This window comes from Staurois parvus, unplaced genomic scaffold (genome assembly GCF_062004578.1).
Source record: "Staurois parvus isolate SC_StPar_1 unplaced genomic scaffold, SC_StPar_1.0 ptg000308l, whole genome shotgun sequence".
NCBI lineage: Eukaryota > Metazoa > Chordata > Amphibia > Anura > Ranidae > Staurois > Staurois parvus.
In genome coordinates this window covers 1,196,212-1,268,300 of record NW_028318104.1, presented here as the reverse complement: position 1 = coordinate 1,268,300, position 72,089 = coordinate 1,196,212, and the positions used below count along the sequence as shown (strand labels likewise).

Genomic DNA, 72,089 nt, shown 5'->3' with positions numbered 1-72,089 from the left:
AAACCTCCTCAGCACACAGCATATCCACACCAATCCGGGCCCCAGAGAATTAGGGGAATGGCAGCGGATACCTCCACCCTGGGCTATTGCACAGTGGCAGCAGGTAACAGTCCTGACCTTTGGGGTCTTACAGAGTGCTCAGCAGGGATGGCTGTGGAGGCCCGGTCCCCACCCGGACCTCCCACGACAGCGGTGGCCCCAAGGACAGCAGCGGGAGTCCTGTCTGTGGGGCTGACCTTTGAGGAGGGGGGCTCTGCAGAGTGCTCAGTGGGGATGGCTGCGGAGGCCCGGTCCCCACCCGGACCCCCCAAGACAGCGGTGCCCCCAGGGACAGCAGCGGGAGGAAGAGACCGGCCAGCTCCCATGCCAGCCTTTTAAAGCTCCAGGACGCCCAGCGCTGCATTGCCAGGGCAATGAGGCACGCCCCCTTGACTCGGGCTGAGCTTCTCATGAGCGCAGCCTTTGTCACTGGGGGGCGCAGAGCATGGGAAGCCCCTGTGCCCACGCTGCTTCCACCAGGGGCGCGCAGAGACATCTCGGCTATCTGCGACTGGGATCTCCTGGCGGGGGTCACAGCTCCTCTGCCTAGATTGCCGGATGAGCTGTGATCCTTTCCGCAGGGGTCCCTCCCCCCCATCCTGCACAGCCTGGCTTCAGAGGCTGTGTGCAGGATGAGGACGCGGCAAGGGGGGAGGAGGGGGAAGGGTGAAGGCACACCGTGACACACCCCATACATCCCGTACACCCCGTATATCCCGTACACCCTATACAACGTGTACACCCTGTACATCCCCATACACCCCGAACATCCCGTACACCCCATACATAGTGTACAACCCACACATCCCCATACACCCCGTACATCCCGTACACCCCATACATAGTGTACAACCCACACATCCCCATACACCCCGTACATCCCATACACCCTGTACGGGCAAGCAAATAATACTGACAAATCTGCATGAGACCTGCACCACCATGGTGTAATGCTTTCCAAGCCCCTGCAGACAACAATTATAAATGCACATTTTTTTTACCTGCAAAAAATGTGCATTTATTATTTTTTACTAAAAGTTGAACTTATCCTTTAGAATTGCTGGCAAATTACATTTCATTTTCAGCTCAAAGCACAAAACCCATACAAAGGCATGCTATGTATTTTGGAGACCATTGGAAATGTCTTAAAAAAAGAAGTCAGTATCGAAATGTCATCAACCTGCAATTTAAACTTTTTTTGCTTTGTAGCACACCCTACACAATGTTTGAGTTTGGTGTGGATTTTAAGGGGGACCTCACACCTAAAAAAATGCTTGGGTTTTCCCCTAAAAATAAATTTCGGACCCTTAATCAAAGCATGCAGCCTGGTTGGCCAGGAAAGGTGGTGGAGGCCCTCCAAAACCATACAAAAGAGAGTGGGCCAGAACCATACCATCCCTGGCAAAGTATCTTGTCACCATGTTGATGAGGACAGGGCCAACGATTCCTAGGAAGGTGGCAGGAGCCAGCACCCACTGCTTCCTTAGTGACCATTAACAGAGAGAAGCTGCCATATAGAAGCAATAGAAATACCACGTCTGTGTATGATGCTTGGCTCCAGCTGAACAGGGGGCTGACCAGTCTGAACCTAGATTTGCTCATCCATAGTGAAAGCAAATAGTGAGCATGAGGAACAAGAAGCCATACTTATAAAGCAGTAAATGTGATCTTGGTAATCTTTCACCGCTGGTGAATCAATCACTGTCATTTAAAGCAAATTTAGCAGGGAGAATCACCTGCAGTGAATATTTGTTGAATGTCATATTCATTGCTTTATACGTATACCCCTAAGTTTTCACCAGGCTGACTTACTGCTGTGTTGTGAATAGGCTTGACTGTGACCATGTCAAACAACAAAAAAGACAAATTCCCGGCTCTAACTTGCCAGCCAGCCTGCAAACAAACCCAATTAACCTGTCTAGCAGTATGTGTTAAAAACAGGGGTTTAGTTAGCACACATTTGCAAATACATGAGTAAGCTACAGAGCCACGTCATGGCACCCCAGTATTCTGTAATTCCTAGCTCTAAAATTTTAAGAGCCCCCATAGTAGAGGCACATGTATTCAATTTATAGACCAAGGCCACTAAGGGAGGCCACTCCACCTTAAAGGTACAGGAGCGCACTGGACACCCAGCATGTAGCACAATGGCAGCCAAGGTGTCCAGTGCGCCCCCTCAACCAACAATTCAACAGTACAAACAGTAAACTACAGAGCCTCGTCATGGCACTCCAGTATTCTGTAGTTCCTAAATCTCCAATTTTAAGAGCCCCCATAGTAAAGGCACATGTATTTAATGGATAGACCAAGGGCAGATGGACCTGAGGGAGCCCACCCCACCTTAAAAGGTACAGGAGCGCACTGGACACCCAGCATGTAGCACAATGGCAGCCAAGGTGTCCAGTGCGCCCCCTCGACAGTTCAACAGTACAAACAGTAAGATACAGAGCCTCGTCATGGCACCCCAGTCCACCTGCCCTTGGTCTATCCATTAAATACATGTGCCTCTACTACGGGGGCTCTTAAAATTGGAGAGTTAGGAACTACAGAATACTGGGGCTCTATGACGTGGCTCTGTAGCTTACGCATGTATTTGCAAACATATGCTAACTAAACCCCTGTTTCTAATGCATACTGCTAGACAGGTTAATTTGGTTTGTTTGCAGGCTGACTGGCAAGTTAGAGCCGGGAATTGTTCTGTTTTGTTGTTTGACATGCGTCGCCCTTCCATGTGCTCCTTGCTGTGAAGGCCAGTTATAGACTGGGGCAGCGGCCATTTTTTGTACTGTTGACTGTGACCATCCCTGAATAGTAGGAGACTATACAAATAAGCTATTAAATGACAGCACACCTCCCTCCCTCCTGGCAGAAAGAGAGACATCAAGATTTTCATTCTGCAGGAGCCATCAATAGGCACATGACATGACTATCTATCAGAAATCCCAGCACGGCCTGAAGACAAAGTATTATGCAAGCCATAGTTATTACATTTATTTTTTGGTGAAACACAGACTGGACTCAAGTAATGAGAAAATGTATAAAACATCATTAGAAACATTTGTACATTTTCATAAAATATTACAGTGAAAATGAAGACAAAGCATTATATTTTCTCTTTGTTGAGTCATACAGACAGAGCAAAGATGACGAAAAGAGACTTACTAGAAACAATAAGAGAAGCATATCAATAAATTAGACAAACTGCAGTTATATAAAGTTGTCGAAAATAGATTACTAAAGTGAGCAGAAATCAGTCCTCCGATAATCACGTCTCCCTTCTGGTAATATTCATACTCAAACAATGGCTTTTGCATGTCAAGTCTACAACGAGGTGCTGAGCTTCGGGTCAATACTTCTCCATAGTGTGTGATGTGAAGGATGAGGATGAGCAGGTAACAGACACAGAAGAGCAGAGAACATCTCATGGCACACGGCATATCCTCTCAGTCACCGGCAGATCTGCCCAGGAGGAGACACAATCACCAGAACTTTATACACATCGACTGAGACCGATTTACGCTACAGAACAAAGAACGGAATAGTAACATCAATCTGAAAATATGAAATCTATATCCAGCAGTGTAGCTGATCTAACAAAGTTGGTTTATTCTTATATTTCTTACTCAGTGCACCTTCAGTAGTTCAGAATTACAATTATTCAATTATAAAATATATTTCCCTAGAAATATATATATTTTTTCTAGTAAAATATCTTACATCCCAGGGTGGGGATGTCCAATAGGGGTGAATGAGTCATATATGATTTGATTTGTTGGGTGTTTGGACACAAGACCCACTCTTCTAGGGAAAATCCACAACAAAAATTGGTCAGTAGAATGAGCTATGGTGTTTAATGAGTTTGAGGGACATGCTGATTAGGATCTGTATTGGTACCGAATTATTGAACCCCTTAGTACTCCGTTGTACAGGATTGGTAGATCCTTTCTGTAGTCTTTCTAGCTGTTTCAAAATGTTCTCACCAATTTACCTTTACTCTCTATTTCATTAGCAATGCTTATCGGAACACAATATTCAGAAAACTCCCCAACAGGGGCAAAGCACTAAAACATTTCACGATTGTCTACACCAGACTTTCTCAACCTTTTCAACATAGAAGAACTTTTGAAGTAACTTTCACGATACATTGGTGTGATGGTCAGTGGGAAGAATGCTCCTTACACCTGAGGTCATTGGGAAGAATTTCCCCCTTACAGATAGCTAAAGATCAGTGGTGTCAGTGGGAACTTATCTGATAGGCAAAAATTGCTCATTGGTCAACCTTTGAAGGAACCCTGTGGTTCCATGGAACCCTGGTTGAGAAACCCTGGTCTATACTGTATGGAAAAATGGGTTTTCATTGCTGTCCATGTCCCTGTAGGAGTGATTACCTTTCTCTTTATTTCCCAATCATCATTCTCACAAAGGCAGAAAATAAAGGGAAATTCCCCCAACTAGGACTTGGACAGAATTAAAACCTGACAGAAGGGGACACCTACGGTACATGTGATGGAGCATGGCAGACATGTGACTCCGTATCTCTGCTACATTCCAGCCATAAAACCTGGCAGAGACACTTCATAGGGACCCGTGGTGTTACAGACAGAGCTTCCAGCAGATCATTGTATGGTGAAAGTGGTTCTAAAGGGTGAAGGTTTCTTACTTTAAGGCATTCTATGCATTAAGGTAAAACACTGTCTGCATGCAGCCCCCCAGCCCCCTCCTTATACTTACCATTGGCTCCCGCTGCTGTCAATCACAGGCCATTGATGTCTATTGACACAGAGCTAGCTTGGGAGCAGGCCCACATAAGTGCCCCCATAGCAAGCGACAGCAGACAGGGCCGTTACAAGGGGTAGGAAGAACGGGTGGCTGCCCTGGGCACAGACGCTGCCCTGCTGGAACAAGGGTCTTGATGAAACAACGTACCTCTGTGTGGTGGTTAAACAAGTGCCTGCATAGGGTACATCATTTTATTAAGGGGATGAGGAGAGAGGAGAGAGAAATTAGACATGGCTCAGGCAGAATTATTTCACTGGTAACAAATCTCACACTATCTACAGTAAATGGTTTATTGAAAGGCCACAGGTCTATGTGCTATGACAGCTTTTGAAAACTAGTGTGTTACCTGGGCTCTGGGGGAACCATTTTTGCATCTTATACCCAGAAAGTTAATTCTCCCAATAGGCTATCACAAGCTTTTAGCATCAGAGCAGGAGTTTAATATCATTGTGGAACAAGAGGACGGGTCCAAGTGGATAGCTAGAGTGTCTTAAAACAGTCCCCGGTGGAAGCAAAACATTTTCTCTAAATGGTAACTGGTACCAACTATACTGGGGAAATATTTCCCGACTCCTCCCTCAATTGCAAATGACAGTGCAACTAAAAGGGGATGTGTTAACTGTATGGGGATGTAACAGAAAGTAATGTTACTGGCACTGCAGGACTCCCTTTCATCCATGAGATGAGCAGCAGCAGGTGTGCTTTTTAGCTTGTGATTGTCTTTGGGCTGCAGCATTCTGGGAGATGTAGTTTGGAGGGGGATTAGAATCATTGCCATTGACTACAGCATCCAGTGATGCCTGAGATCAGGAGACGTTTTAATAACAGAAAAGTCCATGAAAGAGTAGGGCAGTTGTGGAGAACACCAACCAGTGACTGAAAAAAGACTGGTGTGCCTCGCTGGGAGTGGTAAGAGCCGCTGATCTGCAGTATGCTGACCGCTGATGTACCCTGACCCAGCAAGCTCGAGTAAGCTAGGCTTTGTTGCCCCATCAGCTGTTCCGGTACCCTTTCTGGATCACCAGTCTGTGAACCAGGCTGCTGCTATTCAGACCCACTTAATGAATCACAAAGGTGAACTGCCAGAGTGTTGTCATCTTTCCTGCCACAAGTAAGAGTCAGCAAATAAAGGAGGGCCCCTCCAACACTTCAGCCAACCGATACAGGAGGATTCCAGACAGAGAGAGTGGTGAGTGGGTCACAGACCTACAGTTAGGCTGAGCCTTTGATGGTGTCCACTTGCAAGAAGTTGACATGTCCTTCTCCCAATGTCTTCAAGGGCCCCAACCTAGCCGGTAGAAGGTTCACTTTAAGGACTATAGTTAGACAACTTTATCCTGAAGGCAGACTTGTGTTTAACTATAAATTCTTCTCCTCAGGACTAACCCTAGTCCCCTTGTCTGAGAGCTCTCAAGTGGCATAGCCTGATCTCTGTTATTACTTTTGTGGTCACTTGGGGCAAATCATCTCATATAGAGAGCTACTGTAAGGGATTTCCAGCAAGAAGAATCGCGATCGGGAACGCGCATGCACGAAAGAGATCCTGCAGAAGAATTGCCGGTTGTGCGCAGGCACGCAGGAATGCGCGATCGTGTACATGCACGCACATGTGCACACACGCGGCGAAGATTGGCACCAGACAGGCTATTTAAGGTGCTCCTCTGCCCAGATTCAGTGCTGACTGGTCTTCAGCTCCCCCTGTGTCCTGCTTGTTCCTGTGCATTTCCTTTGGTGCTGACCCAGCTTGTTTCTGACCCGACTCTGAGTACTCTCCTGCCCCCCGGTTCCTGACTTCAGCTCTGATCCTGACTTTGGCTTTTCCTGCTGATTCTGTACCGCGCTGCCCGACTGTTATGACCCTGGCTATCCTACGACTCCGCTCCAGTCCTGTGTCCAGGCTGCATACCTGGCTCTGCTGTGCATCTGGCAACCCACTGTACCTGCCTGGTCTATCACCACAGTATCCAAATCAGAGGATATCCTGCCTATCAAGGTCATCATCTGCAAGAGCCGCAAGCAAACCTCTGGCGCTCTTGTTTCCCTGGTCCCTAGACGCCCTCTGTTCCAACTTCAGTGGGGTCAGGGCTAGTGATACAAGTGAGGCCGACCTCATCAATTCAGCCTCCCATCAGGTACGTGACAGCTACAGTTTATGCCGTTGGGGATCACAGTATATGCTGGAATTTAAAATCTCTGCAAGGGACCCTGTAAATCTAATTGTGTGCTCATTATTATGTTTATGCTGGTTGACTTTAACTTTTCAATACATTCTATTATTCTTTCATAGAGTTGTAAGTCTAATTCTTGTGCGCTTGTTAAGGTTCACAGAACAATAAACTGGTGGTGTCAGTGGGACTGAGGCCTCACATAGGGCTAAACAAGAGCAGAGCACCAAAATCAACCATTGGCTCCTGAGGGTGAGGCACTACATGTGGGGGCTGGTCCAGGATTCCTCTGCTGTATGTGCCAGTAAGTCATTTAATGAGCCAGAAGAAGATAACCATGGATCCCACAGCAGCTGATAAGTGGTCCCAAGAAAAAATGGGTAACTGGAAGTGTGTGGTGATTGGTATAGTGTACCTGGGGGCACATGGTCTGAAGAACAGGTGTGACAGACACCAGTAGCATTGGTCCATGGCCAACAAGTATTCATCCTTATCTGTGAAGAAAAATCCATACATAGCCTTACTGTGGAACTCCGTCCTCTGATGTTCTACAAATTAATATATTGTCTTGATCCCGTCTGCGTTACGGGAGAACGTACAAGAAATTTTGCACGGACTGCGATCCGTATCTGTCTATCATTTGTTTACCTTTCATACTTCAATAAAACGTTTTTTTGGAAAAAAAAAAAAAGAAAAATCCATACACTCTTCGCACCTGTGTCCTGACAGAATGGAAGAAAGGGATTCCTGCTGTGCTGCAAGAGGGAAGTCTCCAACTGGCTGATTCAATTGAAGTCCAGTTAATCCAATTAGGCAGACCAAGACCAAATTTAGAAAGCTCTGGGCGAGCCACATCTGACCCAAAAGTAGCCACCTCCGCTCCTGCCATGACCATTAAAGGTCTCTCAGCTTCTCTTGTGGCTGAGTTTGGGAAGCTATTAGAAGGTCTTCAATTCAAGCCATCGAGGAGTGGTAAGGGGCTGACAATGTCAAGAGTCAGAGAGTGATCAAGAGACTACGGGGTCCAGATTCAGACACAATCTAGAATCTAAAGAACAATAAGATGCACTGCAGCTGAATGCCTGGAGGCTCTTCGAGAAATCTATGTGAGTCAAAAAGTTGATCTATCTCTCCAAGCATACTTGACAACAAGAGAATGAGAAGCTGTCAGACTATGTCAGGTGACTAGGCAAAATTCTTCACCAAGTTATAGTGAAAGGTGGTATGGAAGTGGAAGCTGCCATTAAGGCCTTTTATAGCACGTTCAGAAAAGGGCCCAGTCTTTAGTAATAAATAAATATAAAGGCCACAAAAAAAGTTTTTTTATTTTTAAATATATGAATTGTGCTCAATCGCAAAAGAATCCGTGCTCCAAAATTCTTCAAACAAATGTGTTCACATCATCCGTGATTAATGCTCTATCCGCACTCACCGGATGGGGTGAACTCTTTGCTGATATGGTAAAAGAGTCAAACAAGCTGAAAGTGACTGGGTGTGTCCTCCCAGAGAACTCTGTACTCAATACCCTCCAGAAACGACTCCCACGATTGGATGACAATGGAAAACAAAACAAATAATGCAATACTGTAAAACATCATTAACCCCTCGCCCTCCCGAGGATTTACCCCCCTAATGACCACGCCTCTTTTTGCTACTCAGTGCTGCACTAATTCAACTGATAATTGCGCGGTCATGCAATGCTGCACCCAACGAAATTTACGTCCTTTTTTTCACACAAATAGAGCTTTCTTTCGGTGGTATTTGATCACCTGTGCACTTTTTATTTTTCATGCTATAAACAAAAAAAGACCAAAAATGTTGATGCTTTGTGTGAAAGTTATACAAAACTATGGTATAGATACTGCAATTTACGCCCTTTTTTTTTGCTATACAGCGCTGTGCTAGTTTAACGGACAATTGCGCTGTCATGCAATACGATTCATAAATGTAATTTATGTCCTTTTTTTCACACAAATAGAGCTTTCTTTTGGTGGCATTTGATCACCTGTGCATTTTTTATTTTTGGCGCTATAAACAGAAAAAGTTTGGAAGAAAAAACATTTTTTGAAAAAAAACAATATTTTCACATTTCGGTTGTAAAAAATATCCAAGAAAACCCTAAAATTCTGTCATAAATTTAGGCCAAAATGTATTCTGCTCCATGTTTTTGGTTAAAAAAATCCCAGTAAGTATATATTTATTGCTTTGTGTGAAAGTTATAGCGTCTACAAACTATGGGATAGATAATGGAATTTACACAGCTTTTACTTTCTGACTGCCCATCACATTTCTTGAGGTGAACCAAATACCAGGACATTACAAACACCCCCAAATACCAGGACAGTACAAACACCCCCAAATACCAGGACGGTACAAACACCTCCAAATACCAGGACGGTACAAACACCCCCAAATACCAGGACGGTACAAACACCCCCAAATACCAGGACAGTACAAAAACCTCCAAATACCAGGACAGTACAAACACCCCCAAATACCAGGACAGTACAAACACCTCCAAATAGCAGGACGGTACAAACACCCCCAAATACCAGGACGGTACAAACACCCCCAAATACCAGGACAGTACAAACACCCCCCAATTACCAGGACAGTACAAACACCCCCAAATACCAGGACAGTACAAACACCCCCCAAATACCAGGACAGTACAAACACCCCTAAATACCAGGACGGTACAAAAACCTCCAAATACCAGGACGGTACAAACACCCCCAAATACCAGGACGGTACAAACACCTCCAAATAGTAGGACGGTACAAACACCCCCAAATACCAGGACGGTACAAACACCCCCAAATACCAGGACAGTACAAACACCCCCCAATTACCAGGACAGTGCAAACACCCCCAAATACCAGGACAGTACAAACACCCCCCAAATACCCGGACAGTACAAACACCCCTAAATACCAGGACAGTACAAACACCCCCAAATACCAGGACATTACAAACACCCCCAAATACCAGCATAGTACAAACACTCCCCAAATGATCCCTTTTCAGAAAGTAGGCACCCTAAGCTATTTGCTGAGAGGCATATTGAGTGCATGGAAGATTTATTTTTTCCACAAATTTCTGGAAAATCACAAAAACATTTTTTTTTTTTTTACACAAAGTTGTCATTTAAATGATTTATTTCTCACACAAGCCATGGGTATACAGTAAGGAACAGAAGTATTTGAACCCCCTGCAATTTTGAAAGTTCTCCCACTTAGGAATCATGGAGGGTCTGAAATTCACATTGTAGGTGCATTCCCACTCTGAGAGACAGAATTTAAAAAAAAATTCAGGAAATCACATCGTATGATTTTTTAAAGAATTTATTTGTCTTGCACTGCTGAACATAAGTATTTGAACACCTGAGAAACAGCAAGAATTCTGGCTCTCAAAGACCTGTTACTGTGCCTTTAAAAAGTCCACCTCTACTCCACTCATGAATCTAACTTAGTAGCACCTGTCTGAGCTCTTTAAAGACACCTGTCCACCCCACAGTCAATCAGACGTCAACTACTACCATGGGCAAGACCAAAGAGCTGTCAAAAGACACCAGAGACAAAATTGTGGACCTCCACAAGGCTGGAAAGGGTTACGGGGCAATTGCCAAGCAGCTTGGAGAAAATAGATCAACTGTTGGAGCTGGGACCACAGTTTCAAAGGTCACTGTCGGTAAAACACTACACCGTCATGGTTTCAAATCATGCATTGCACGGAAGGTTCCCCTGCTCCAGTCATCACATGTCCAGGCCCGTCTGAAGTTTACCAATGACCATCTGGATGATCCAGAGGAGGCGTGGGAGAAAGTCATGTGGTCAAATGAGACCAAAGTATAACTTTTTGGTTTAAACTTCACTCGTCGTGTTAGGAGGAAAAAGAAGGATGAGTTGCATCCCAAGGACACCATCCCTACTGTGAAGCATGGGGGTGGTAACATCATGCTTTGGGGGTGCTTTTCTGTGAAGGGGAGGACGACTGCACTGTATTTAGAGGAGAGGATGAATGGGGCCATTTATTGTGAGATTTTGAGCAACAACCTCCTTCCCTCAGTCAGAGCATTGAAGATGGGTGGTGGCTGGGTCTTCCAACATGACAACGACCCAAAGCACACAGCCAGGAGAACCAAGGAGTGGCTCCGTAAGAAGCATATCAAGGTTCTGGAGTGGCCTAGCCAGTCTCCAGATCTAAAACCAATAGAACATCTTTGGAGGGAGCTGAAACTCTGTGTTGCTCAGCGACAGACCCAAAACCTGACAGATCTAGAGGAGATCTGTGTGGAGGAGGGGGCCAAAATCCCTGTTGCAAGCCTGGCCAAGAACTACAGGAAACGTCTGACCTCTGTAATGCAGACAAAGGCTTCTGTACCAAATATTAACACGGATCTTCTCAGGTGTTCAAATACTTCTGTTCAGCAGTGCAAGACAAATACATTCTTTACAAATCATACAATGGGATTTCCTGAATTTATTTTTTTAATTCGGTCTCTCAGAGTGGGAATGCACCTACAATGTGAATGTCAGACCCCTCCATGATTTCTAAGTGGGAGAACTTGCAAAATCGCAGGGTGTTCAAATACTTCTGTTCCTCACTGTATATGGAATTACACCCCAAAATACATTCTGCTACTTCTCCTGAGTATGGGGGTACCACATGTGTGAGACTTTTTGGGAGTCTAGCCACATACAGGGGCCTGAAATCCAATGACCACTTTGAAAGCCTGGAGGTGCGTAACTTCCTCATTTCACTTCCTCACTACCTATCACAGTTTCAGAGGCCGTGAAATGCCAGGATAGCACCAACCCCCCAAAATGACCCCTTTCTAGAAAGTAGACACCCCAAGGAATTTAAAAAGAGGCATGGTGAGTATTTTGCAGATCTCATTTTTTCTCACAAGGTTTTGCAATATAAAAAAAGAATAGAAAAAATATGTATTTGTTTTTTTTCTAAAAACTTGTGGCAACAAATGAGATCTACAAAATACTCACCATGCTTCTTATCAAATTCCTTGGAGTGTCTACTTTCCAAAAAAGGGGTCATTTGGGGGGTTTGGTGCTATCCTGGAATTTCTGGGCCTCCAAAACTGTGATAGGTAGTCAGGAAGTGTAATGAGGAAATAAAGCCCTTTAAAAGCCTGAAGGTGCTTTTTGGATTTTGGGGTCCTATACTTGGCTAGACTGCCAAAACGTCTCTCACATGTGGTACCCCCATACTCGGGAGAAGTAGCAGAATGTATTTTGGGGAGTAATTCCACATATACCCATGGCTTGTGTGAGCAATAAATCATTTAAATGACAATTTTGTGTAAAAAAAAATAATTTGTGTCTTTTTTTAAAAACTTGTGGTAAAAAAATAAATTCTTCTATTGATTCAACGTGCCTTTCAGGAAATAGTTTGGGGTGTCCACTTTCCAAAAAGGGGTTGTTTTGGGGGGTGGGGGCGTTTTATGCCCAGCATTAGAAGTTTATGCCACACATCACTCACTCTTCTAACCACCTGAAGACCAAGCCTTTTCTGACACTTTTTGTTCACATGAAAAGATCTGTATTTTTTGCTAGGAAATTAATTTAAACCCCAAACATTATATATTTTTTAAAGCAGACACCCTAGTGAATACAATGGTGGGTACTACAAATTTTTATGGCACATAGTACTCGCGCAATGATTTTTCTAAGCAAATTTTTTTTTAAAAAATACACTTGTTTTACTTTTAATGCACAAAACACAATATATTGGCCAATTGTTTGGTAAAATATAAAAGATAATGGTATGCCGAGTAAATGGATACCAAACATGACATGCTTTAAAACTGCGCATGCCCCATTCAATGGCGACAAACTGCAAACATTTTTAATATCCATAGGCAGCACTTTAAAAGCCTTTAAAAGCCACCATTTTAGATGTACAGAGGAGGTCTAGTGTTAGAATTACTGCCCTTCATCTGACGTTCATGGCGATACCTCACATGCATGGTGCATAACGGCACAGGGTCAAGGCTTGTGCACACAGGTGTGCGTGCATGGGAGGGGCAATTTTTTTTTTTTTTAGTTATTTAGATTTTTTTTTTAATTATTTTTACATTGTACCTTTCATTTTTTTTTTTTTTATCGCTTTTAATGCTATAACAGGGAATGCAAATATCCCCTATAACTTCAATGGGCATTGTCATATATTCTTTTTTGAGAAATCTGGGGTCTATCAGACTCTAGATATCTCCTCTGCCCTTATCTTTATCTAATCAAACCAAGATCGGTGATCAGATGCTTTCCCAATTTACAAATGGCGCTGTTTATATCCTGCGAGTCTGAAGTGATGAAATGCTCGTAGCTTCCAAATTCTTAGACTATAGAGATGATTGGCACCATTCTGGTCTCCAATCAGCTCTATGGTCAGCTGGCAGAAACACCGGCTGCATTCTCAGGTTCCCCCGATGGCACAGGACTGGCCGAGAAGGCCGTGGAAGGCAGCGGGGGAGGGGGGACATCATCTCCCACTGCTTGTAAAAGCAATCTTGCAGCTAATTAGCCACTAGGATTGCTTTTACATGAAAGCCGATCACCGGCTGAAAAAAAAAGACACCAGGATGATGCCTGCAGCTGTAGCATCATCCTGGTATAATCATTCAAATCCAGTGATGTACCAGTACATTGTTGGTCCTTGTTGGGTATATATGCTATGTTCTTTTTTCTTTTTGTATGCAGCCTGTGGACTGAATGAAAAAAAGAGAAGAAATCTCTGCCAGAAAAAGTGTGTGGTATGCCCACCATTAGAATATACCGCCCTGCATCCACCCACTTCTAATGGTGGGCACACATTAGGTCACACGGTGCCACATGCGCCAGTTCCAAGATTGTACAAATGTCTAAATAGTGGCACGCTTGAATAAAACTTGTCTACGTATAAGTGGTACCCCATATGGAGAAATGATGACACCAAGTCCCAAACTATCTTGCCACTGCTCCCCATGTAGTCTGGGCATCTGGGGGGCTCCACGTGACTATCTTTTCCCTCATAAATCCAAAACTTATAAGTATAGCCTGTTGTCCTCTCACAGGTCTTATACCTCTTGACCCCATATCTGGCATGCTTTCAGGGGAGAAATTGTTTGAATGTAAGGCGGCCAGAAAAATTAATGAGGGACTCATCAACGCAGATGTTTTGCTGGGGAGTATAGACATCTGCAAATTTTTGGTTAAGGTGATTTACGAGGGGCTGAATTTTGTGGAGCCGGTCAAATTCAGGGTCACCCCGAGGATGACAGAGTGTATTGTCATTGAAATGCATAAAACACATTATACTCTCATATCTATGCCTGGCCATGGCAGCAGAGAACACGGCATATGATGAATCGGGTCTGCGGACCAATACAACCACAATTCATTTCTTTTAGTAATGCCCATGTTGAGGGTTAGGCCCCCAAAAAAATGTAAATTCGGAAACCGTAATGAGTTTCCATGCGAATGGTCTGGCAAGGTTTGAATTTGGGTTGGCGGCGATAAATTGTTGTGTATATAAAATGCTTTGATCCACAATCAACGCATACAGATATTCTGTGAAAAACAGCTCCAAAAATCAAGGGGAGTAGTTAAATTTGCTATTTCCACCTGAATTCCGGGTTTGGCAGTGAATGGGGGAAGTACGGGTGCTGCAGAATTTGTGGGCTGTCAATCGGGATTTGCAAGCACATCTGGAAGGATACTAGGAACTCTACAGGCCTGTGTGCAAATTCTTGGTGGTTGCAGGACAATACTTGTGCTCACCACCACTCCGGCTTGTACTGCACTTATGGGACTCACCACGTCACCAAGTCATACTGCAGTGCTGGTATTATTATTATTATACAGGATTTATGGCGCCAACAGTGTGCTCAGCGCTGTACAGTATAACGGGAGACAATACAGCAACAATACAGTTCAATACAAGAGGGTTAGGAGGGCCTGATCCTGGGAGCTTACAATCTAAGAGGTATGTGAAAGACCAGGATGTACTAGACTGCTGGTGCTTGCCAGTTCACCAAAAGGTAGCGCGACACTAGTACTGGCACTCTGCTGCATATGAGAGTCCTCAAAATTTACCGGGAAGTGCTAACAGAGATCAGGCCTGATTCTGCGAACACTGCGGTTTTGTGTGCAATGTATCAAGTGACAGTGACCTACTGACACTGCACTGGCTGGGAGAGAAGGGGGGTAATCGTAGGGGCTAAACGCAGGTTCTGGCAGGTGCCGGGGCTGATCCCGCTAACGCTGCGTTTTTGGGGACGCTATACTAATGTGAACGCTGGTATAGTGCTGACCTGATCAAAGATATTGATCCGTTCAGACACTATACTAGCAATGGAGGTTTATTGTGTATGAGCGTGCTACTGGCAATCAAGGGGTTAGATGTGATGACTGGAGTACTGATGGGCAATCTGACGCCCCACGGGAGGGGCGTGAAAACCACGGGAGCACAAATCATGTACTGTATATGTATATATGTGATTTTGCTCACCCATGCCGCCCTGTAGCAGTATTTCAGCTGTAGGGTGGTCAGGAAGCGGTTAAAGAAGCAGTTTGTGTTACGTCGCTGCATTACTTTAACTGACAATTGCGCGGTCATGCAACACTGCATCCAAATTAAATCTACATCCTTTTTTCCCACAAATTGAGCTTTCTTTCGGTGGTATTTTATCGCCTGTGCATTTTTATTTTTTGCGCTATAAAAAAAAGGCTGACAATTTTGAAAAAAAAACAATATTTTGGACTTTTAGCTATAAAACATGTCCAGTAAAAAAATTAAAAAATCTAATTTTGTCATAAATTTCAGCCAAAATGTATTCTGCGACATGTCTTTGCTAAAAAAAAATCCCAAACATATAAATGAATTGGTTTACATGAAAGTTATAGCGTCTACAAAAGGCGGGAAAGATACTGGGATTTTTTTTTTATAATAATAATGGCGGCAATCAGGGACTTATGGTGGTGATCAGACATTTATGACAGTGATCAGTGACTTATGATGGGACTGCAGGACTGCGGCAGACATTTTGACACGGGGGGGGAACTGACTTGGGGTCACTGACATCCCCAGTGACACTAATACAGTGATCAGTGGAAAAAAAAAACACTGACACTACTAATGGCACTGGGGAGGAAGGGGTTAACATTTTTATTAAATTAAAGGGTTAACTGTGTGAGGGGAGTGTTTTACTAGTGGGCGGGGCTGTGTTCTTCACAGGAACACGCTAATCCCGAGAGCTAAACTCCGCTCTCAGGAACAGTGTGTTGCGAACTGACAGGGAGCAGAGCTGCAGTGTAAACACTGCAGCTGAGCTCCCTGTCAGTGATTACCGGTAATCACCAGGATCTGACGGGTAATGACCGGCCGGGACCCGGTGATTGACAGCCGCTGCCACAATTGGCGGTGCGGGTAAGGCGGGCACGCGCCTCGTGCATGCCCCCTATCTGTTTTGCAAAATGACGTTTTCAAAAATGATTTTGCGCATGGTGCCGCCCTGTGGCCATTTTAATACAGTGGCTGGACGGCAAGCAGTTAATAAGCCAACTATTCTCTAATTAAGCATTTCAAATGTTCAAAACATTATACACCAAATTTAATTTTCTAACACCAGAACTTCTACTTACACATCTCTCATTTTTCTCCACTAGATTACCACAGAAGTGTCTGCACTACCTTTGGACTATAAACCAGCCCAATACCTTTTATATTACACTTCCTTATGTGAGGAATCCTACCATAAATCCTTAGCTATATTTATGGTTACCGCTGACAGACTCTGCATACCAGTGCACTGGCGTTCCACACGCGTTCCGACGGTCAGGGAATGCTTGATCAGATTGACCAACATTGAAGAAATCTTGTCTCCAAATATCACCCAAACCGTACTCTCTGCTCCCCGCACGACCTCCTGCTCCGGAGCTCCCTTGTCCCCTACTTCCATGCTCGTCTCCAGGACTTCTCCAGAGCTTCCCCCATCCTCTGGAACTCTCTACCCCAATTTATCAGACTATCGCTTACTCTGCTCACTTTTAGGCGATCTCTGGAAACCGATCTCTTCAGGGAAGCCTATCCCGCCTTCAGTTAATAATGGAATCTTCTATTCCTCCTACCAGTCCACCCCCCACAGTTATTAACTTTTGTACCACTAGCCCCTCCCTCTTAGATTGTAAGCTCCCAGGATCAGGGCCCTCCTAACCCTCTTGTATTGAACTGTATTGTTGCTGTAATGTCTCCCGTTATATTGTACAACGCTGAGCAAACTGTTGGTTGCAGGGGCGGACTGACCATTTGGGAACTCGGGCACTGCCCGAGGGCCTGGGGTCAGTAGGGGGCCCCTAGAGATGCTCCTGGCACTTTCTTTCATAGGCTTTTTTGGGTGTGCTTTGAATGTGGGTGAGAACACAGGGGCCCCATGATCCCCTATTGCCCGAGGGCCCCATGAGTTGTCAGTCTGCCCCTAGTTGGTGCCATATAAATAATGTATAATAATAATAATAATAAGTCATTCATATGAGTTCCAAATTTGTCACCACATGGGCCAGCTGGATCCACTTTAAAACCACACCACAATACAAAACGTACCTATAAAATACCACACTAGACATGGCCCATTTCTTGCACGCTGGGATGACTCTTAGCTCCCCCGTCTGCAGGAGGGAAACAACCGGACTTCTCTCCCCCCACCATTTTGGAGGGTAGGAAGGGAAGACCAGAGCTGACCCATTCCCTCCCCCCCTCTCATTTGACACATCCCCCCTTTTTTTCTCCCTTTCTTCTTTTTTTCTCTTACCTTTTATACAGTACATTTTCTTCTTTGTTCTCCTCCCGTTCAGGATTCTTTTTGGCTATTTGATACCTTAAGCGCCCTCTCTTCTCTGTTCAGTCCCATATAGATGGCCTTCTTACCCAGATCAGTCCATTCAGAGCTGGTAGTATACCACAAGAGGCCAATGTATTGGGGTACTGAATGCTGCTGAGATTCTGAGAGGCCTTGCTGTGTTATCCCTGTACAAGCTTTCTGCAGTTTCTATATGTAATCCCTACTATGTAAACACGCTCACATTACTGTACTTTGTATAATATTGGATTCCTTTTGCTGGGATCTCGATAAACGGTTTTATGAAAAAAAAAACCCTCACCATTAATATGTAGAACCTCCTTCCTTTGTATAGTCATTGTTCAATGATCAGAAGCACCACAAAAAAAAAAAATAGCGATCTAATCTAAAATAATGCAATACTAGGCACAAATGGGAAACCAAAATGGGCGGCTCTTCACCAAGGGCAACGGACATAGTCGCCAGCACACCATGGATCTCCAATATGGTCCAAAAAAGGTTTTTATTGCAATAAGATTACATCCCAAAAGAAAGTGAATGGTGTGCTGGTGAATGTGTAGGAAGCCTAGGATGTTTCCAGTCCCAGCACCCACCATTGATGAGCCGTACTTCCAGGTATTCCCGGGGTTTTATCCTGCAACATTTGACTTTCAATGTATGATTTATGTCGTATTCCACATTTTTTACATGCTGGCACTTCTATACCCCGTGCCATTTGAAGCATATACCGACTAAGGTCTGCATATCAGTGGAAATCCACGGGGTTAATTCCCGCAACATTTGACTTTCAGCGCCATTATTTCATCTGATCTCTATTACTGATCTTCACATGTGCTGGACGGTTTGAATTGCGTTTTTGTGGACTTAGTACTTGTCCATCTAACAATTGTCCCATTCTGGGATGATTGGTACTATCTCATACAAATGTTACGCTTTATTCCGTATCAGGTCACCATATGACACAGATGACTTCTTGTCAGTTTAATTCAGTCACTTAATGTGATGAGGCTACCTTGGTAGATACCCCAGTAATGTGCTCAGTATTAGGGCTCATGTACACTGCGGCTGATAAACTCACATTTAGGAGCTGGTCAGCATTTTTTTTTTCAGCAGTTCCTGAACTCCCCCTAATGTTCTCCTATGTGTCCATGTACACATCTTCGTTTACAGTCGTTTACAGGCAGTTGAGTTTACAGTCTTTTTTTGAACGCAGAAAATTTGCGTTTAGCAGTTGATTTTATCAGCGTTTCAAACACAAAACACTTGTAAATGCTTGTAAACACGGCAAATAGACTCTTCCAGTTCCCAATGCTGTCCAGAACCTTTTTTATCATGAAAAATGCATGCAAAGCGATTTCAAGGTACTCAGATGGACAAAACACTGAACACAGGATGTTCCTACCAAGCTTGTCACACATTGTAATGAAAGGGAAACTGATACAAATGAGCGCAGAGAGGCCACTCCAGGTGGAAACATGTGAACAGTTAATCATGAGCTCACCACTGCTGCCTTGTTAATCATTTGCATGATGAAGAGAACTGAATTAATAGGCGCTGTGGAAAATGCTCTCAGTCAAGCACCTTAATGAAGGTGCATCTTTATTGGGTGAGACAAAGTAGCAAATATACCGTATTTTCCGGCGTATAAGACGACCCCCTACTTTTCCTGCTAAAATATAGGGTTTGAGCTATACTCGCCGTATAAGACTACCCTTCTTCCAACGCACACCAAATGAAAATGAAAAAACATCAGATTTGATTTCAATATGGTATTCCAATGATGGGGTGCTATTCCTCCCACTGACACCAATGATGAGGCACTACTCCTCCCACTGACACCAATGATGGGGCACTATTTCATCCACTGCCACCAATGATGGGGTTCTATTCCTCCCACTGACACCAATGATGAGGCACTATTCCTCCCACTGACACCAATGATGGGGCACTATTCCTCCCACTGATACCAATGATGGGACACTATTCCTCCCACTGACACCAATGATGGTGCCCCATCATTAGTGTCAGTGTGTGAGGAATAGTGCCCCATCATTAGTCAGTGGGAGGAATAGTGCCCCATCATTAGTCAGTGGGAGGAATAGTGCCCCATCATTGGTGTCAGTGGGAAGAATCGTGCCCCATCATTGGTGTCAGTGGGAGGAATAGTGTCCCATCATTAGTGTCAGTAGGAGGAATAGCGTCCCATCATTGGTGTCAGTGGGAGGAATAGCGCCCCATCATTGGTGTCAGTGGGAGGAATAGCACCCCATCATTGGTATCAGTGGCAGTAATTGCGCCCCATCATTGGTGTCAGTGGGAGGAATAGCGCCCCATCATTGGTATCAGTGGCAGGAATTGCGCCCCATCATTGGTGTCAGTGGGAGGAATTGCGCCCCATCATTGGTGTCAGTGGGATGAATTGCACCCCATCATTGGTATCAGTGGGGAGAATAGTGCCCCATCATTGGTGTCAGTGGGGAGAATAGTGCCCCATCGTTGGTGTCAGTGGGAAGGAAAAGTAGTGCCCCATTATTGGTATCAGTGGGGAGAATAGTGCCCCATCGTTGGTGTCAGTGGGAGGAATAGTGCCCCATCATTGGTATCAGTGGGAGGAATAGTGCCCCATCGTTGGTATCAGTGGGGAGAATAGTGCCCCATCGTTGGTATCAGTGGGAGGAATAGTGCCCCATCGTTGGTGTCAGTGGGAGGAATAGCGCCCCATCATTGGTGTCAGTGGGAGGAATAGCACCCCATCATTGGTGTCAGTGGGAGGAATAGCACCCCATCATTGGTATCAGTGGCAGGAATTGCGCCCCATCATTGGTGTCAGTGGGAGGAATAGCGCCCCATCATTGGTATCAGTGGGAGGAATTGCGCCCCATCATTGGTGTCAGTGGGAGGAATTGCGCCCCATCATTGGTGTCAGTGGGAGGAATTGCACCCCATCATTGGTATCAGTGGGGAGAATAGTGCCCCATCATTGGTGTCAGTGGGGAGAATAGTGCCCCATCGTTGGTGTCAGTGGGGAGGAGAAGTAGTGCCCCATTATTGGTATCAGTGGGGAGAATAGTGCCCCATCATTGGTATCAGTGGGAGGAATAGTGCCCCATCGTTGGTGTCAGTGGGAGGAATAGTGCCCCATCATTGGTATCAGTGGGAGGAATAGTGCCCCATCGTTGGTATCAGTGGGGAGAATAGTGCCCCATCGTTGGTATCAGTGGGAGGAATAGTGCCCCATCGTTGGTGTCAGTGGGAGGAATAGCGCCCCATCATTGGTGTCAGTGGGAGGAATAGCACCCCATCATTGGTGTCAGTGGGAGGAATAGCACCCCATCATTGGTATCAGTGGCAGGAATTGCGCCCCATCATTGGTGTCAGTGGGAGGAATAGCGCCCCATCATTGGTATCAGTGGGAGGAATTGCGCCCCATCATTGGTGTCAGTGGGAGGAATTGCGCCCCATCATTGGTGTCAGTGGGAGGAATTGCACCCCATCATTGGTATCAGTGGGGAGAATAGTGCCCCATCATTGGTATCAGTGGGAGGAATAGTGCCCCATCGTTGGTGTCAGTGGGAGGAATAGTGCCCCATCGTTGGTGTCAGTGGGAGGAATAGTGCCCCATCGTTGGTGTCAGTGGGAGGAATAGTGCCCCATCATTGGTATCAGTGGGAGGAATAGTGCCCCATCATTGGTGTCAGTGGGAGGAATAGTGCCCCATCATTGGTATCAGTGGGGAGAATAGTGCCCCATCATTGGTATCAGTGGGAGGAATAGTGCCCCATCGTTGGTGTCAGTGGGAGGAATAGTGCCCCATCATTGGTGTCAGTGGGGAGAATAGTGCCCCATCTTTGGTGTCAGTAGGGAGGAGGAATAGTGCCCCATCATTGGTATCAGTGGGGAGAACAGTGCCTCATCGTTGGTGTCAGTGGGGGAGGAACAGTGCCTCATCATTGGTGTCAGTGTGGAGGAGGAATAGTGCCCCATCGTTAGTGTCAGTGGGGGAGAGGAGCGGCTGCTCCTTCTTCCAGTTCAGCCGCTCGATTTTCGTGGGGCCGCTCGGCTCCGCCTCCTCGCCGGTGATTGGTCGTCTGTGTGCCTTTCCAGTGCTGGCGCCAAATCACCGGTGAGGAGGCAGAGCCGAGCGGCCACGTGAGCATCGAGCGGCCGAACTGAAAGAAGGAGCAGCTGCGCTTCCTGGACCGGATCGTCGTGGGACCGGAGCCAGGTAAGGTACAGCAGCCCCTCTGCCCACCCCTGTACTTAGTGTCCGTTGGAGGAGGAGGTTAAGCGGCGCCGCGCCGCCCCTCGAAAAAATGTCCCGCCCTGACCTGGCTTGCACCGGAGTATAAGACGACCCCCGACTTTTCAGAAGATTTTCAGGGGTTGAAAAGTCGTCTTATACGCCGGAAAATACGCTAATAAAATTTGACCAGCCTGAAGTGAACAGTGTGAATCCAACGGACGGACCGTCCTCTCTGAAGGGAGCTGAGATCGGAGAACACTCCTATTGACTTCAAATCACATCCCTTGACTGAGAGCATTTTCCACAGCACCCATTGTTTTCAGTTCTCTACACATTGTAATGACCATTCACACCTCAGACCTCTCCCACCCTTGGAAACAAAAGATATGTTAATGACCATTCACACCTCAAATTCCTCATGAAGACCCCCTGCCAAGTGGCCTTAATGACTTCCTCCAGCAGCCACCTTTCCCACCCTTGGAAACTAAAGAAATGTTAATGAGCAACTCACACCTCAGCTAATCTCAACACATACTGCTGTCTCTGCTTCTATTCTCTGTATTTCTCTGAAACAGTCTGAAATAGTTCATAATTTACCACTTTTCAGTGCATTCTGGGCATTTGGGAGGTTCTCCTGTGCTTATATTTAAAAAAAACACTTCAAAACGCAAACGCACTATGTTGCAGGAGTGAGGGGCCCATGGAACTCAACTTACTTTGGAGGGGTGGGGAGACCCCCGTCTCAGCTCCCCATATCCCTCTTATATGTAAGTCACCCTATCCCTGTTAGGGGTACAGGGTGATCTGTCCTAATATTGGGGTGGGGGGGTTGTTGATTGTTTAATGCCATGTGGTTGCATCCCATTGTTCTATTGTGTGTCTTGCTTGGGCGCAAACTATTATGGGATGTATGTGTTTATGGGTATTGGCTTGGTGGGGGGTGTCTCCAGCAGCCCTCCCTTCTGATGGACTGTCTGCTGGTGTGTCTCTTGTTATTAAATGTAGATTGCCCCGCCCTGTGTCATTATGCAGGGAGGGGGGATTATCCCGAGTGTATATATCTTGTATCTGTGTTAAAATAAACTAGGCTACTTCCTGGTTTACTTCAAGACTGGTGTCGTCTAGTCTTGTATGGTCAGCGGTGGTTTCTGTGGTCGATATTCGGATGGGAATGTGGGAGTCTAATGGAAGTACCCAAGTGCAGTCAGGGGTCGGTTCCATTACACACATAAACGCGCATAAATGCAGCTAAACAGATGGTTTTTAACCTGCATTTTCCAGCAGTCTGTTTCCATCGTTCAGAAGTGTCCCGTATACATGGAGCCTTACATGGCCTAATATCTGTTGTCCCTTATTGATTGCTAATGGTGCCGTATTCCATCATCTTTATTGGCATGTTGTGATATGCATATATTTGCTCCTGGGCCTGTGTGATTATTTTTGTTCTTCTGGTGTTTACATGATCCCATTTCAATCCTCATGGGGTGATTGGAACACTTATCATCCTGATGCTCAGCTAATATGCCATCTAACATATATTTTTGTAATTGACGATGACATATTGCAATTCATTTACCAAGTAAGGTGGTATTTCTTCCCATCTCTTCAGGGAAGCCTACCTAACAGCCGATCTCCTCCACTCCTCTTACCACTCCATCCCCCACAGCCATTTCCTCCTGTGCCACTATCCCCTCCCTCCTAGATTGTAAGCTCCAAGGAGCAGGGCCCTCGAACCCCTCGTGTATTGTATTGTTACTGTATTGTCTCATGTACTGTCCCGCACTATAATGTACAGCGCTGAGCAAACCTTTTGGCGCTATATAAATACTGTATAATAATAATTTACCGTGTCTGTGAATATTGGATTGTGTTTATTTCATGGAGCTTATCTATGATGTATGGTATATTTATTAGCCTTAGGTGTCAGCTCCTGTGGTAGTGAGCCCTTGTAGATGGTCAATTTGGGGTTCCCCAGGGTGCGGAGTCTAAACCCCAGCCAGCTTCTTCACCAGAGCCTCTGATGGTGGGGATGGACTTGCAGCAAGCTGGGACCAGGTCGCGGTCACGGAGTACGCCCAGCTGAGGATGAGGAGACCACTCAGGGGAGCAGAGTACAATGGGAGGAGACAAACGGAGGTCAGGACGGGCGGAAAACAAGCACAGTCAGAGAATGAAGCTGGGGTCAGTATACGAGTAGTCAATGCAGGATATAGGCAGTACAGGGGCGGACTGACCATTCGGGCACTGCCTGAGGGCCCGGGGTCAGTAGGGGGCCCCATGAAATGCCCCTGGTAACTTTTATAGGCTTTTTTGGGTGTGCTTTGAGTGTGGGCAAGGACACAGGAGCCTCATGATCCCCTATTGCCCGGGGGCCCCATGAGTTGTCAGTCTGCCCCTGAGGCAGTAGCAACACACAGGAGCTCCAACAACTAGGAAGTTGCTCAGGCAAAGTGGCCTAGACTGAGCATGTCTTATATAGGCAGGCAAACAAGGAGGCGGGCCAGGAAGTGATGGAAGGGAAGGAAATAAAACCCAGAGAACAGCAGACGACGCCCATAGGTGAGCACAGATAGTCCACACATGTGAAAGGGATCAGGAACAGCACTGCAGCAAGGAGGTCAGAACACACAAACAAGAAACTGCAGGCTAACTTGTGACGTTAGGCCTTTGCAATCCGGATTGCTCAAGTTTTTATATTGTGATGTGTATTTTTCACCTTGCAAGGTTTCATATTTTTTTATGCAAGATTTATAATAAAGTCATTTTTGTACCATTAACTACTCTGCTTGGGTTCATTTTAAACCGTTACTACAGACGGCCCTTTTTCAGGGATGTCTATTTTTTGTATGCTCTAATTTTTCGGCATTAACCCGCATCTATATTGACTGAGGAGTCAGAGAGTAATTCTATAGGGTGATCCACCTATATCGTGGCATTTTTCTATCATTTTGTATGAATATGTACGTTTGCCTAGGATGTTTCCAGTCCCAGCTGGTAGTTACTACATCACCCACCATTGATGAGCCGTACTTCCAAGAATGTGTGCGAGGGGAACATAGATAAAGTCCTCACCAAGGCAAGCTGGAAAGTCGCACTCTCCACTATATATAAGCTCTACTGTTTCAGTCACCGGGGACTTGACCAAAAAACACTCCATCATTGGTATTCTACCCCCTTCATGTTACCTAAATAATACCTGACATGGTCCCCTAGGTGCTGGTGACTATGTGGAGAAACAAGATTGTTCCCCATATTTTATGCACCCTTACTGGAATGCTATATACTTCCTAACCTCTAATATTATAGGGCACTGGGGTTTTTTTGTCTTCCTCTGGGTCAACCGTGGGTGTAGGATTATAACTTTTTTTTTCTATGGTTGAACTGGATGGACTTTTGTCTTTTTTCAGCCAGACTAACTATGTCACTTAGATCTTACCTGACACTGTTCTTGCATTACTGAATTTAGGTACTGAACAAATACCCATTAATGTTACATTTGTGGTTCTCTACCTACTTTTTGCAGCTGAACGCACCATTGTTAGAATATGGGATTCCTTTCACAGCCCAGTATGGTCAACAATCTTAGAGTACCAATGTGAAATGGAAAAAATACCAGAATTAAAAAAAATTATTAGCACAAAAAATTCATTCTAATTTGGTCCATATGGCTAAATAACGCAGATTGTACTTTATAAGATTGATGACATGTACTTACATTGCCTTGTATTGCTGACTGGAACTATTTCCTTGTATTGTTAGTCCACTCCCGTGTTTGATTACCCTCCTCCAATATTTCTCCTCCTTCTACCCTGCCTTAACCGGAAAGCGGAGTTCAACCTGGAAAAAAAATAAAAGTCAGCAGCTACAAAAACTGTAGCTGCTGACTTTTAAAATACGGCCACTTACCTGTCCCTGGGTCCCGCGGTGTCCTCATCACCACCGCTGATTTCACCAGCTGTCTTCTCTCCGCGGCATCTATAGTGTGGGCACCCGGCTGTGGCAGCTTGCAGCTTCACAGCCGGGGTGCCCACTGCACATGCGGGAGAAGCGCTGCGCTTCGTGAATGGCCCCTTAGTCTTCTGGGTCCTGTCACGTGACACAAAAGACTACAGGGAGGGAGGACAACTTCCACTTCAGGGTACCTGTTAAATTCGGGTAACCGCTCCCCAAAGGTGCCAATCCCTAATGAGGAGCGAGGGACAAAGGCTTCAAGTGGAGCTTCCCCTTTTAAGTGGAGCTCCACTTTAACTTCCCTTTCTATACTCCCTTTTCCTTCCCTCTTACATCCCCAAGATGAAGACATTTGTTCTCCACCATTACTATGGCTGTAAACTTCCGTTCAGTCTATTAATTCTATGTGACCTGCTGTTTGCATTACTGTTTTTCTTCGTGTCATTTATGCTCCTGTAATTTGTATGACTTCATTCTTCTGTACACCTTTACTGCTTTATGAATTTATTGATATAGTCGGATACATCTACATACAATGATAAATATAATGAATGTGACACTGACAAATGACATCACAATCATTTTCTAAGAGAACGTGTTTAATATTCACCTTTATGGAAGGTGATGACAGAAATCTTCCCGCTCTTGAGTGATGGGTGGTTTTGGTATCTGACGCTTTAGGATGTTTTTGATACTTTGTCCCCCTCTGGTCACTGTGGTTCCTCCTCTCTAAGTGACTACATTGTTCTGTAGTGATGTAACGGCTGATGGGAGGAATCACTACACCCAGCAGGGGACAAAGTTTCCAACAAACCCAAAGTATCTGATACTAGTGGCATCCATAGCTCTTCAAGAGAGACTCAATTAGACTCTACCGAAGAGGTAAGTATTAAATATTTAAATTCCCAAACAAGAGTACAGTACTAAAATATATATATAATAATAGAGATAATGCCATAACTACAGGTAGCCCAGTGTTGCTCCTCACATATCAGCGGATAACTGTCTTTGTATTCAGGTCAGGTCTGAACAGAATTATGTAACATTTTGGGAAGAATATACAGCCAAGAAGTACAGAACTTGATGCCATTATAGCAAAGACCTCCACAGCCACCATGTATTTCCCTCTGGTGCTCAGATAGGCCGGGATCATGGCAATCCAGACACTGCAGAACACCAGCATGCTGAAGGTGATGTACTTGGCCTCATTAAAACTGTCCGGTAATGTCCTGGCTAAAAAAGCGATAATGAAGCTCACAGCTGCCAGAAGCCCCATATATCCCAGGACAGAGTAGAAGCCGATAACTGAACCCTCATTACACTGAATGATGATCTTCCCCTGATAAGAGTGAATGTCTCGATCCTGGAAGGGGGGAGAAATAGACAACCAAGTGACACAGATTATGACTTGGACCAGTGAGAAGACACAAATGATACAATTGGACAGTTTGGTTCCCATCCATTTCCTCCAGGGACTCCCAGGTTTGGTGGCCTTAAAGGCAATACACACCATGATACTTTTGGCAAGTAGAGAAGAGACGGCAACTGAGAAGATGACACCAAAAGAGGTGACACGCAGCATGCAGGTCACATCTACTGGATGGCCGAGGAACAAGAAGACACAGAGGAAGCTCAGCATGATGGAGACCAGGAGAAGATAGCTCAGGTTCCGGTTATTGGCTTTAACAATGGGGGTGTCCTGGTAATGTATAAATATCCCCAATATTAAACCAGTCAGAAGACAACAGAGGATGGAGACAGCTGAAAATACTGCAACAATGGCGTCATCAGTGTAGGAGAGAAATTCCACCGCTCTTGGGACACACCAATCCTTCTTCTCATTTGGCCATTCATCCTCAGGACATTTCATGCAGTTTTCACTGTCTGCAGGAAGAACAATACAAACACAATGAGCATCGGGGTCAGAGCTTCTGAGGAAATGAACTGTCTTGTGTTGTCTCACAGCTAGCAATGGGATTTCCATCAGTTAATTGTGGGAGATAGATAGATATTATTATTATTATTATTACATCGAGTTTATATAGCACCAAAGGGTTTACTCAGCGCTGTACAATAGAGTGGGGGGACAATACAAGAAACAGAACAGCAACAACAACAGTGAACGAGGGGTTAGAGGGCCCTACTCTTTCAAGCTTACAATCTAGGAGGGAGGGGGTAGTAGCACAGGAGGACGTGGCTGTGGGGAATGGAGTGGTAAGAAGAATGAAGGAGAACGGCTGTTAGGTGAGGGAGGGTAGGCTTCCCTGAAGAGGTGGGTTTTCAGGGAGCACCTGAAGGTAAGGAGGGAAGGTGACAGTCTGATGGACTGGGGCAGTGAGTTCCAGAGGATGGGGGAGGACCTGGAGAAGTCTTGCAATCGTGTGTGGGAGGAGGAGACCAGAAAGCAAGATAGAAGGAGGTCCTGTGAAGAGCAAAGGGTACGGGTAGAGTGTACTTGGGAATCAGGTCGGTGAGGTAGTTAGGGGCAGTGTTGTGCACGGCTTTGTAGGTCAGGGTTAGTAGTTTGAATTTGATGCGTTGGGCAATCGGGAGCCAGTGGAGGGATAGGCAGAGGGGGGTGGCAGAGGTGGAGCGGTTGGTGAGGTGAATGAGTCTGGCCGCTGAGTTTAGGATGGTCTGGAGCGGGGAGAGCCTGTGCTGGGGTAGGCCTGTGAGAAGGGAGTTGCAGTAGTCAAGGAGTGAGATGAAGAGGGAGTGTACGAGTAGTTTTGTGGTGTCTGGGGTAAGGAAGGAACGTATTTTGGCGATGTTGCGGAGGTGGAGCCTGCATGTGTTTGAAAGTGATTTGACATGAGGTTGAAAGGAAAGGTTAGAGTCCAGAATGACGCCAAGGACTTTGGCTTGCGGGGCGGGATTGATCTTGGTGTTGTTGATAGTGATGGATAGGATGGGGGGGGGGTGAGTGGGCAGGGGAAGAGATGAGGAGCTCGGTTTTGGAGAGGTTAAGCTTGAGGAAATGGAGCGACATCCAGTCTGAGATGTCGTTTAGGTGAGTGATGCGGGCGGAGACTGTGGGGGTGAGGTGAGGGGTGGAGAGGTAAATTTGAGTGTCATCAGCGTAGAGGTGATAGTTGAAGCCGTGGGAGTGTATGAGGTGTAGATGGAGAAGAGAAGGGGTCCAAGGACAGAGCCTTGGGGGACCCCAACAGAGAGGGGGAGGGAAGGGAAGGTGGCACCGTTGTAGGAAATGCTGAAGGATCGTCAGGATAGGTAAGAGGAGAACCAGGAGAGAGCGGTGTCTCTGATGCCAAGGGAGAGAAGTTTATTAAGGAGGAGGGGGTGGTCAACTGTGTCAAAGGCCGCGGAGAGGTCCAGGAGAAGGAGGACAGAGTAGTCGCCTTTGGCTTTGGCGGTTAGCAGGTCGTTAGTGATTTTGCGGAGGGCGATTTTGGTGGAGTGTAGGGGACGGAAGCCGGACTGTAGTGGATCAAGGAGGTTGTTGTCAGGTGGGCGCTTAGGCGATCGTAGACTAGGCGCTCAAGGAGCTTGGAAGTAAATGGCAGCAGGGAGATGGGTCTGAGATTGTTTGGGTCAGTGGGGTCCAGGGAGGACTTTTTGAGTATGAGGGTGATGTGCGCATGCTTTAGGGGGGAGGGGAATGCGCCAGTAGAGAGGGAGAGATTGAAGATGTGGGTGAGGGAGTGGTTAAGGGAAGAGGGGGGTGACTGGAGGAGTTGAGAGGGGATAGGGTCCAGGGGGCAGGTGGTGAGGTGGGCTTCTGAGAAGACCCTGGTGACTTCCTCAGTGGTAGCAGGGCTGAAGGAGTACATTTTTGGGGGGGTTACGGTAAGCAGGGCCTTGGGTGTGGTGGGGGGCAGTGCGGTTGCAAGGTCAGAGGAGGGAGAGATGGGGGGGGGAGGCTGGGTGGGGAGGTAGATTGCGAGTTGACTATGTCCTTACGGATTGTGTCAATCTTGTTGTGGAAATGAGTGGCAATCTCGTTGGCGGTGAGTGAAGTGCTGAGTGGAGGAGGGGGGGGGGAGAGAGCAGGGAGTTGAAGGTGGAGAAGAGTCGGCGAGGGCAGGTGGAGAGGGTGTTGATCAGGTTTACGAAGTAGGCCTGCTTGACGGTGTGGAGGGAGGAGGTGTAGGTGAGGAAGGCAGATTTGTAGAGGGAGAATGCACGAGGGGACCTGGTTTTGCGCCATAGTCTCTCCAGCGAGCGACATTTGAGGCGTTTAGTATGGTCGTTCTGTCATGGTTGACGCGGCCTAGGTTTGATGTTGCGTGTGGTTAGGGGTGCCAGAGAGTCTAGGGCAGCTGACAGTGAGTCGTTGTACGTGGAGGTGGCTAGGTCAGGACATGACAGTGGAAGGATGCTGTCGTGTAAGCGGTCGGCAGCCGAGTGGAGGGGGGCCGGATGCAGGTTGCGGAGGTTGCGGCTGGTGATGGTTTGGCACTTTGGAGGGGGAGTTAGGGGAAGGGGAGACGGAGAATGTGAGGAGGTGGTGGTTGGAGAGAGGGAGGGGGGTGTTAGTGAACTGGTTGAGGGTACAGAGGTGGGAGAAGACAAGGTCCAGGGTGTTCCCATCAATCTGGGTGGAGGATTGCATGTGCTGTGTGAGCGCAAAGGAGGAGCTTAGGTGGAGGAGATGGGAAGTAGCTGAGTTGTTGTCGTTGATGGGGATATTGAAGTCCCCAAGGATGATGGTCGGTAACTCAGAGGAGAGGAAGAAGGGAAGCTAGGCGGCGAAGTCATCCAGGAAGCGGGGTATGGATCCGGGAGGCCTGTAGATCACTGCGATCCTTAGGGGGGTGGGGGAGAAGAGTCGGATGCAGTGAGCCTTGAAGGAGGAGAATGATAGAGAGGGGGGGTTAGGGAGGACCTGGAAGGTGCTCAGCGGTGATAGGAGCATGCCAACACCACCACCTCTGCGACCGCTCGGTCTGGGTGAATGGGACCAGACGAGACCTCCATAGGAGAGTGCCGCAGGGGAGGTAGAGTCAGTGGCCTGTACCCAGGTCTCAGTGACCGCTATGAGGTTGAGGGAGCGGGAGATAAAGAGGTCATGGATGGCGGTAAGCTTGTTGCATACTGAGCGGGCGTTCAGGAGTGCAACCAAGAGAGGGGGGTTGGATGCGGGGAGGAGGGGCACAGGTGTGAGGTTGAGGGGGTTGCGGCGGCAGGCGGGAGCAGGGGGGTCCCTGGGGGGGGTGGTGAGGGGCCAGGGTTTGGGGAGATGTCCCCAGTGGATAGGAGAAGGAGAAGGGTGAGGAAGGTGGCATGGGAATGGGAGGTGCAGGAGTGTGTGGGTCTGATAGTGGTGGCACGTGGGTCAACGGGGGAGTGGAGTAGCAGGAGGAGGTGGTGAGTGCCATAGTGGGAAGAGGGAAGAAGTGAAGGGGCAATGTAGAGCTGTTTGGGGGGGTAGGCGGGTAGAGGGAGGCAAATTTTGGGATGGAGGACAGGAATACGAGGAGGAGGAGTGCAGGTGGCATGTTGGGGTGAGCGGAGTGCTGGACAGGTCGGGGAGGTGGCGGGATACAGGTCAGGGCAAGGTGATGTGGAGAGTCTGTATCGCCGTGGAGGAGTCCATTTGAGTCCTTCTGAAGGGGGAGAGTGAGAGAGGAGGGCAGCTGGGTCAGCAGCTGGCTGGTTGCAGTCTGTGGATGCAGTCTGCTGGCGTCCGTGGGTGCTGTGATGCATCTTGAGTGGGTACGGTGGTTTGGCGAGTGGAGGGGTCATAGGACGCGATGTCCGGGGGTGTTGGTAGGCACGACGTCTGGTGATGCTGGCGGCTCGGTGACTGGAGATGTTGAGGCCAGGCGTCAGGTGCTGAGGGCTCGGCATCGGGAGGCGCTGAAGGTGCTGGAGGGCCCGGCGTCAGGAGGTGTTGAAGGGTCATCGTCAGGCGGTGGTGTTGACAGACGTCTGGAGGTGGAGTGGGCTAGGTCTAGCTAGGTGCAGTAGGACTCGGTGTCCATGGGCGAAGTGAGCCAGTGCATGCGGATGCTACGGGCCAGCGACTGAGGGTGCTAGGGGTCCGGTGTCTGTGGGAGCGGTAGGGCCTGGTAGATAGATAGATAGATAGATAGATAGATAGATAGAACTCCTATGTGTAGAGACTGCACATTATGCACATTAGCATGTGGTGAAAAAAAAAGATATGCACAATAAAAGTGACAATGGGGAGTTTCAATTTATATTGTCTGAAAACCCTGAAAATGAAGATCTCTTTTCCTACCGTTTGGCCTGTTAAATATACCATTGTAAACATTTTGTTTCAATAATGAATGAAAATTAAAAAAATACCTGTTTATTATGTCAGAAATTCAGAGCTGTCCTGCTATTATTATACAGGATTTTTATAGTGCCCACAGATTGCACAGATCTTTAAGGGGATATAAAGTGAGACAATACAGTTACAATGCAATAAAAACTAGAGTATTAAGAGGGCCCGGCACATAAGAGCTCACAATCTAATAGGGTCGGGCAAGTGGTACACAGGGTTATAACTGTGGAGGTAGAGCTGATGGAAGTGATAAATGTGTAATTAGAGCCCTATAGTATGGCAGAAAAAAGACAAAAGTCCATCCAGTTCAACCAAAAAACAAATAGTTATAATCTTACACCCACAATAGATCCAGAGGAAGACAAAAACCCAGCAAAGCACGATCCAATTTGCTCCTGCAGGGAAAAAATTCCTTCCTGATCCCCCGAGAGGCAATCGGATATTCCCGGGATCAACTTTCCCTATAAATGTTCTATCCAGTTATATTCTGTGTATCCAAGAAAGGATCCAGGACTTTCCTACAGCAATCCACTGAGCTGGCCACAACCAACTCTGGAGGGAGTCTATTCCACATTTTCACAGCTCTCACTGTGAAGAAACCTTTCCGTGTTTGGAGATTAAATCTCTTTTCCTCCAGAAGTAAAGAGCGCCCCCTTGTCCTCTGTGATGACCTCAGAGGGAATAACTCTAAACCGAGTTCACTATATGTCGAAGATGGCGACCGGAGTAGTCCTGTAGTGAGGAGCTCCGTTGCCCAAGTCCCCATCCGGATGGCAGCGGACTCCAAAGGGGCCCCCACCACCCTGTGGCCCCCGATAAGCACCCAGGGAGGAGTGCTGGGCCAGTTTCAGCCCAATCCCGGAGCTCCGGGATTTGCGGCTTACGAAGCCACGGCCTCACTTTTTGCCACAGCTGAGACCCAGAACGCCGATCGACGGCCAAGATCGCCGCCACTCCGCCCCTTGCTGACTTGCCTGCTCCCGGAGACCCTCTCCATCAGCTCAGGGGCCCACCCCAGTCCACCCAGCACCCTGCCACAGACAGCAACCTGCACCCAGCCTCGGCCCAGGGTCCACTTCAGGCCACCCAGCAACTAGCACCCAGCCAGCACCCAGCCTCGGCCCATCGGCTGATTCCAGGCCTCCCAGCACTGCGCAACAGCCAGCACCCAGCAAACCAGTTCCCAGCCTCAGCCCAGGGACCACTCCAGGTCACCCAGCACACTGCACTGACAGAGCACGTGGCTCACAGCGCCAAAATCCAGCCACCAGCACACAGCCTACAGCACCCAATCTGGCTGCCCTCCGGTCTCCTGCTGCCCCAACAACCAAGGGACCAGAAGCCAGCCTGCATCCATGCCGCCGTACCCAGCAGACAACCACAGACTGGTGAGGCCTACCATCGCCTTCCACGACGCAACCCTGACAGGACCTGCTAAGCCCAACGAACGACCTCGACCTGGTGAGGCCTACCTTCGCCTACCCTGGCACAACCCTGCCCTGACCCAAAGTCCATCCAATGAGCTCCACTGTGGACGTTCACCTCGCATCTCCTCAAGTCCGCAGTGAGCCTACTTCTACGCCGCCAAACCCACCAGATGAGCCCAGCCTGGCAATGCCTAACATTACCCTCCAGGCCGCTACCCTGCCCGGACCTGCTGAGCCCAACAGATGATCTTGACCTAACCAATGGATGACTTCAACCTGGTGAGGCCCACCATCGCCTACTCCGGCACAACCCAGCCCTGACCCGCAGCCCTCCCGGCTTCTACCCATCCCGATCCCAAGCACGAGAACTCTTGTCACGGAAAGATCCTAATCACTAGAACGCCTGCTACGAGAAGCTACTTCAACGTGATACGCCACTGCACGACGGACTATCCACAACAATGCTCCCTGAGAAACATTTCACCTCCCTCAACTGTCCACCACTCTGCTTACCCTCCTAAAATGCCACCTGTACTCCTCCTCCTCATACTCCTCTCCTCCATGCCCAAAATCTCCTTTCTCTACCCCCCTACTGCTCCAAAACAACTATACATCGCACCCTCACTGCTTCCATCTCCCCACTATGGCTCTTACCACCTTCTCCTAATACTCCACTCTTCCACCAACCCACACGCCACCCCCGCTCTCATGCCAACTTTCTCACCCTCCTTCTTCTCCTAACTGATAGGGACATCTCCCCGAACCCTGGTCCCTCACAACCTCACTCACCCACTAGGCACCCTCCTACTTTCACAAACTGCCGCAACCCCCTTAACCTAATACCTGTCCCCTTGCTCCCCACAACTGCCCCTCTATCTCGTGTGAACTCCTGAATGCCCGATCGGTTTGCAACAAGCTCACCGCCATCCATGACCTCTTTATCTCCCGCTCCCTCAACCTCCTAGCGGTCACCGAAACCTGGATCAAGGCCACCGACTCTATCTCCCCTGCGGCACTCTTCTATGGAGGTCTCGTCTGGACCCATTCACCTAGACCAAGCGGTCTCAGAGGTGGTGGGTCGGCATGCTCTTGTCACCGCTGAGCACCTTCTAGGTCCTCCCAAACCCCCCCTCTATCATTCTCCTCCTTTGAGGCCCACTGCATCTGGCTATTCTCTCCCTCCCCTCTGAGGATTGCAGTAATCTATCAGCCTCCTGGACCCGTATCCCGCTTCCTTGATGATAACTCCACGTGGCTACCCTTCTTCCTCTCCTCTGAGCTACCCACTATCATCTTTGGAGACTTCAATATCCCTATCAACGTCAATAACCTGGCTACATCCCGACTCCTCTACCTAACTTCTTCCTTTGCACTCACACAGTGTACACAGTCCTCCACCCACTCCGATGGGAACACCCTGGATCTTGTCTTCTCTCATCTCTGCACCCCCCACAACCTCACAAAAGCCCCTTTCCCTCTCTCTGACCACAACATCGTTATGTTCTCCATCTCCCCATTCCTCAAACTCCTCCCCCCATTCCTCAAACCATCACCAGCCGTAACCTCCGCAACCTGAACCCTGCCCCCCTCCACTCTGCAGCTGACCGACTCTATGACAGTATCCTTCCCCTGTCCTGCGCTGACCTGGCCGCTACTGCTTATAACAATTCACTGTCAGCCGCCCTAGACTCCTTAGCACCCGTAACCATCCGTAGCATCAGATCCCGACTGCTTCAACCCTGGCAGAATGACCACACCAAAAATCTTAAACAATGCTGTCGTGCGCTGGAGCGACTATGGTGCAAAACCAGATCCAAACAAGTGTACACCCTATACAATTCTGCTTTCCTCACCTACACCTCCTCCCTCTACGCTGCCAAACAAGCCTACTTCGTAACCCTCATCAATACCCTCTCCTCCAGTCCTCGCCAGCTCTTCACTTTTAACTCCCTACTCTCTCCCACCCCACCTCCACCCAGTATCTCACACACCACCCACGAGATTGCTAACTACTTCCAAAACAAGATCGTCGCATATCTTAGGGACATCGCCAATGCTCATCCTCCACCCCACTTAGCCTCCCTCCAATGATAACCCCTCAACACTCCCCTCCTCTGACATCTCAACTGCCCAGACCCCAATCCATCAGACTGTCACCTACCCTCCTCACTTTTAGGCGCACCCTGAAAATCCATCTTTTCAGGGAAGCCTACCCCGCCCTCACCTAACAGCCGATCTCCTCCACTCCTCCCACCACTCCATCCCCCACAGCCTCTTCCTCTTGTACCACTATCCCCTCTCTCCTAGATTCTAAGCTCGAAGGAGTAGGGCCCTCAAACCCCTCGTGTATTGTATTGTTACTGTATCATCTCATGTTCTGTCCCCCACTATAATGTACAGCGCTGAGCAAACTTTTTGGCACTATATAAACACTGTATAATAATAATATATGAACCACTGATGTATTATACATAGAGATCATATCCCCCCTTATGTATTATACATGGAGAACATATCCCCCTTATGTATTATACATGGTGATCATATCCCCCTTATGTATTATACATGGAGATCATATCCCCCTTATGTATTATACATGGAGATCATATCCCCCCTTATGTATTATACATGGTGATCATATCCCCCCTTATGTATTATACATGGAGCTCATATCCCCCCTTATGTATTATACATGGAGATCATATCCCCCTTATGTATTATACATGGGGATCATATCCCCCCCTTATGTATTATACATGGAAATCATATCCCCCCTTATGTATTATACATGGAGATCATATCCCCCTTATGTATTATACATGGTGATCATATCCCCCCTTATGTATTATACATGGAGCTCATATCCCCCCCTTATGTATTATACATGGAGATCATATCCCCCCTTATGTATTATACATGGAGATCATATCCCCCTTATGTATTATACATGGGGATCATATCCCCCCCTTATGTATTATACATGGAAATCATATCCCCCCTTATGTATTATACATGGAGATCATATCCCCCTTATGTATTATACATGGTGATCATATCCCCCCCTTATGTATTATACATGGAGATCATATCCCCCCTTATGTATTATACATGGAGATCATATCCCCCCTTATGTATTATACATGGAGGTCATATCCCCCTTATGTATTATACATGGAGATCATATCCCCCTTATGTATTATACATGGAGATCATATTCCCCCTTATGTATTATACATGGAGATAATATCCCCCTTTATGTATTATACATTGAGATCATATCCCCCCTTATGTATTATACATGGTGATCATATCCCCCTTATGTATTATACATGGAGATCATATCCCCCCTTATGTATTATACATGGAGATCATATCCCCCTTATGTATTATACTTGGAGATCATATCCCCCCTTATGTATTATACATGGTGATCATATCCCCCCTTATGTATTATACATGGAGATCATATCCCCTCTTATGTATTATACATGGAGATCATATCCCCCCCTTATGTATTATACATGGAAATCATATCCCCCCTTATGTATTATACATGGAGATCATATCCCCCTTATGTATTATACATGGTGATCATATCCCCCCCTTATGTATTATACATGGAGATCATATCCCCCCTTATGTATTATACATGGAGATCATATCCCCCCTTATGTATTATACATGGAGATCATATCCCCCTTATGTATTATACATGGAGATCATATCCCCCTTATGTATTATACATGGAGATCATATTCCCCCTTATGTATTATACATGGAGATAATATCCCCCTTTATGTATTATACATTGAGATCATATCCCCCCTTATGTATTATACATGGTGATCATATCCCCCTTATGTATTATACATGGAGATCATATCCCCCCTTATGTATTATACATGGAGATCATATCCCCCTTATGTATTATACATGGGGATCATATCCCCCCTTATGTATTATACATGGTGATCATATCCCCCTTATGTATTATACATGGAGATCATATCCCCCTTATGTATTATACATGGAGATCATATCCCCCCTTATGTATTATACATGGAGATCATATCCCCCCTTATGTATTATACATGGAGATCATATCTCCCCTTATGTATTATACATGGAGATCATATCCCCTCTTATGTATTATACATGGAGATCATATCCCCCTTATGTATTATACATGGAGATCATATCCCCCCTTATGTATTTTACATGGAGATCATATCCCCCCTTATGTATTATACATGGAGATCATATCCCCCTTATGTATTATACATGGTGATCATATCCCCCTTATGTATTATACATGGAGATCATATCCCCCTTATGTATTATACATGGAGATCATATCCCCCCTTATGTATTATACATGGAGGTCATATCCCCCCTTATGTATTATACATGGAGATCATATCCCCTCTTATGTATTATACTTGGAGATCATATCCCCCTTATGTATTATACATGGAGATCATATCCCCCCCCATTATGTATTATACATGGAGATCATATCCCCCTTATATATTACACATGGAGATCATATCCCCCTTTATATATTATACATGGAGATCATATCCCCCTTTATGTATTATACATGGTGATCATATCCCCCCTTATGTATTACACATGGAGATCATATCCCCCTTTATATATTATACATGGAGATCATATCCCCCTTTATGTATTATACATGGTGATCATATCCCCCCTTATGTATTATACATGATGATCATATCCCCCCCTTTATGTATTATACATGGAGATCATATCCCCCCTTATATATTATACATGGAGATCATATCCCCCTTTATGTATTATACATGGTGATCATATTCCCCCTTATGTATTATACATGGAGATAATATCCCCCTTTATGTATTATACATTGAGATCATATCCCCCCTTATGTATTATACATGGTGATCATATCCCCCTTATGTATTATACATGGAGATCATATCCCCCCTTATGTATTATACATGGAGATCATATCCCCCTTATGTATTATACTTGGAGATCATATCCCCCCTTATGTATTATACATGGTGATCATATCCCCCCTTATGTATTATACATGGAGATCATATCCCCTCTTATGTATTATACATGGAGATCATATCCCCCCCTTATGTATTATACATGGAAATCATATCCCCCCTTATGTATTATACATGGAGATCATATCCCCCTTATGTATTATACATGGTGATCATATCCCCCCCTTATGTATTATACATGGAGATCATATCCCCCCTTATGTATTATACATGGAGATCATATCCCCCCTTATGTATTATACATGGAGATCATATCCCCCTTATGTATTATACATGGAGATCATATCCCCCTTATGTATTATACATGGAGATCATATTCCCCCTTATGTATTATACATGGAGATAATATCCCCCTTTATGTATTATACATTGAGATCATATCCCCCCTTATGTATTATACATGGTGATCATATCCCCCTTATGTATTATACATGGAGATCATATCCCCCCTTATGTATTATACATGGAGATCATATCCCCCTTATGTATTATACATGGGGATCATATCCCCCCTTATGTATTATACATGGTGATCATATCCCCCTTATGTATTATACATGGAGATCATATCCCCCTTATGTATTATACATGGAGATCATATCCCCCCTTATGTATTATACATGGAGATCATATCCCCCCTTATGTATTATACATGGAGATCATATCTCCCCTTATGTATTATACATGGAGATCATATCCCCTCTTATGTATTATACATGGAGATCATATCCCCCCCTTATGTATTATACATGGAGATCATATCCCCCCTTATGTATTATACATGGAGATCATATCCCCCCTTATGTATTATACATGGAGGTCATATCCCCCTTATGTATTATACATGGAGATCATATCCCCCTTATGTATTATACATGGAGATCATATTCCCCCTTATGTATTATACATGGAGATAATATCCCCCTTTATGTATTATACATTGAGATCATATCCCCCCTTATGTATTATACATGGTGATCATATCCCCCTTATGTATTATACATGGAGATCATATCCCCCCTTATGTATTATACATGGAGATCATATCCCCCTTATGTATTATACTTGGAGATCATATCCCCCCTTATGTATTATACATGGTGATCATATCCCCCCTTATGTATTATACATGGAGATCATATCCCCTCTTATGTATTATACATGGAGATCATATCCCCCCCTTATGTATTATACATGGAAATCATATCCCCCCTTATGTATTATACATGGAGATCATATCCCCCTTATGTATTATACATGGTGATCATATCCCCCCCTTATGTATTATACATGGAGATCATATCCCCCCTTATGTATTATACATGGAGATCATATCCCCCCTTATGTATTATACATGGAGATCATATCCCCCTTATGTATTATACATGGAGATCATATCCCCCTTATGTATTATACATGGAGATCATATTCCCCCTTATGTATTATACATGGAGATAATATCCCCCTTTATGTATTATACATTGAGATCATATCCCCCCTTATGTATTATACATGGTGATCATATCCCCCTTATGTATTATACATGGAGATCATATCCCCCCTTATGTATTATACATGGAGATCATATCCCCCTTATGTATTATACATGGGGATCATATCCCCCCTTATGTATTATACATGGTGATCATATCCCCCTTATGTATTATACATGGAGATCATATCCCCCTTATGTATTATACATGGAGATCATATCCCCCCTTATGTATTATACATGGAGATCATATCCCCCCTTATGTATTATACATGGAGATCATATCTCCCCTTATGTATTATACATGGAGATCATATCCCCTCTTATGTATTATACATGGAGATCATATCCCCCTTATGTATTATACATGGAGATCATATCCCCCCTTATGTATTTTACATGGAGATCATATCCCCCCTTATGTATTATACATGGAGATCATATCCCCCTTATGTATTATACATGGTGATCATATCCCCCTTATGTATTATACATGGAGATCATATCCCCCTTATGTATTATACATGGAGATCATATCCCCCCTTATGTATTATACATGGAGGTCATATCCCCCCTTATGTATTATACATGGAGGTCATATCCCCCCTTATGTATTATACATGGTGATCATATCCCCCTTATGTATTATACATGGAGATCATATCCCCCCTTATGTATATTATACATGGAGATCATATCCCCCTTATGTATTATACTTGGAGATCATATCCCCCCTTATGTATTATACATGGTGATCATATCCCCCCTTATGTATTATACATGGAGATCATATCCCCTCTTATGTATTATACATGGAGATCATATCCCCCCCTTATGTATTATACATGGAAATCATATCCCCCCTTATGTATTATACATGGAGATCATATCCCCCTTATGTATTATACATGGTGATCATATCCCCCCTTATGTATTATACATGGAGATCATATCCCCCCTTATGTATTATACATGGAGATCATATCCCCCCTTATGTATTATACATGGAGATCATATCCCCCTTATGTATTATACATGGAGATCATATCCCCCTTATGTATTATACATGGAGATCATATTCCCCCTTATGTATTATACATGGAGATAATATCCCCCTTTATGTATTATACATTGAGATCATATCCCCCCTTATGTATTATACATGGTGATCATATCCCCCTTATGTATTATACATGGAGATCATATCCCCCCTTATGTATTATACATGGAGATCATATCCCCCTTATGTATTATACATGGGGATCATATCCCCCCTTATGTATTATACATGGTGATCATATCCCCCTTATGTATTATACATGGAGATCATATCCCCCTTATGTATTATACATGGAGATCATATCCCCCCTTATGTATTATACATGGAGATCATATCCCCCCTTATGTATTATACATGGAGATCATATCTCCCCTTATGTATTATACATGGAGATCATATCCCCTCTTATGTATTATACATGGAGATCATATCCCCCTTATGTATTATACATGGAGATCATATCCCCCCTTATGTATTTTACATGGAGATCATATCCCCCCTTATGTATTATACATGGAGATCATATCCCCCTTATGTATTATACATGGTGATCATATCCCCCTTATGTATTATACATGGAGATCATATCCCCCTTATGTATTATACATGGAGATCATATCCCCCCTTATGTATTATACATGGAGGTCATATCCCCCCTTATGTATTATACATGGAGATCATATCCCCTCTTATGTATTATACTTGGAGATCATATCCCCCTTATGTATTATACATGGAGATCATATCCCCCCCCCCATTATGTATTATACATGGAGATCATATCCCCCTTATATATTACACATGGAGATCATATCCCCCTTTATATATTATACATGGAGATCATATCCCCCTTTATGTATTATACATGGTGATCATATCCCCCCTTATGTATTACACATGGAGATCATATCCCCCTTTATATATTATACATGGAGATCATATCCCCCTTTATGTATTATACATGGTGATCATATCCCCCCTTATGTATTATACATGATGATCATATCCCCCCCTTTATGTATTATACATGGAGATCATATCCCCCCTTATATATTATACATGGAGATCATATCCCCCTTTATGTATTATACATGGTGATCATATCCCCCCTTATGTATTATACATGATGATCATATCCCCCTTATGTAATATACATGGAGATCATATCCCCCCTCATGTATTATACATGGAGATCATATCCCCCCTTATGTATTATACATGGAGATCATATCCCCCCCTTATGTATTATACATGGAGATCATATCCCCCCTTATGTATTATACATGGAGATTATATCCCCCCTTATGTATTATACATGGAGATCATATCCCCCCATTATGTATTATACATGGAGATCATATCCCCCCTTATGTATTATACATGGATATTATATCCCACCCCTTATGTATTATACATGGAGATCATATCCCCCCTTATGTATTATACATGGAGATCATATCCCCCTTATGTATTAGACATGGGTATCATATCCCCCTTATGTATTATACATGGAGATCATATCCCCCCTTATGTATTATGCATGGAGATGATGTCCCCCTTATGTATTATACAAGGAGATCATATCCCCCTTATGTATTATACATAGAGATCATATCCCCACCTTATGTATTATACATGGAGATCATATCCCCCCCTTATGTATTATACATGGACATCATATCCTCCCTTATGTATTATATATGGTGATTGTATACCCCCCTTATGTATTATACATGGAGATCATATCCCCCCTTATGTATTATACATGGAGATCATATCCCCTCTTATGTATTATACATGGAGATCATATCCCCTCTTATGTATTATACATGGAGATCATATCCCCCCTTATGTATTATACATGGAGATCATATCTCCCTTTATGTATTATACATGGAGATCATATCCCCCCTTATGTATTATACATGGAGATCATACCCCCCCTTATGTATTATACATGGAGATCATATCCCCCCTTATGTATTATACATGGTTATCATATCCCCCCTTATGTATTATACATGGAGATCATATCCCCCTTATGTATTATACATGGAGAGCATATCCCCCCTTATATATTATACATGGAGATCATATCCCCCTTTATGTATTATACATGGTGATCATATCCCCCCTTATGTATTATACATGATGATCATATCCCCCTTATGTATTATACATGGAGAGCATATCCCCCCTTATATATTATACATGGAGATCATATCCCCCTTTATGTATTATACATGGTGATCATATCCCCCCTTATGTATTATACATGATGATCATATCCCCCTTATGTATTATACATGGAGATCATATCCCCCCTTATATATTATACATGGAGATCATATCCCCCTTTATGTATTATACATGGAGATCATATCCCCCTTATGTATTATACATGGAGATCATATCCCCCCTTATGTATTATACATGGAGATCATATCCCCCCTTATGTATTATACATGGAGATCATATCCCCCCTTATGTATTATACATGGAGATCATATCCCCCCTTATGTATTATACATGGAGATCATATCCCCCCTTATGTATTATACATGGAGATCATATCCCCCCTTATGTATTATACATGGAGCTCATATCCCCCCTTAATCTCCTCTTCTCAGTAGAGAATACATTCAGTTCCTCTAATCTTTCCTCATAGCTGATCTCCTCCATGCCTCGTATCAGTTTAGTTGCCCTTCTCTGTACTTTCTCCAGTTCCCTCATTTTTTTTTTAAAATTGTTGCCCAAAACTGAACTGCATATTCCAGATGAGGTGTTACTAATGATTTGTACCGGGTTTTGGGGATGATATCTCTCTCTCTGGAGTCTATACCTCTCTTAATAGGATTTTGCTTGCGTCAGAACCCTCAGCTTGGCATTGCTGCTATTATTAAGCTTGTTATCTACCAGAACCCCCAGATCCTTCTCCACCTTTGACCCCCCAGATCCTTCTCCATTGACTCCCCCAGATCCTTCTCCACCATTGACCCCCCTCAGATCCTTCTCCACCATTGAACCCCCCCAGATCCTTCTCCACCATTAACCCCCCCAGATCCTTCTCCACCATTGACCCCCCCAGATCCTTCTCCACCATTTAAACCCCCAGATCCTTCTCCACCATTGACCCCCCAGTTATACCCCCCCTAGTATGTATGATGCATGCATGTTCGTAGCCCCCAAGTGCGGAACCTTACATTTAGAAACATTAAACCTCATTGGCCCCTTAGTCCCCCAGTTACACAGAGCATTGAGGTCGGCTTGTAAGTTGGAGACATCCTGTAAGGAAGTTATTCCCCGGCACAGCTTGGTGTCATCTGCAAACACTGAAATGGGATTTATAATCCCAAATCCTATATAGTTTATAAATATATTAAAAAGTAAGGGCCCCAACACTGAACCTTGGGGTACACCACTGATGACCCCAGACCATTCAGAGGATGAATCATTAACCACTACTCTCTGAATACCATCTTTTAGCCAGTTTTCTATCCATTTACATTCAGATTTTTCCAGCCCGTAGACTTTACCTTACATATTAGCCGTGTGTGAGGAACTGTGTCAAACGCTTTTGCAAAATTCAAGTATACCACATCCACTGCCACCGCTCTGTCCAAATATACCACGTCCACCGCCACCCCTCTGTCCGAGTATACCACGTCCACCACCCCTCTGTCCAAATATACCATGCCCACAGCCCCCCCCCCTCTGTCCATGTATACCACGTCCACCTCCACCCCTCTGTCCATGTATACCACATCCACCGCCACCCCTCTGTCCAAGTATACCACGTCCACCATCACCCCTCTGTCCAAGTATACCACGTCCACCATCACCCCTCTGTCCAAGTATACCACGTCCACCACCACCCCTCTGTCCATGTATACCACATCCACCGCCACCCCTCTGTCCAAGTATACCACGTCCACCACCACCCCTCTGTCCATGTATACCACGTCCACCACCACCCCTCTGTCCATGTATACCACGTCCACCACCACCCCTCTGTCCATGTATACCACGTCCAACGCCACCCCTCTGTCCAAGTATACCACGTCCACCACCCCTCTGTCCAAATATACCATGCCCACAGCCCCCCCCCTCTGTCCATGTATACCACGTCCACCTCCACCCCTCTGTCCATGTATACCACATCCACCGCCACCCCTCTGTCCAAGTATACCACGTCCACCATCACCCCTCTGTCCAAGTATACCACGTCCACCACCACCCCTCTGTCCATGTATACCACGTCCACCACCACCCCTCTGTCCATGTATACCACGTCCACCACCACCCCTCTGTCCATGTATACCATATCCACAGCCCCCACCTCTGTCCATACATATCATATCCACTGCCCCCCCCCCCCCGTCCATGTATACTACGCCCACCGCCACCCCTCTGTCCAAGGTTTTGCTCACCTCCTCATAAAAAGAAATCCGATTTGTTTGACAACTTCTGTCTTTCATGAATCCATGCGGTCTGTTGCTTACAATATTTTTTCCCAGCAAGAACTCCTCTATGTGGTCTTTTATTAAACTCTCCAGTATCTTCCAAATATAGAAGTTACACTTACAGGTCTATAACTTTGACTCCTTTTTAAATGTTGGTCCCACATTGGCCTTACACCAATCCAGTGGTACTATGCCAGTCATTAAAGAGTCCCTAAAAATGAGAAACAATGGCTGTGAAATGACAGAGCTGAATTCTGTAAGGCCCCGTGGGTGTCTGCCATCCAGTCCAGGGGCTTTATTCACCTTTATTCTGTCTAAATATTTCTGGATCATATCAATTGTGAGCCAATGTGGATCATCTGGAGCTGTGTCAGTACCACCCCCCATTATGGACAAGAGCTCCCCATGTTCCTTTGTATACACAGAGCTGAAGAAGGGATTTCATATATTGGCCTTCTCTTTGTCCCCAGTCACCCCCTCTAGATGGTTCTGTAGAGGGCCTACATGCTCGGACCGGACCTTTCTACTATTAATATATTGGAAGAATTTTTGGGGGGTTGGTCCTGCTATCTTTTGCAATCTGTCACTCATTTTAAATTTTTGTGCCTTTATTTCCTTTCTGCATATTCTGTTCTATTCTTTGTAATGTGTAAACGATGATCGCGTTCCTTCATTTTCATATTTAATAAAAGCTCTTTTCTTATTATCTATAGCTTTTGTAACTTTGGCCGTAAGCCACATAGGTTTGATTTTTAGCCATTTATACTTGTTGCCCATGGGAATATATTGTGCAGTGTGGTCACATACAGTCTTTGTGAAGAACTCCCATTTCTATGTTGGGTTTCATCAATGCCAATATTCCCTCCCAGTCTAAGTCTTGGAGAGCAGCTCTCAAGCTTGGAAAATTAGCTCTCTTGAAATGGAGCGTTTTTATTTTTCTTATATGTGCTCACTGTTTACAGCTAACAGTAAATGATATCATGTTATGGTCACTGCTACCAAGATGTTCTTTTATATGGACATTCGTAAAAAGCTCTGCATGGTTGGAGATGAGCAGGTCCAGCAGAGTATCATTCCTAATTGGGGCTTCTATGAACTCTACCATAAAATTGTGCTGTAGTAGGTTTAAAAATGTTTGCCATTTAACTGTTCCTGCAATACCATTACTCCAGTGACTTTCCGGGTAGTTACCATCCCCCATTAGTATCACTGTCCCAGCCCTTGCAGCCCCTTCCATCTGTACAAGGAGCTGAGTCTCCACCTCCTCATTTACACTGGGTGGCCTATAACAAACTCCAATGATTACCTTTCTGGTACGCCCCTCATGTGCAGTTCCACCCATAATACTTCAGCCTCATCACACTCTCCATCATCTAGGTCCTCTTTTAAACTCGCTCTGAGATCACTTCTCACATAAAGACAGACACCACCACCTTTCTTATTTCCCCCATCTCTCCGAAAGAGAACATAGCCAGGAATATTAATGGCCCAGTCATGTGAAGAATGAAGCCAAGATTCAGCAATACCAATTCAATCATAGTTCTCTTCATGCAACAAAGCTTCCTCACCTACTTTGCTTGGCAGACTTCTGGCAGTGGTGAACGAACACTTTAATGGATTGACACCTTGTTCACACGTATTTTTCATATTTTTTATTTTCATACAAATAGTACCAATTCCACTGGTTGTTTGTAACATGGGAACCTTCTTGTCTGCCATAGATTTTGAAATTATATGTTGGGCTAGTTGAAGCCAGTGAAGAGATAGGCAGAGGGGCAGTAGTCATGGGTTGGTTAGTAAGGTGCATTAGTCTGGCAGCAGCATTCATAGCAGACTGAAGGGGGGGTAGCTAGTGTAAGGGTAGGCCAGTGAGAACGTGAGACACTAACGTGTGTGGAGGGACCATTGGTTGTGCTGTTGAACTCAATGGTAAAGTCATGGGGAGGGGATACAAAAGGAGGAACTATTAGAAGCTCAGTTTTAGAAAGATTGCGTTTGAGGTAGTGGTGTGACATCCATACTAATATGTCACTTAGTAAATTTATGATCTGTAAGGGGATTGAGGGGGTGAATTGAGAAGTTGAGAGATAGATCTGGGTGTCATCAGCATAGAGGTGACATTGGAAGCCATGGGAGATTATCAACTGGCCTATGGAAGAGATATAGAGAGAGAAGAGGAGGAGTCCGAGGATGGAGCCTTGGGGGAACCCAACAGAAAGAGGAAGAGGAGCAGAGTAGATGGTATTGTATGTGACACTAAAAGTGCACTGGTACCAGAATAACCAGGAAAGAGCAGAGTCATGAAGGCCAAGGGAGTGGGGTTTTTGAGGACAAGTGGGTGGTCAACTGTGTCAAAGGCAGCAGAAAGGTCTAAGAGTATGAGTATGGAGTATGGCCGTAGGATTTAGCAGTTAGCAGATCATTGGTGAGTTTTAATAGAACATTTTCAGTGGAATGTTGGGGGAGGAAGCAGAACTGTAGGGGATTGAAAAAGTTGTTGTCAATGAGGTAGCAACTCATACTACTGTGGATAAGGCATTCAAGAAGCTTGGAGGCAAATGGGAGCAGGGAGATGGGTCTTAGGTTATTTAAACAGGTGGGGTCCAGTGAGGATTTTTTAAATATGGGGGTGGCCAGTACATGTTTGAGCGTGGAAGGAGATGTGCTTGAAGAGAGGGAAAGGTTGAAGATTTGGGTTTAAGAGTTTAGGATGGAGCAGGAAGATGGTCATAGTAATTGAGAGGGGACAGATCCAGGGGAAAGGTGGTGAGGTGGACAGAGGAAAGGAGTTTGGAAACTTCCTCAGTGGTAACAGGGTTGAAGGAGGAGTGTGGTGTTGGACTTGGTGTGTTGATTGGGAGAGAAAGCTGGATGCTGGCTATCTCATGACGAATTGTGTTGATTTTGTTATTGAAATGATTGGCAATATCCTGGGCAGTAAGCAAGTTGGTGGCTGGAGGCAGTGTGGGGTGAAGTAAGGAATTAAAGGTAGAAAAGAGTTGACAGGATTTGGATGAGAGGGTTTTGATGAGACTCATGTAGTAGGTTTGTTTAGCAGTATGGAGGTAGGAGCTGTATTTGAGAAGGAGGGATTTGTAGAGGGTGAAGTCTTTCAGGGATTTAGTTTTACTCCATACTCGCTCAAGAGCACGGCTGCATCTCTTGAGACTTCTGGTGTCATCTGTTTGCCAGGGTTGTGACAGGTGAGGCCTGGTTCTGCGTGTTGTGAGAGGAGCATGGTGTCCAGGAAGGATGACAGAATGTTGTTGTAGGCAGAAGTGCCCAGGTCTGGGAAGGACAGGGGAGCCATTTTATCATAAAGGCAGTCAGTAGCAGGATGAAGAAGGGAAGGGTTGAGGTGGCCAGGTTTCCTGCGGGTAACCGTTTGATGGTTGGAGGCATGGGAGGTAGGACATGGGGAAAGTGTGAAACTGAAAAGGTTGTGGTCAGAGAGAGGAAAAGGGATGTTAGAGAGGTTACAGGGAGTGCTTAAGTGGGAGAATGCGGGGTTGAGGGTGTTGCCATTGGAGTAAGTGGTGGCTTGTGTCCATTGTATTAAATGTAGAGGTTAAGTTGAGTAGTTGAGAAGTGGCTGAGGTAATAACATCGATTGGAAAGTGATGCCTGTAGCAAAAAGCAAGAAAAAGAAAATAGCGCAGGGTAGACATGACTTAAGAGGGGGGTAGGAAAGACAAGAAAGGGTTAAGAGAAAAGTAGGTGGGAGTTAGAAAATGGGCAGGTTATTTGATTGGTGACGGGAGTGCAGGGTGGGGTCTTCGGCACCTTTGAGTGTGGTTGTGGGGGGGTCATCCTATTCAGTCCAGGATACGGCATCATTGGAGCGAGCTTTCCTCCCACCCTCCCTGGGGGTGTGTGTGGGTTTTTTTTTTTTATTCTTGGTATGTTCTGGCTCCGGAGGCGGTTGTTGGTCTTTGGAGGCGGCACATACTTTTAAGCTAAAGCGAATGGTTGGGACCCGTCGGTGGGATGGTGTGTTAGGACCCATCGGTGGGATGGTGTGTTGGGACCCATCGGTGGGATGGTGTGTTGGGACCCATCGATGGGATGGTGTGTTGGGACCCATCGATGGGATGGTGTGTTGGGACCCATCGATGGGATGGTGTGTTGGGACCCATCGATGGGATGGTGTGTTGGGACCCATCGATGGGATGGTGTGTTGGGACCCATCGGTGGGATGGTGTGTTGGGACCCATCGGTGGGATGGTGTGTTGGGACCCATCGGTGGGATGGTGTGTTGGGACCCATCGGTGGGATGGTGTGTTGGGACCCATCGGTGGGATGGTGTGTTGGGACCCATCGGTGGGATGGTGTGTTGGGACCCATCGGTGAGATGGTGTGTTGGGACCCATCGGTGGGATGGTGTGTTGGGACCCATCGGTGGGATGGTGTGTTGGGACCCATCGGTGGGATGGTGTGTTGGGACCCATCGGTGGGATGATGTGTTGGGACCGATCGGTGAGATGGTGTGTTGGGACCCATCGGTGGGATGGTGTGTTGGGACCCATCGGTGGGATGGTGTGTTGGGACCCATCGGTGGGATGGTGTGCCCGGGTGTATTTCTAGTGTTAATATGTGGTTACACCCCTTTAGCACCTGATGGGTAAATGCATGTACTAACTTTTGGGATTTGAGCACAGGGATCTCTTGCTTGTTTCTTGGGTGTATTTGATCGCCTGTGCATCTTTAATTTTTTGCTCTATAAACAAAAAAAATATTTTCTTGAAAAAAAACTATATTTTGGACTTTTTGATATAAAACATGTCCAGTTAAAAAATTTAAAAAAATCTAATTTCATCATAAATTTAGGCCAAAATGTATTCTGCTCCGTGTCTTTGCTAAAAAAAATCCAACGCGTGTAAATTAATTGGTTTAAAGTTATATATAGTGTTTACAAATGGCGGCATATATACTGGAATTTTTTTTTTCTTCTAGTAATGGAGGCAATCAGCGACTATAAGTGGAACTGTGACAGGCATTCTGACACTGGGGGGGGCTGACTTGGTGTTACTGAAATCCCCAGTGACACCAATACAGTGATCAATGCTAATAAAATGCACCAACACTGTACTAATGGCACCGGGCAGGAAGGGGTTAACGTGGGGCAATCAAAGGGTTACTTGTGTGCTGTGTTTGTGTTTCACTGTAAGCATTCTGCTATGCAGAGCCATACAAAGCAGTGTGCAGGAGCTGACAGGCGAGAGATCCGTGTTGTCTATACACAGGTCTCTCCCCTGTCGGAGATACTCGGCGATCACCGGGTGCCAGCAAGTAATCACTAACCGGGACCCGGTGATTGACAGCCGAGGCTGTGAATGCCGGTGCTACCCGGAACTGTGAAATCACATATATATACGTGATTGTGCGCACCCGTTCCGAGCTGTAGCAGTATTTCTGCTATAGGGCGGCACGGAACCGGTTAACTACATTGGTAAAGTCTGCCGAGTCCAACAATCACTTACTAACAAATACAAACTGTACCGGAAATGTTGGATATCTCTCCTTCTGGACACGGGGAACACTCATAGCAGCATTTATATATGGAAGAGCCAAACTTTTTTCTGCTGCCGGGTAAACAGGGATCTGAGCATCGAGATACCGGAACCTGAAATCAGATATTATTATTATTATTATTAACCATTTCCATACCGGGCACTGCCACCCCCTTCCTGCCCAGGCCAATTTTCAGGATTCAGCGCTCTCACATTTTGAATGACAATTGCGCGGTCATACAACATTGTACTCAAACTTAAATTTTATCATTTTCTTCACACAACTAGAGCTTTCTTTTGGTGGTATTTATTCACTGCTGGGGTTTTTATTTTTTGCTAAATAACCAATAAAAGACCAAAAATTTTGAAAAAAAAAACCTCACGTTTTTCTTTGTTTCTGTTAACAAATAAATAATTGTTCTTCATAAATTTAGGCCGAGATGTATTCTGCTACATGTCTTTGGTGAAAATAACCCAAATTAGGATGTATTATTTATCTGTAGGAAAGTTATAGAGTTCACAAACTATGGGATAGATCTGAAAACCGATCAATCCTGAAGTACTGACAGACAATCTAATTTCTTCAGGTTCAAGAATGTCAGGACAGTACAGATATCCCCCAAATGTCTGGACAGTACAGATATCCCCCAAATGTCAGGACAGTACAGATATCCCCCAAATTTCAGGACAGGACAGATATCCCCCAAATGTCAGCACAGGACAGATATCCCCCAAATGTCAGGCAATACAGATATTCCCCAAATGTCAGGACAGTACAGATATCCCCCAAATGTCAGGACGGTACAGATATCCCCCCAAATGTTAGGACAGTACAGATATCCCCCAAATGTCAGGACAGTACAGATACCCCCCAAATGTCAGGACAGTACAGATATCCCCCAAATGTCAGGACGGTACAGATACCCCCCAAATGTCAGGACGGTACAGATATCCCCCAAATGTCAGGACGGTACAGATACCCCCCAAATGTCAGGACAGTACAGATATTCCCCAAATGTCAGAACAGTACAGATATCCCCCAAATGTCAGAACAGTACAGATATCCCCCAAATGCCAGAACAGTACGGATATCCCCCAAATGTCAGGACAGTACGGATATCCCCCAAATGTCAGGACAGTACAGATATCCCCCAAATTGTCAGAACAGTACAGATATCCCCCAAATGTCAGGACAGTACAGATATCCCCCAAATGTCAGAACAGTACAGATAATTAAAGGGCCTTCCCTCCACAAAGAGAACAGTATGATCTGGCGCTTAACTAGGACCAATGGTAATGCAAACACTATGTAAGGGAGTCCTTATAAGTCCTAATTACTCTTACAAAGTCCTTTTAAGGCCCAGAATTCCACAATATACAAAAAATCCAAAAAGGGTTAGGGACTGATGTGAATGTACGATATATATGTAAAAGTGCTGCTTAAATTGACAGTGCTATACAAGTACCTGCAATAAATAAAGAAATATAAATATGTGATTTCTCATTTCCTGGTAGGGGGCGCGGTCGAGCCATTCGCGTCTGTGACTATCAATCACCGATCCTGGCCGGTAATTACCCGCCCAGTGATTGCCGAGCATCTTCGATGGGGAGGAAGATTATTTTGTTTACAAACAATCTTCCTCCCTGTCAGCTCGGGCACACTGAACAGCACAGCCATCCAGAGCAGTGTAATTACAATGAAGCACACACCACCGCCCCCTAGTAATACACTCCCAGCACACAGTTAACCCTTTGATCTCCCCTCATGTTAACTCCTTCCTGCCCAGTGCCATTCATACAGTATCAGTGCTTTTTATTAGCTAGCTCCTCTCAATTGCCGTGAGCCATGATTGGCCAAGGTCACTGAGACTTTTGGCCAATCATGGCTCTTATTGTGAATTCAGCTGTGATTGGCCAATTACAATGCGTCACCAGAGCGCATTGCACTGTGGGGCATACAGGCAAATGGCCCGCTGAACGCCCCAGATGTTTGTATGTTCAGTGAACACTCGAACATATAGACCATCCCTACAAGCCACCAAGGCTGTATGCCTGTAGGCAGGTGCAGTCTGCTTTCTTCACTGTAGGTGGCACCCGGCACATCCTGGAAAATAAGTCAAAATCAAAAAAAGCAAAATCATTTTTTCTATGGTTTCTATTTGTTTCTGGAGGCAGCGTTCCGGTTCGCTACTATGTGTCCAGGTGACCTTTGGTGGCCATCTTTGGTGACCCCCATGTTTTGTCACATCCCGTCTATTAGGGAAAGTGATAGTGGAAGGGAAAGGTTCCTGATGAGTAGGAACAGGCTAGCACCCTCCTAGATAGCTAGAGGGAGATGGAGTTAATTGGAAGTTGGGAGGGCTGAGCAGCAGTCCAGGTGTAATAGTAATCAGGGTGAAATTAAGTCAGGGATGAGATGCTCTGTAGAGCAGTTCCCTGACACCTCTCCTGATCTAGAGACTTGGAGGAGTCTCTAGAACTCAGCTAGTGGTGGAGCTAGTCTGCACTCTTGAGGGATCCTGGCCAATCCTGAACAGAAGGCTTGGCATGGGGCAAGGACAGTCCTTAAGAGTGACCAATCCTGCTCAGCAGCAGGAAGAGTTTGGGTGGAAGATGTGTGAGAGGCTGAAGAGCAGGAGCCTGGGAGGGGGTCCAGGCGGGAAGGGGCTTACCTATAGGCAGTAGTCCTGGAAAGGAGGAAAGCTCAGAACTTCACCAGCCCCCAGAGCGAGGATCACCTATGCAGTAGGGAAGGAACAGCCCAGCAGAAGGCCTAAGAGCATCAACCAAACCACCAGCTCATAGGAGGACTGAGTGAGTGGACATGCACCCCCTGGGCCAGAGAGGGGAAGGAGCACTCTAGTGAGAAACTGGATTAGCTTTCTACCAGGGACTGCCTTACATTTAAAGTGACAGGCACTGGATCCCCTGCTCAGGGATTCCTTCAGACAGCTGGATAAAGAAGTATCTATGGTCTGGGGTGGTACACCAGGAGAGGTTGGCTAGCTCTCCAATAAGATGATTCTTTGTTTTAAAGAGACTTGTACATAGTTCCAGGAATATTGTCCTCAATTGCAGTTCCTTTGGGCATCCCATACACCTCTTACCCCATCCAAGTTCAAAATCCCCTAATAAAACAAAAAAACCCAAGATCAAGGACTGGTTACTGTCTCTGGAGTGCAAGTCTGGAAGGAAATGCATGTTGCCTGGGTGTGCAGGACTATAGGGGGACCCAAATCTCTAGTGACTAGTGAAGGGGGTAATGCTACACTAGGGACTCGCAAACCTGATCTGCAGCTTCCTTTTGGGACCGGACTGCATTCTGCCTTCTAAAGACAGATACTGTTGGTGCATCTTTACACACCGCCCCTCTGCCAAGAACTGAACTCTGAGTGTCACCCTTAGCGGCGCTCTCCCGCTGGGGTTGTTTGTAGTTTACATTTTTCTACAACACAAGTTCTAATTTATCTGCAACTGGACTCTGTGTTTTTACTGCTGCACCCACACACGTGCCAAGATAAGGGTGTGGTATAAATGTTATGGGGGCCCATGCCATTGTTTCTAAAATGGGACAGAACACAGTTTTGTGTAAGCAAAATGGCATGGGATCCCACCAAAAATCATAGTAAACCCTTATCCCTGCATTCAACCTGGGTCACCAGGAAATGGGCAGTCCTCCCTTTCTGGCCTTGCCCAGCCTGAGCTTCTATGACGCTGTCCTGTCACTGATCTTCCTATAGCTCCATATTCTGCACATGAATATATTGAGGTCCCCGACTGCTCGTAGCACTAGGGTCATGACAGGTTGGCTCTCACCATTTTACTGTATCTAAATCTATCCCATAATAAAATAAGTCATTGTTCAGAATCTCCCATCATCCGTGAAACTGACTGATGTCACTGCCCACTGAATAATATGCACTCCCCGGCCACTTTATTAAGTACACCGTACTAGTAGAGGGTTGGACCCCCTTTTACCTTCAGAACTGCCTTCATACTTCATGGCAAAGATTCAAGAAGGTGTTGGAAACATTCCTCAGAGATGTTGGTCCATATTGACATGATAGCATCACGTAGTTGCTGCAGGTTTGTCGGCTTCACGTCCATGATGCAAATCTCCCGTTCCACCACATCCCAAAGGTGCTCTATTGGATGGAGAGCTGATGACTGGGGAGGCCATTGGAGTACAGAGACCTTGTTGTCATGTTCAAGAAAAAAGTTGGAGATGGCTTGAGCTTTGTGACATGGTGCATTATCCTGCTGGAAGGAACCATCAGAAGATGGGGACACTGGAGTCATAAAGGGATGGATTTGGTCAGCAACAATACTCAGGTAGGCCATGCTCATTTGGTACTAAGGGGCCCAAAGTGTGCCAAGAAAATCTTCCCCACGCCATGACACCACCACCACCAGCCTGAACTGTTGATATAAGGCAGGATGGAGATTTTTTATTTATGTATTAATGTCATATATATCCATCCTCAACTTATATATAAAAGTACAAAATATAATAAATAGAATAAATAAATACAAAACTAAACAAAGAAACTGAAAAAGTCCCAACAACCCCTGTGGGAGAAATAATAAACAAAGAACATAAAAGTCCAGAACCTGAAAGGAAAAAACGGAACTTATATACAATATGTGCAGTACAAGGCCTTTATGGCCGAGACCATATAATTAGGAGCCTTTATGGCTCAGACATAAACACAAACCATAAACAATTTCCATATTAAACCTGCCGCTTACGGCCTGTATGGCCTAAACTATACACAAAAAACACCTAACCACACTATTATATACACTACGGGGGAGGGCTAAGGAACCCGCAGATCTTCCACGTCTGACACCTACAACCTACCATGCAAAAGGCTACCAAAAAGACCGAAACGCAAAAGCTAGGGAGTGCAAGAGGCAGAAAACAGGGACAGTTCCCATCACCCGAGATCAACAGACCGCAGCAACAGGCTTGATGTTCCTCCACGCCTCCATCCAAGCCCTACGCCGCAGCCTGTCTTTCTCAAGACCCCGAATTTTCCCAACCTCACCAAGGATGTCACTCACCACCACCTGAACAGGGAGGACCTTCTGCCGAATGGAGACCTGACACCGTGCCATCCAAGTGTAATAACGGACAACTAAGCTGACTAAAAACAAGGTGTCCAAATCAAAACCCATGCGACACTCGAATGCTCCGTACACCCACTCCGCATACGACATGCGATGGAGGAAAGGAACACCCAGAGACCCTCCCACCTGTTTATACACCTCTACGTTAAAGGGGCACTGAAGCAAGAAGTGGTCCATAGTCTCCACTTCACCCCCACACTCCGACCTCGGACAACCACGGTCATCCGGAGGACGGTACTTCAGGTTACCCCTCACGTAGAGCCTGCCGTGGAAGGCGAGCCAGGCCTGGTCCCGCAACTTCAGGGGGATCTGCTCCAGATTTATCAACCGCAAACCCTCCCTCAAAATATGGCCCGGGCAATCTCTCAAGGCCAGCGGCGCATGGAAAGCAGATGCCACAATCCTCTCACCCAGGAGCCTCCTAGGGAGGGACCGGACCTCCTCCGCAGTCACATGCCACCGCCGGAGTAACTTCAGGCACGGGGCCGCATAAGCCGGGAGCTTACCATGCTTGACCCGCAGGCTTCTCACTGGCCCACCACTCTCCCAACTGTGCAGAAAGGGTCCAAACCAGATCCGGAACAGTCCTACCCATGCAGGCGGACTCTCTGCCAGCATGTTACCAAAGTTATGTTTCAAGAACATCAGAGAGAAAAAGACCACCGGGTTGACCATACCTAGGCCACCCTCCCGCCTGGATGAGTAAGTCACGTCCCTCTTGACGAGGTTCAGCCGATTCCCCCATAACATCTGGAAGAAACAGCTATAGATCCTCGCATAGAGCGATTCTGGCAAGAGGCAGACGAAGCTGACATATAAAAAGACTGGGAGCAGGAAAGTCTTGATCAAGTCAACCCTTTCCCTCAAGGAGAGCCGCCACCCCTTCCAGCATCTCACTTTGACCTCGGCATCCGACAGCTTGGATTCCCAATTTTGCTTGCTGTAATCAGCAGGGCCAAAATTGATGCCCAACACTTTGATGTTCGGCTGAGGCACTGGGAAGGCGTCCGGGAGTGAGAAGCTCTCACCCTCCCTGCCCATCCAAAGAACTTCACATTCGTCCTGATTGACCTTGGAACCTGATGCCTCGGCATACTGATCCATTACTGAAACCACCTCCTGCGCCTCCTCTGGTCCAGAAATGAAAACAGAAACGTCATCAGCATAAGCCACAACTCTCAAAGGCGGATCTCCAGTGGCACCCACCGGCACCCCGCTCACTGCCCCACCATCTAGCCTCCTGACGAAGGGGTCGATGGCAAAGGCATAGAGCAAGGGACTCAGCGGGCACCCCTGGCGCACCCCAGATCCAACCTCAAAGGGCTGCCCAACCCAACCATTCACCAACATGAAGCTCTCAGCCCCTTGGTACAAAGTCTTCAACCAGCCGATGAACCTCCCCTCCAAACCATACCGGTCTAGGAGATGCCAGAGGTACTTGTGATCAACTCGATCAAAGGCCTTTGCCTGATCCACCGCCAGCAAGTACTTTCCCCATCCTTCAGCCTTACATCGCTCCAGAGCCTCCCGGACAGCTAACACCGCTGTAAAGGTACTCCTGCCCTGAACCGAGCAATGCTGCTGATGGGAAAGCAAACTGTCTGCCACTGACGACAAGCGCCAGAACAAGATCTTCGCCAGAACCTTTCTATCGACATTGAGGAGGCTGATGGGACGCCAGTTCTCAATAGCCGAAGGATCCTTACCCTTTGACAGGAGGATAACTGCAGACTGTCTCATGGAAGGAGGGAGAGATCCCTCATCCAGACAGCTGTTATACACTTCCACGAGACGAGGTGCCAGGCGGGATTTAAAAGCCTTAAAAAATTCGGCTGTCAGACCGTCTGGCCCAGGAGTCTTCTTAATGGCCAGACTATCAATCGCTCTGGACACCTCTTCTGCAGTAATCTCCCCAGCCAAACTCGCCAGAGGGACATCACTGTCCAGACCAGGCGTGGATTCCAAAAAGCTCGACATCCCTGTCCGGTCAAGGTGCTTCTCACTCAGTAAATCCGCATAAAAGGACCTGGAGACCTCCAGAATCCCCGACCTGGATTTAGTCAGGGACCCCGTACTATCCCTCAGAGCAGAGATCGTCTTAACTGCTGCACTCCGTTTGCAATTCTGGAAAGGGTCGGGCGAGTGGTATTTCCCATAATCCCTCTCCAGAACCAAAGAGGCACGCCGATCATACTGGCATTGCCTGAGGAGAAGCTTTACCTCCGAGATTGCCCCCGAATCTCCACCGCTAGAAACAAGGCGGTCGAGCTTCCTCCGCAACCGCTGGTAGGCGTTATACTGTTTAAACTGCCGTCTCTTACCAATGGCCTTGAAAAACCTGCTGATCCGCACCTTGGTGAGCTCCCACCACTCAGACTTACTGCTGCAGAAATCCAGCACCGTCTCCTGCGCCTGAAAGAACTCCTCGAAAGATTGTCTCACCTCCTCGTCCTCCAGCAGAGACGAATTCATCCTCCAGATGCCCTTTCCTCTCAGCGGCGTGTCTGAAATATTCAAGGTGACAGATAGCATAAGGTGATCGGAAAACTCCACCGCCCGACACTCAGGTGCCGAGAAGGCAGAGTTCTCCTTCAAAAAAAACCTGTCTATCCTACTCTGGCTATTACCTCTCCTATAGGTGAAACCCGTGCCGTCTGGGACACTTTGAATCCAAGCGTCAACCAGACCTGCCTCCCTGACTATAGCATTTAGAAAAACGCTGTCGTATCCCAGCCTGTCAGTGAAGCCTCTCCTGTCCTTGGGCCTAGTAATGGTGTTAAAATCACCTCCAAAGACTACCAGCCGGGATGTAAAGAGGTAAGGTTTAATCCTCGCAAAGAGGTTCTTCCTGTCCCACTTGGACTGTGGGCCATAGATATTGATGAGCCGGAACTCTTGCCCCCTTACGAGAACATCCAGAATCAGACATCTTCCGATCTCTACCTCAATTATCCGCCGACACGTTACCATGCCGGTAAAAAGCACCGCGACTCCGCTGTAAGGCTCAGCCGCAAGAGACCAGTAGGAGGGCCCACGCCTCCATTCACGCTTGGCCAGATGGACATCAGCCAAGGTGGGCAACCTGGTCTCCTGCAAAAAGAAAACATCAGCTTCCATCCCACTGATCAAAAATAAGGCTGTTTCTCTAGCACTTACAGACTTTATGCTGGCAACATTAATGGTTGCCACCTTTATCGGAGCGGGAACTGCCATTAAGATAATTGAGAGGGACGTTTCTTAACCCTCCTCCTGACTTTTTTTGCAGGGTCCCTTACACGCTTCAGGAGCCCTCTCGCTTCCTCATCCTCCATCGGAGAAGTGGGATCCAACTCACCCTCATCCCCCGATAGAGCCCCAAACCGGTTTTCCAGGGCCACCTCCCCCACCTCCAGAGAGGAGATTGACCCCGCAGGGGATAGAACAGGCCTATTATGCCTACCCCCAGACACCTGGGACCACCCCTCCTCCTCCTGAGCCCCTACCGGGACAGAACCCTGGGACTCCTGAGGCCCCTTACCAGGCTTCTCCCTCCGCAAAGGCAAGAGCACAGGGGGAGCAGCCACAACTACGCTAGACCTTGCCTCCACCAACCCAGCCCCCCTAGCAGCCTCCCTCAGCAGTTTCTTGTTCCTAGGAGGGGGGACAGGCATGCCAGAAGGGGCGACAGAGGACACAACTGGGACAGATGGGGCAGAAACCAAAGAAGCCTCAGCAGCCTCCACCTCCCCCGCCAGGGTAGCTGCCAAAGCCGAAGCAGCCCTCACTAACTCCTCCCCCGCCTCCTCCGCATCCATGCGGGAAAACTCAGCTGCCAACTCTCCCACAGGGAGGTTATGGAGGGCTTCTGGGCACCTGTTGTACGAGTGCCCCTCCGTACCACAGAGGTTGCACTTGATGATATTGCAATCTCTTGCCAAGTGCCCTATCTCCTGGCAGAGAGAGCAACGTACAACTGGGCAGGTGGCAGCAAAATGCCCCTTAGCCTCACACCGGTGACAGACCCTCGGCTGGCCAGGATAAAAGATAATTAACCGATCCTTCCCCAAGAACGCAGAGGAGGGGACATGCTGGATAACATTCCCGACCACACGGAGGCGAACGGAAGCCGCCCACCCACCGGTCCATATCCCCCGGTCATCCAGGACCTTTCCCAAGGGCCCCAACACATCTCCATACCTGCCCAACCAGACCTGGATATCCGCAGCAGGGATGGATTCATTCCGCACCAGGATTGTAACCTTCTTAACTAGGGACTGACGGGACAAAAGCCGGGGGGTCAAACCCACCCACCTGGGACTGGACACAAAAGTGGCCTCATACCGCTGCCAAAATAAATCAAGATGGTCAGGCCGCATGAAAGAGACATCATATTCCCCGGTCCCAACCGGAGCGATAAAGGCAAAGATTTCACTTGCCTGGAACCCCATCTCCAGAATTCGGTCGATAACCTCCCTCCTACCAAGGGGGGGACCCACCCCTGTCCACTTAATTTGGACAACATTGCGCCTGGCTGCTGAAGTGGGTAGGTTGCCTGCCCTTGCCCTGGCTGACCCCATGGGCACTGGACCACCCCTAACCGCCGCGGAGTAGCTCAACGCGGGCTTAGGGACACTTATACCAGGGGAGCCTGCAGGAGGAACCACTGCACTGGCAGCCAAGACAGGGGGCACAGGCTGTGAAACACTGGGACCCCAGGAAGCTGGGAGGTGGGCATCACTCACCGGGGCAGGGGAGCCCACCTGGACTTGACCCACAGGAGCCTGTACTAGGGGCTCAGAAGACAACTCCCCCCGAGGAGTAGTATGAGGCTGTACACCCGCAGCCATCACAACCCCCGAGGGGGCGGGGCCCGGCAGGACTACTGGGGAGAGGAGACCCCTAGTCAGAACCGTGGGGCGGACCTGCGCTCCTGACACATCAACAGATATACCATTTGTCACCCCCATGCCCGAGAATACCTCACCAGTCCCAGTAGCAGAGTCCTGTCCATTGTGTCCTGAGGGAAGTTCCCCAGCCTTAGCCAGCACCTCCTTCAGACTGTGATCCAGCCGCACGAAAGCGGCACGCTCCCTGGCCACCGGCTTGGCGGGTTTGCGCGGGATGACGTCACTTCCGGCGTCCACTTCCTCCTCCTCGGATGAAAACTGGAAGTCCGCATGACGCAGTTCCGGTCCTTCCTCCACCGTAAACTGGAGCCCACCTGCCAGCTCTGCCTCCTCCATCTGTGTCCCCCAATCTGTGGGATGCTGCCCAGGGGGGAGAGACTCTGATAATTCTGCAGCCGCACGCTCCTCCATATCAGGCCGAACCTCTTCCTCCACCGACACAGCGGGCTCAGCCAGCCCCTGTCTCCTCTCACCATCCTCCGACAACTCCACTGCAAGATCCTCCACAGATGAGGCCTCCTCCACAGGGCCCCGCACAGCCGCTACCCTGCGGTTCCTCGCAGCCTTGAACTTGGCCTCATTTAGATACCGCTCACTAAGGGCCCCACTCTTCCGCTGCAGCACCAAAACATACCGCTCCTGTTGGGACACCTGGAGCTCCAAGGCCTCCAGACCTGGCTTCATCGCCTGCCTCTTGGATGACCACACGCGTAAGTAAGAGGTGCGCAGCTTCTTCAAATCAAGGGACAGCTTCTTAAGCTTTGCCCCCTCCTGCTCCACCAGCCTGATCCGAGCCGCCACACGCTCCCTGTATTGGGAGTAGGTCTCCCCCATCTTTGGGCCTGTTCCCAGGTCCTCCACTGCTGGGATTCGGAGGCCGGTACTAAGTCCCTCCAGGGTACTAACCTCGCTGGACTCAGGTCCCTCCATCCTTCCTGGACCGGGCAGGGCACTTGGGGTCCCAGGCTTTGGGGCCTTCTTCCCCGGATCACAAGGCAGGATGGATCCCCCACACCATGACACCACCACCACCAGCCTGAACCATTGATACAAGGCAGGATGGATCCACCACACCATGACACCACCACCACCATCCTGAACTGTTGATACATGGGAGGATGGATCCATGTTGTTTACGTCAAATTCTGACCCTACCATCTGAATGTTGCAGCTGAAATTGAGACTCATCAGACCAAGCAACATTTTTCCAATCTTCTATTGTCCAATTTTGGTGCGCCTGTGTGAATTGTAGCCTCCGTTTCCTGTTCTCAGCTGACAGGAGTGGCACTCGGTGTGGTCTTCTGCTGCTGTAGCCTATCTACTTCAAGGTTGGACATGTTGTGCATCCAGAAATGGTATTCTGCATTCCTTGGTTGTAACGAGGGGTTATTTGAGTTACTATTACCTTTCATCATCTTAATCCAGTCTGCCCATTATCCTCTGATCTCTGACATCAACAAGACATTTTCCTCCACACAACTGCCACTCACTGGATATTTTCTCTTTTTCGGACCATTCTCTGTAAACCCTAGAGATGGTTGTGCAGGAAAGTCCCAGTAGATCAGCAGTTTTTGAAATACTCAGACCAACTCATCTGGCACCAACATGCATGTCACGTTCAAAGTCACTTAAATCCTCTTTCTTCCCCATTCTGATGCTCGGTTTGAACTTTAGCAAGATGTCTTCACCACGTCTAGATGCCTACATGAATTGAGTTGCTTCCATGTGATTGGCTGATTAGCAATCTGTGTTACCAAGCAATTGAACAGGTGGACCTAATAAAGTGGCCGATGAGTGTATATCACAACTGTTACACCCACTCATGTCACTGTATATAATCTGTCACCAACTTGAAGATACATTCTTGTTTGGTCACATGAGATCAGTCACCATTTATCCAGGAGACACCTCTAGGGGGTTCTAAATGTTCTTATGGAATTTATGTTCACCAGCAACATGGAAAACACAAAGAGCTGCCCAGTTAGATTTATTTTCTATCCATTTATATTTCTTTTATACATTTCATGAACATCCTGAACTGCTTTGAGTGCCCAATTGGATGTATTATTAATAATGTCCTGATTTTAATGCTGCTGTTTTCTGTAATAATTCTATCCCGTGTCATACTGTATGTCAGAGATTTGCAGACCTCATTACTAGGAATTATTAGGATTTCTAGGAATTTGTGTCCTTGTTTTAAGATATACCAGCAGATACGTCTGTTCATGAAAGGGGTCATTCTTGGAGTCGGTGAAGGTTGTTAACTGCCATCATTTTGTGCAAAGTTTCCTATAAGTGATCTATTTCCTATTTTGTGTATGTATGTGTTATGCCAACTTTATTTCATCACACATACATACACAAAATAGGAAATAGATCACTTATAGGAAACTTTGCACAAAATGATGGCAGTTAACAACCTTCACCGACTCCAAGAATGACCCCTTTCATGAACATACGTATTTGCTGGAATATCTTAAAACAAGGATACAAATTCCTAGAAATCCTAATTATGAACCTCCTCAGCAAATGATATGAACAGAAAACATTGAAGTCATTTCTTACGTTGCCATTTTTCCAGAAGATGTTACTCATATCAAACGTTTTGGGTACAAAATCCGGGTCTTGAAAAACGGAAATTTTGCTTTGAGGAAAAGATATATTACTTAAATAAAGGCAGCTCTGTACAATAAGATCGGTTGGGATTTCTCTTCTCTCATTGAAGTAGATCTCGCCTCCGTCTGGGTCGGTGTAATGAACATTTCTCACATATTTGTGCAGCTTTTCATGGAAGACAGAAATACTCACATTACTATATACAGGTATAAAGGTTCTGAAATTAAAGTCTGATTAAAAAATACAAAGTGGTTAGATCCAAGTTATTATTATTATTATACAGGATTTATGGCGCCAACAGTTTGCTCAGCGCTTTACAATATAACGGGAGACAATACAGCAACAATACAGTACAATACAAGAGGGATAGGAGGGCCCTGATCCTGGGAGCTTAAAATCTAAGAGGGAGGGGCTAGTGGTACAAAAGGTAGTAACTGTGGGGGATGGACTGGTAGGAGGAATAGAAGATTCCGGTATTAGCTGAGGGCAGGATAGGCTTCCCTGAAGAGATCGGTTTTCAGAGATCGCCTAAAAGTGTGCAGAGTAGGTGATAGTCTGATAAATTGGGGTAGAGAGTTCCAGAGGATGGGGGAAGCTCTGTAGAAGTCATGGAGATGAGCATGGGAGGAGGAGACAAGGGAGCTAGAGAGCAGGAAGCTGTGCAAGGAGTGGAGAGGAAGGCTTGGGTGATATTTGGAGACAAGATTGGTGATGTAATTTGGGGAGGAGTTATAAATGGCTTTATATGTTATTGTTAATGTTTTCAATTTTATCCGTTGGGCAATGAGAAGCCAGTGGAGGGATTGGCAGAGAGGGGTGGAGGACACTGAGTAGAGATTAGTGGAGGGATTGGCAGAGAGGGGTGGAGGACACTGAGTAGAGATTAGTGGAGGGATTGGCAGAGAGGGATGTTGGACACTGAGTAGAGATTAGTGGAGGGATTGGCAGAGAGGGGTGGAGGACACTGAGTGGAGGGATTGGCAGAGAGGGATGGAGGACACTGAATGGAGGCCAGTGGAGGGATTGGCAGAGAGGGGTGTAGGACACTGAGTGGAGGGATTGGCAGAGAGGGATGGAGGACACTGAATGGAGGCCAGTGGAGGGATTGGCAGAGAGGGGTGGAGGACACTGAGTGTAGGTCAATGGAGGGATTGGCAGAGAGGGTGGAGGACACTGAATGGATGCCAGTGGAGGGCTTGGCAGAGAGGGGTGGAGGACACTGAGTGGAGGCCAGTGGAGGGATTGGCAGAGAGGAATGGAGGACACTGAGTGGAGGCCAGTGGAGGGATTGGCAGAGAGGGGTGGAGGACACTGAGTGGAGGCCAGTGGAGGGATTGGCAGAGAGGGATGGAGGACACTGAGTGGAGGCCAGTGGAGGGATTGGCAGAAAGGAATGGAAGACACTGAGTGGAGGCCAGTGGAGGGATTGGCAGAGAGGGGTGGAGGACACTGAGTGGAGTCCAGTGGAGGGATTGCATAGAGGAATGGAGGACATTGAGTGGAGGCCAGTAGAGGGATTGGCAGAGAGGGGTGGAGGACACTGAGTGGAGGCCAGTGGAGGGATTGGCAGAGGGGTGGCAGATATGGAATGGTTAGTAAGGTGGGTGAGTCTGGCTGCATCATTCATGATAGACTGAAGAGGGGATAGCCTGCGATGAGGTCGGCCAATGAGGAGGGAGTTACAATAGTCAAGGCGTGAGATAACCAGGGAGGGAATACATTGCTTAACCACCTCCCGCCCGCCATATTGTAATATGACGGGCGCAAGGTGGTTCTCTCATTCTGGAAGGACGTCATATGATGTCCTCCCATTCTAACCGCGCATGTGCGGTTCCGGGAGCACGCAGCGCGGCAATCAGCGGTGTGCTGTGTTCCTTGGACACAGCGAATCATGGAAAGAGCCGAAGATGGTGGCTCGGTCATGTGATCAGCTGTGTCCAATCACAGCTGATCACATGTAAACAGGGAAATGCCGGTTATCGGCATTTCTCTCCTCATGAGCTGTCACGCTGACAGAGGAGAGGAGAGCCGGTAATCGGCATTCCTCGGAGAGGACATGTACACTGATCATCAGGGCACTGATGATAAGTGTGCCCTGATGATCTGTGTAGCCCCAGCAGTGCCAGCTGTCAGTGTCCATCAGTGCCAGCTCTCAGTGCTCATCCATCCCACCTGCCAGTGCCCATCAGTGCCACATCCGTGCCCCATTTCAGTGCCACATCAATGCCACATATCAGTGCCGATCTGAGCTGCCTTTCAATGTCACCCATCAGTGCCAGTCAGTGCCACCTATCAATGCCAGTCAGTGCCACCTATCAGTGCTGCCAATCAGTGCCACCTATCAGTGCTAGGCAGTGCCTCCTATCAGTGTGCATCAGTGCCGCCTATCAGTGCCCATCAGTGCCGCCTATCAGTGCCTGTCAGTGCTGCCTGTCAGTACCACGTAACAGTGCCAGTCAATGCCTCCTATCAGTGTGCATCATTGCTGCCTATCAGTGCCCATCAGTGCCGCCTATCAGTGCCTGTCAGTGCTGCCTATCAGTGCTGCCTAACAGTGCCAGTCAGTGCCACCTAACAGTGCCGGCCAGTGCCACCTAACAGTGCCAGTCAGTGCCGCCTATCTGTCCAACATATGAGTGCTCCCTTCAGTGCCCATCAGTGATGCCTGTCAATGCCCATCAGTGCCACCTACGATGAGTGCCTCCTCATCAGTGCCCATCAGTGCCACCTATCAGTGTCCATCAGTGCAGCCTATCAGTGCCCATCACTGCAGCCTCATTATTGCACATCAGTGAAGGAGAAAAATCACTTATTTATAACATTTTATAACAAAAAACTAAGAAAAAACTTTTTTTTTTCAAAATTTTCAGTGGTTTTTGGTTTGTTTAAGAAAAAATAAAAAACCCAGAGGTGATGAAATACCACCAAAAGAAAGCTCTATCTGTCACAAAAAAATGATAAAAAGTATGAAAATTCATTTTCTTTTCAGACTTGACCGATCTTTATGTATATGTAGCACCTTGTGGTGTACATAGTTGTTGAGAGTAGTTGCTAGAAGCCTGGGTTTAGACAGAGGGTTATTTCAGTCCAGGCTGGAGGGCTCTACAGGTCAGTCCTATGGTACCCCCTGCTCTAGAAGCTTGGAGAAGCTTCTAGAAGTCAGTAAGAGGAGGTGAGGAGGGGTTGATCTGCATATTTATGGCAGTCTGACCAATACCAGACAGGAGGCCTGGCAGTGTGGCAGACCAGCCCTTAAATTTTGACAGAACCTGGCCAGCAGAGGAGTCGGGTGGAAAATTGGATGGACTGCTAATGTGCTGCTGTGTAGCCTTGGAGGGGGCCTAGAAGAATGGGGGGAGGGACTGTCTCTAGGTTGGAAGAAGGAGGAAGGCTGAAGGAGGGAGCTTCAATGCCCTGCAGTCCACCCGGAGAAGGACACCCTGCAATGCTTGGAGAGAAACCAGCCCAGAAGAAGGCCTGAAAGCAGTTCTATCCACAGCTGCAGGACAAGGACAGTGTGAGGACCTCTACACCCCCAGGGCCTAGAAGGGATAAGTCTGCTGGATGCAAGTTCTTGGTAAGTCTTCAGGGGACAGATCTAAGTTAAATTCCATAATAAATCCAAAAAAACAAGCCCATGGACTGTTTTTGTGTCTGGATACAAGTAGAAAATGCGTGTTGCCTGGCTGTGCAGGAAGTAAAGGAGGACCCAAAACCAGCCGCTCTCAAGAGTATGGCACTACATTCAGGAGAACCAATCATTGCAGTTTTCCTGTCTGTTACACTCAGGCTATGACTCTAGGAGAGGTCAGCAGAGGGCAGAGAAAGCTTCATATGGAGAGTTCATAGGAGAAGAGGGAGAGGGAGGTCTGTGAGTGAAGGTCTCAGCCCTTGTTGATGGATTTTACTGGAGCCACACCCCTTATTAACAAGACACTGAAAACATACGGGCCCTAACTAAGAAAAACTAATGGGGCTTTAAGAGGCACCACAGCAAAAAGAAGATCAATACTCAAAATATAAACAGTTAAAGCTTTAATGAACAATATTAAAACCACGGTTGTGGTAGAGGCTTTGAGCATTCACCTTACCAACCGTTCAGTGTCTGCTACCCCTCTCTGCCAATCCCTCTACTGGCCTCCATTCACTGTCCTCCACCCCTCTCTGCCAATCCCTCCACTAACCTCCACTCAGTATCCTCCACCCATCTCTGCCAATCACTCCACTGGCCTCCAGTCAGTGTCCTCCACCCCTCTCTGCCAATCCCTCCACTGACCTTCACTCAGTGCCCTCCACCCCTCTCTGCAAATCCCTCCACTGGCATTCGCTCAGTGTCGTCCATCCCTTTCTGCAAATCCCTCCGCTGGCCTCTATTCCATGTCCTCCATCCCTCTCTGCCAATCCCTCCACTGGCCTCCATTCTGTGTCCTCCACCCCTCTCTGCCAATCCCTCCACTGGCCTCCACCCCTCTCTGCCAATCCCTCCACTTGCCTCCACTCAGTGTCCTCCACCCCTCTCTGCCAATCCCTCCACTGGCCTCCACTCAGTGTCCTCCAAACCTCTCTGCCAATCCCTCCACTTGCCTCCACTCAGTGTCCTCCACCCCTCTCTGCCAATCCCTCCACTGGCTTCCACTCGTCCAACAAATAAAATTCAAAATACTGACAACAACTTACAAAGCCATCCACAACTCTGCCCCCAACTACATCACCAACCTGGTCTCAAAATATCAACCAAACTGCTCTCTTCAATCCTCCCAAGACCTTCTTCTCTCTAGTTCCTGTGTCACCTCCTCCCATACTCGCTTCCTGAACTTCTCCCGAGTTTCTCCCATCCTATGTAACTTCTTACCCCAATCTGTCCGGCTGGCTCCTAATCTATCCGCCTTTAGATGATCCCTTAAAACCTCTTTAACCACTTCCTGTCCAGGCCAATTTTCAGCTTTCAGTGCTATCACACTTTGAATTACAATTGCGCGGTCATGCAACACTGTACCCATATGAATGTTTTAGCATTTTTTTTGAGACAGATAAAACTTTATTTTGGTTGTATTTATTCACCGCTGGGATTTTTATTTTTTTGCTATATAAATGAAAAATTCCAAACAGTTGAAAACAAGTGTTTTTCTTATAAAATTTTTCAAATAAATAATCTTTCTTCATAAATCTTGGCCAAAATGTATTCAGTTATCTTTTTAGTAAAAAAAAAATAACAAAATTAGTTTGTAACCAAAAAATATAATTTTTCAAAAAAATTTTTATACATTTTTATTATTTTTTTTATATTATTTATGTGTTTGTTTTTTTTCTAACATACTGTAACCTAGCAGTAGAGGGTCACCATGGTGACACTACTACTTGTGAGAGGTGATGAAGATTTTTTTTTACACTGATTGCATTTAAACCCATAAAGGCTGTAAAAGCAATCATTTCTCCTTCTCTCTGGCTGCATTCCTGCAGCCATTGAGAAATACTGTGAGAGGACCATGAGTGCGCATGCGCGGCCGACGGGATGGACATGTCCCACTAGAGCTCCATCTCTCCGTCGGGCGACAGTGAAGAGGAGCTGCGGATCCCGGCCACAATGTAATATAGGAGGACCCGACCTGCACTGCGGACCCCCCCTGACCTTAACCGCTGCGTTAGCAGCAGATTTAAAGAGGCGGGACACCTCAGATAAGCAGGGGCTCCGTCCCCATAGAGCTCCGTGTATAGGCCCGCCCACGGCCAGGAGCTAATATGAGGACACAGGGAGATAAGGGGGCTGTAATCCTCACGACAGCCCCCCCCTTTGGAAAATGGCGTAATGGTCAAGGGGACGCCAAGGCACCAGGCCCCCCCGCCCAAACAAGTCAATTAAGAAGGCCCTGGCTAAAGCCTCCACCAAGATGGCCACCGCCCCAGCTTGTGGGAACAAAAAGGTTGCAGGCGCATTCACAGCACTGCGGGACTCGCAGCCCAGCCACCCCTGCGCTTCAGAGGGTGAGTCTGACGCCGAACGAGACACCCCTACACACGCTCTGAAACCTGACCTTACACCCCCTGACTTACTAGAGCGCTTTGAAAAAATGTTGCATAAAGCTCTGAAACAGACTTCTGACCGCATCACCGCCACGCTATCTAGGGAAATCCGCGAACTTGGACAGCGCACTGCCAACCTAGAACAGAGAGTGGACAGCCTCGACGCCTCCCATCGAGCACACACAGAAGACCTTGACCTCCTACGTGATGAAAATGCAACATTATTGACGCAACTGGAGGACTTCGAAAGTCGTGCAAGGCGCTCTAATCTGCGTATCCGTGGCCTACCGGAAACAATCGTTGACGTCCAGTCAACTGTAACAGCTCTATTCCAAGAGCTCGCCCCAGCTATCCCGATTGAACGACTAGAGATGGATAGAGTCCATAGGGCGTTAGCTCCTTGATGCGCGGAAGGTCCACCACGTGACATAATAGCCAAGCTCCACTTTTTCCGCACTAAAGAGCAACTCCTCCAAGCAGCTCGCAATAAGGAGTCTCTGCAGTTTCAAGGTCACACCTACCAACTATTCCAAGACCTGTGCCCCACAACCATTGCCAAACGCAGGGCTATGAAACCTCATCTGCAGGCACTTCAGCAGCATGGCATACCGTATAGGTGGAGCTTCCCGTTCGCAGTGCGTTTCCGATACCAGACCCGAGATTTCACCTGCAAGACTCCTGAGGATCTACTGGTCACTCTGCGGAACCTTCAACTACATTCACCAGCAATGCCGTCGGAGAATGCTAAACGGAGGTCCACGTCCTGCTCGCCGCAGAAATCTTACCCCCTACGCGCACCGGATGGCCAACTCAGCTTCCACAAATGGGGATGCTTCCTGTCACCAGGCTAGTCCCCAAAAGACACCATGGACTGAACTATATACCGCAACTTTCTTTTTACCACTTCCACCAGACCAGCGCCGAAGTCTACCACCAAGTTATCCTCTTTCTCTCTTTTGTTTGAACTTGGGTTGCCCCATAAGTTAGGGGGCTTTTTTGGCCTTTGTTTCTACGTCATGGAGGACTCACAGAAACTCGCATGCCATATCCTGCATCACTCCTCCTGGACTGCTCCTAGGCTTATATATGGAGACCTGGTCTCTGGCGGCATGGGAAGCCACACACTTCTACTCATGCCGCTCTATATGTACAGTCGATGCTGCCTGGGCCTAGGAACCCCTCAAATCGCCGGGTTCTTGTCTATCGGCTCCCTCCTGCGATCCTACTACCGTATACCTTTTTTTTTCTTTTTAACACTGTTATCCCTACGGTCCACGTACCTGCGCGCTCCAAACTAGCTCCTGTGTTATTGCCTATTTAATAGCACTGGGGCTACTGTTGCTCCCCGGCCCACCCTGTAGTTGGGTGTCCTCAAGGACCACCTCTCAGGCCTTGAATGGCCCCCCGTACCCCTCTTTTGTTGCCTTCCCAATATCACACCCCTCCCCCTTCCTCCCCCCTATATGACTCCATGACTTCATGCAATCTCTCACGTAAACTAACCGTATTATACGGTACTCCTCAGGCTCCTTCCCAGTTGGCAATGCCATATTTTCTCAAATGCTACACACTCTCCCCATGGGCTCACTAAACATCCTCACCCTGAATGTGCAGGGCCTTAATATACCGCAGAAAGGCAACAAGGCTTTCCGCTTTTTTGCTTCACTAAAGGCTCACGTTGTCTGCCTACAGGAAACACACTACACCCCTTACTCCACCCCTAAGTTTTTTGGCCCCCGTTACCCTCAGGTCTATACGGTCTCCGCCGCCACCAAATGCAGAGGGGTGCTGATAGCCTTCCATCGCACAACACCTTTCACTTTATATACTGAAGTCAAAGATTCCGAGGGTCGCTATCTCCTGTTGATAGGGCAACTCCTAGATGTAGATGTCACCATTACTGCATACTATGCTCTGAATCAAAGTCCCCTACAATTTCTTTCTCACATATTCTCGGTTATAGATCACCACAAGCGAGGTACCTTACTGGTCTGCGGAGACTCTAACTGTCAGGGTCCACCGCTGCGCTGGTCCCAGCGCAGGCGCAGTGCACCGCTTCACACAGGGATGCGGGCACTAGATCCAGGCCGGCCACGGCGAGGCCACGCATGTGCAGTAGGTGATGCGCGCGCGCACCAG

General features: G+C 46.8%; 1 protein-coding gene across 1 annotated transcript; it reads right to left on the bottom strand.

Moving 5' to 3' along the window:
* Positions 1-26,516: 26,516 nt before the first annotated feature.
* Positions 26,517-62,243, bottom strand: LOC149457652 (vomeronasal type-2 receptor 116-like). The gene is made up of 2 exons (XM_089683387.1): positions 61,391-62,243; positions 26,517-27,913 (listed from the first exon to the last, which is right to left on the bottom strand). The coding sequence occupies exons 1-2, from the start codon at positions 62,241-62,243 to the stop codon at positions 27,021-27,023; spliced, it is 1,746 nt and encodes a 581-aa protein (XP_089539513.1). The 3' UTR covers positions 26,517-27,020.
* Between the last annotated feature and the right edge of the window lie 9,846 nt (positions 62,244-72,089).

Bases quoted from the DNA above. Each gene is read 5' to 3' on its own strand.
- LOC149457652 (XM_089683387.1), bottom strand. From the start codon at position 62,243: ATGGAGGGACCTGAGTCCAGCGAGGTTAGTACCCTGGAGGGACTTAGT. The intron at 27,914-61,390 runs GTGAGGTATTCT...TTCTTCCTGCAG, and splicing joins GGACTCTGCTACTGGGACTG to ACAGTGAAAACTGCATGAAA.